Genomic DNA, 72,089 nt, shown 5'->3' with positions numbered 1-72,089 from the left:
GGGAGCTCCAATGTTTAGGCACACGGGGGCTCTCCAAACACGACATGGTGTCCGCTAAAGATTGGAGCCAATTTTTCATTGAAAAAGTCCCTTCCGAGCCTTGCCGTGCGCCCAAACAGTGGTTTACCCCCACATATGAGGTATCAGCGTACTCAGGACAAATTGGACAACAACGTCCATGGTCCAGTTTCTCCTTTTACCCTTGGGAAAATAAAAAAAATTGTTGCTAAAAGATAATTTTTGTGACTAAAAAGTTAAATGTTAATTTTTTCCTTCCATGTTGCTTCTGCTGCTGTGAAACACCTGAAGGGTTAATAAACTTCTTGAATGTGGTTTTGAGCACCTTGAGGGGTGCAGTTTTTAGAATGGTGTCACTTTTTGGTATTTTCAGCCATATAGAACCCTCAAACTGACTTCAAATGTGAGGTGGTCCCTAAAAAAAATGGTTTTGTAAATTTTGTTGTAAAAATGAGAAATCACTGGTCAAATTTTAACCCTTATAACTTCCTAGCAAAAAAAAAATTTGTTTCCAAAATTGTGCTGATGTAAAGTAGACATGTGGGAAACATTATTTATTAACTATTTTGTGTCACATAACTCTGGTTTAACAGAATAAAAATTAAAAATGTGAAAATTGCGAAATTTTCAAAATTTTCGCCAAATTTCCGTTTTTTTTCACAAACTCAGAAATTATCGACCTAAATTTACCACTAACATGAAGCCCAATATGTCTCGAAAAAACAATCTCAGAATCGCTAGGATCCGTTGAAGCGTTCCGGAGTTATTACCTCATAAAGGGACACTGGTCAGAATTGCAAAAAAACGGCAAGGTCATTAAGGCCAAAATAGGCTGGGTCATGAAGGGGTTAAAAATGGTTGATTTCCGCTGAAAATCTACATGAACAGATGATGTTGGGGTAAATAAGGATCGGGTGGTTGGAATTCATTCTCCTGATGCTTTTTTTTTTGCTGGAGAGTTGATTCCCAGCTGCGGTTCCCTCATATACAAAAACAGGAAGGCTGAGCTGAGTGTTGTGTGTGTATTTAGAAGATGGGAGGACATTTTTGTGTGTGTGTGGGGGGGTATTGGTTGGGGGGGGGAATCACTCTTAACTCTGTTAACTAGGGGTCATAAACCACATTCCAGAGGGAGGGTGAGAGTGGGATAGAATTACACACAGGCAGAGGGAGGGGGAGGACTGCAGCTACCTGCCTGCACATGGGGCTTCCTGTTTACACTGCACAAACCTAATGGGGGTGGGGGGAGCATGAGCCCTGGAGCTGTGTGTGTGAGACCTGCTTCTATAGAAATGAATACTGGAGAAATAGCAGCAAGCATTGGATGTGTAATCGAAACCATAGAAAATGATTAATGTTTCTCCGACATCTATAATATGGATTTAAGAATAGACTGGAATGATAGATCATCAAAGACGCGTGACACCTCATTGGCAAAGTATCTAGTTTAGTGTTTTACATCATCTCCATCATGGTTCTGGTTCCAGGAGTAATATATATCCTAAGGGTACCGTCACACTAAGCGACGCTGCAGCGATAGCGACAGCGATGTCGATCGCTGCAGCGTCGCTGTTTGGTCGCTGGAGAGCTGTCATACAGACCGCTCTCCAGCGACCAGCGATGCCGAGGTCCCCGGGTAACCAGGGTAAACATCGGGTTGCTAAGCGCAGGGCCGCGCTTAGTAACCCGATGTTTACCCTGGTTACCAGAGTAAAAGTAAAAAAAACAAACAGTACATGCTCACCTGCGTCCCCCGGCGTCTGCTTCCTGACACTGACTGAGCTCCGGCCCTAACAGCACAGCGGTGACGTCACCGCTGTTGCTTTCACTTTCACTTTAGGGCCGGAGCTCAGTCAGTATCAGGAAGCAGAGGCTGGGGGACGCGCAGGTGAGTATGTGCTGTTTGTTTTTTTTACTTTTACGCTGGTAACCAGGGTAAACATCGGGTTACTAAGCGCGGCCCTGCGCTTAGTAACCCGATGTTTACCCTGGTTACCAGTGTAAAATATCGCTGGTATCGTCGCTTTTGCTGTCAAACACGGCGATACACGGCGACCTAGCGACCAAATAATGTGCAGACCTTCTAGCAGCGACCAGCAATTTCACAGCGGGATCCAGATCGCTGCTGCGTGTCAAATACAGCGATATCGCTACCTAGGACGCTGCAACGTCACAGATCGCTGGCGATATCGCCTAGTGTGACGGTACCTTTAGTAACCTATTTGATATATTGAACTAGCTGGAGATTAAAAAAAAAAAACTGTTTTAAGACAATTGTCTCATAGTCACAGCCTGTAGTGCATTATAAGAGAAAGAAGAGAATTGCCTGGCCTGATCCATCTTTATATGTCTCCATGGCCATGACTTCCTAATACACGACCATATGGCTCCTCTGTTCTGCATGTAGCGGTCAGCGATTGTGTGAGACGGACACCACCTAGTAGTACTGACACCTGAGCATTTCTCTAGACATAAGTGACACAATATGAGAAAGTCCTCATTCTGTCACATGGAGGATGGGGTGCCAGTGGTCAACGTGTAGTGCTCATTAAAGAATAGACATAATTTCCACAGCACATACCACAGGATGCAATATGGAAACCAATTATGCTTTATTATTCTAAAACAGTCCAGACCACAGACAGACATGTAATTAGAGATGTTAGTACAGACATTAGTTGTACCTGAGTCTGCTGACCGCACTGTCTCCGAAATTCACCATAGTCATGATGGTTCGGCCAAGCATTCATCTATTTTCTGTGGGGAGAGAGAACAAAGCTGCTCCCATATCATTTGTCAGTGCTTGTTACAGGTCAATATCTGCCTGTGTAAATGAACCCCTAAAGATAACCTGTCAGCTACAAAAATGCTATTTACCTGCAGTTTAGTCAGTTAATAATAATCTTTATATCGCGCTAACATATGCAGCGCTTTACAGTTTGTACACATTATCATTGCTGTCCCCGTTGGGGCTCACAATCTAAATTCCCTATCAGTATGTCTTTGGAGTGTGGGAGGAAACCGGAGTGCCCAGAGGAATCCCATGCATACACGGAGAGAACATACAAACTCTTTGCAGATGTTGTCCAAGGTGGGATTAGAACCCAGGCCTTCAGCGCTGCAAGGCTGCTGTGCTATCCACTGCGCCACCGTGCTGCCCAATAATAGATGTTTGCTACACACTTTGCAATTTCTATCTAATTTTTTTATTTTTACTTAATATTTAGATAAATATAAGTATTAAGGTTATTTGACAAAAAAATCACATAAGTTGTATTCTTGACAGATGGTCGTACCAGCAGCTCCAAAAAAGGAATGCACAAGACCAATATGAAGACCATACCAACATCTCAAGGTACCTTCACACGAAGCGACGCTGCAGCGATAGCGACAACGATGCCGATCGCTGCAGCGTCGCTGTTTGGTCGCTGGAGAGCTGTCACACAGACCGCTCTCCAGCGACCAACGATGCCGAGGTCCCCGGGTAACCAGGGTAAACATCGGGTTGCTAAGCGCAGGGCCGCGCTTAGTAACCCGATGTTTACCCTGGTTACCAGCGTAAAATGTAAAAAAAACAAACAGTACATACTTACATGCCTCCCCCGGCGTCCGCTTCCTGCACTGTGTGAGCGCCGGCAGTAGCAGGGCACAGCGGTGACGTCACCGCTGTGCTGTGCTTTCACTTTCACTTTGCGGCGCTCAGTCAGTGTGGGAAGCGGACGCCGGGGGACACATGTAAGTATGTACTGTTTGTTTTTTTTTACATTTTACGCTGGTAACCAGGGTAAACATCGGGTTACTAAGCGCGGCCCTGCGCTTAGTAACCCGATGTTTACCCTGGTTACCAGTGTAAAATATAGCTGGTATTGTTGCTTTTGCTGTCAAACACAACGATACACGGCGATCGGACAACCAAATAAAGTTCTGAACTTTATTCAGCGACATCACAGCAGGATCCTGATCGCTGCTGCGTGTCAAACTAAACGATATCTCTAGCCAGGACGCTGCAACAACACGGATCGCTAGCGATATCGTTACAAAGTCGTTTCGTGTGAAGGTACCTTTAGACATGAATCCTTTTAAAGTACCATGTCCTAATTTATCACAGACTGTTAAACAAAATAAAAGTCACAGAAGATGTGTGGAAAATAAAAAAGCTCCTACATGGAAGAAGCAATTTTCATGTTCGGAATGTGGAAAATGTTTTACTAAAAAATATCATCTTGTCACACGAGAGAATTCACACAGGAGAGAATCCATTTTCATGTTCAGAATGTGGGAAATGTTTTACAGAGAAATCATCTCTTAAACATGAGAGAATTCACACAGGAGAGAGGCCATTTTCATGTTCAGATTGTGGGACATGTTTTACAGGAATCTCACATCTTGTTGCACATGAGAGAGTTCACACCGAAGAGAAGCCATTTTCATGTTCAGAATGTGGAAAATGTTTTACAGTCAAATCAAATCTTGTTACACATGAGAGAATTCACACAGGAGAGAAAGCCATTTTCATGTTCGTAATGTGGGAAATGTTTTACTCTAAAATCACATCTTATTACTAGTGTTGAGTGATACCGTCCGATACTTGAAAGTATCGGTATCGGAAAGTATCGGCCGATACCGGCAAAGTATCGGATCTAATCCGATACCCGATACCAATACAAGTCAATGGACTCAAGTATCGGACGGTATCCCTGATGGTTCCCAGGGTCTGAAGGAGAGGAAACTCTCCTTCAGGCCCTGGGATCCATATCAATGTGTAAAATAAAGAATTAAAATAAAAAATATTGCTATACTCACCTCTCCGACGCAGCATGGACCCTACCGAGGGAACCGGCAGCGTTCTTTGCTTAAAATGCGCGCGTTTCCTGCCTCCCGTGACGTCACGGCTTGTGATTGGTCACCTGCCGCCCATGTGGCCGCGACGCGACCAATCACAACAAGCCGTGACGTAATTTTCAGGTCCTGAATGCCTAATTCTAGGCATTCAGGATTTTAAAATTACGTTACTGCTTGTGATTGGTCGCGTCGCGGTCACATGGGCGACGCGACCAATCACAAGCCGTGACATCACGGGAGGCAGGAAACGCGCGCATTTTAAAATTACGTCACGGCTTGTGATTCGTTGCGTGCCGCCCATGTGACCGCGACGCGACCAATCACAGCAAGCCGTGACGTAATTTTCAGGTCCTGAATGCAGAATTAGGCATTCAGGACCTGAAATTACGTCACGGCTTGCTGTGATTGGTCGCGTCGCGGTCACATGGGCGGCACGCAACCAATCACAAGCCGTGACGTAATTTTAAAACCCTGAATGCCTAGAATTAGGCATTCAGGACCTGAAAATTACGTCACGGCTTGCTGTGATTGGTCGCGTCGCGGCCACATGGGCGGCACGCGACCAATCACAAGCCGTGACGTCACGGGAGGCAGGAAACGCGCGCATTTTAAGCAAAGAACGCTGCCGGTTCCCTCGGTAAGGTCCAGGCTGCGCCGGAGAGGTGAGTATAGCAATATTTTTTATTTTAATTCTTTATTTTACACATTAATGTTGTTTCGATACCGATACCCGATACCACAAAAGTATCGGATCTCGGTATCGGCATTCCGATACCCGCAAGTATCGGCCGATACCCGATACTTGCGGTATCGGAATGCTCAACACTACTTATTACACATGAGAGAATTCACAGAGGAGAGAAGCCATTTTCATGTTCGGAATGTGGAAAATGTTTTACACAAAAATCAACTCTTGTTATACATGAGAGAATTCACACAGGGGAGAAGCCATTTTCATGTTCAGATTGTGGGATATTTTTTTTTTTCTAAATCTCAACTCGTTAGACATCAGAGAACTCACATTGGGAAGAAGGCATTGTAATCCATTAGTGCCCAAACCTAATTTTTGAAATCTGACATGTCACTTTGTGCGGTTATAATTATGGAATGTCTCATATCCCAGTTATTCTAAAAATATTTTGTTCCTTATATGTTGTTCTTTATGTTGGTAATAAATGTAATAAATAATATGCAATATTCCAGCTTTGAATGTTTATACCTGTAAACTGTATAGTTATATTACATTAAAAAATTGCCAAAACATTTACCTTATGTCTTCTATGTTAGTAATTTTTCAAACAACCTTTTATTTTGTTTGAAGGGTTAAAAGTTTAGTAGTTTAGTAATTTTTCATTATTTTAGGGCAATGTTCAGAAACTGGTATTTTAGGGACCTATTTAGTTTTGAAGTGACTTTGAGGGAGCTTATATATTGCGGATTACGCTAAGGATGCTATTTTAACCCTTTCGCACACATGCCTATTTTCAGTTTCCTGACCAGAACAATTTTTTCAATTCTGACCAGTGTCACTTTATGAGGTAATAACTCTGGAATGCTTCAATGGATCTCACTGATTCTGAGACATACTGATATACAGTGGGGAAGATAAGTAGTTGATACACTGCCGATTTTTCAAGTTTTCCCACCTACAAAGAATGGAGAGGTCTGTAATTATCACTAGTAAACTTTAACTGTGAGAGACAGAATCTAAAAATAAAAACCAGAAAATCACATTGTATGATTTTAAATAATTAAATTGCATTTTATTGCATAAAGTTTTTAATCACCTACCAGCCAGCCTGTCTCTCACAGACCTGTCACGGGAAGCCTAGGTGTGCAACAGCAAATAACCCGGGCCCCTGCAATTTCCCTCAGACTAGGGAAATCCTGACTGACCCTCTCCTAGAGTTTACACTGATGGTGTGCATGTCTAGGCCTCCACCATCACCCTAACTCCTGTTTCAATCCTAGGCTGAAACCACCACCCACCACCCAGTGAAGAGATCATACACCAATACCCACAGTTGGCACAGACAAGGATAACTGAAAATATGAACCAAGCCGCAGTCACTCAGGAGTACACTATAATTGCACAGGGCAAAACAAATACAAATATAGGAAGGAATAAATAAGACAAAGGGAAATACACCACCAGATACGATACTCCAACTCCTAGCTCACCACTCCAGACCGAGATAACCAAGCACTAGACAGAAGCTATAATCGGTGATGGCCAATGTTCCGAAGAACTATTTAAAGGCAGTGGGCTTGGCCCAGCTTCCAATCTGAGCACCAGCTACATTAACCCCGGACCAGCTAGACAAAATCTAGCCGACGCCACTGAGCGCATAGTGGACAAAAGCGGAATTACCGCTGTCTGTTGAACGCCCTAGTATGAACAGCGTCCGACATGACATTACCCCGCCTTCTACGAGGGACCCCAGGGCCCTCACGACTTATAGGACCCGGCTTGTCCGGATGGCGGCGGTGAAACATACTGACCAGCCGATCCGCATGAATGTCCGAGGCTGGTACCCAGGACCTCTCCTCAGGCCCATAACCACGCCAGTGAACCAAGTACTGTAAAGTGCGACGCACTACATGAGAGTCAACCACCTCGGAGACTCAAATTCCAAATTACCATCCACCAAGACTGGAGAAGGCACTGGTGTTGCGTCCACAAGACCCACCGTCTTTTTTAGCAACGATCTGTGGAACACGTTGTGTATCTTATACACCGTAGGAAGCTCCAATCGGTACGCTACAGGGTTAATGACGGCGGCGACCCTAAATGGACCAATAAACCTTGGACCCAATTTAAGGGATGGTATCTTGAGTCTTATGTTTTTTGTGGATAACCACACCCAGTCATCCACACTCAGGTCTGGACTTGGCACACGCCTACTGTCAGCCACACGTTTGTACCTAGCACCCACACTCAACAGGCGCTGTTTAACTCTCCTCCAGACTGATGACAATTGTGCTCCTAACTGGTCTTCCTCCAGAACGCCGGAAGAGCCCCTCTGACTCAAAGTACAAAATTGAGGATGTAGCCCGTAAACACAAAAAAACGGAGACTCCCCAGACGACTCCTGGTGGTGATTATTGATGGCAAACTCAGCCAAAGGAAGGAACGTCGACCACTCCTGGTTATCAGAGACAAAGCAGCGTAAGTACTGTTCCAAATTTTGGTTCATACGCTCGGTCTGACCATTTGACTGAGGATGAAACGCAGAAGAATGAGACAACTTGATCCCCAGCCGTGAGCAAAATGCTTTCCAAAATTTTGCCACAAACTGAGTACAACTATCAGACACAATGTCAGATGGAACCCCATGAAGTCTGACCACCTCCTGCACAAATACCTGAGCCAGAGTCTTAGAGTTAGGCAACGAAGGCAAAGACACAAAGTGCGACATTTTTGAAAACCGATCAACAATCACCAAGATGACCGTGTTCCCAGCTGAGGAGGGCAAATAAGTGATGAAATCCATGGAGATTTCCGTCCATGGCTTACTAGGTACCTCAAGAGGAAGTAGTGTGCCAACAGGATGGGAGTGGGGCGTCTTAGCCCTAGCGCACGTGGTGCAAGCTGACACGTATGAGACCACGTCCTGTCGGATCTTGGGCCACCAAAACCGACGTGACACCAACTCCAAGGTACCTCTAACCCCTGGGTGGCCAGCCAGGACAGCATTATGATGCTCCGCCAAAACCTTTAAGCGGAGATGAAGCGATACAAAAGATTTGTTGATGGGAAGCTCAGATGGTACCTCCTCCTGAGCCTCGACAATCTCAGCCTCAACCTCGGTAGTGAGAGCCAAAACCACAACACCCTTTTGGAGGATGGGTACTGGATCCTCCCGAGGTTCTCCCCCCGGAAAACACCTGGACAGAGCATCCGCCTTAGTGTTTTTAGACCCCGGTCTGTAAGTGACAACAAAGTTGAACCGCGTGAAAAACAATGCCCAGCGAGCCTGCCTGGGAGACAGACGCTTGGCAGACTCAAAATAAAGCAAATTCTTATGGTCAGTAATAACAGTAACCTGATGAACCGACCCCTCCAAGAAGTGTCGCCATTCCTCAAAGGCCAACTTGATTGCCAACAACTCCCAGTTGCCGATATCGTAGTTACTTTCGGCGGGCGACAGTTTCTTGGAAAAATAGGCGCATGGACGCAAATCACTCAAAGATGAGCCTTGTGATAGTACCGCCCCCACACCAACCTCAGACGCATCAACTTCCACAACAAAAGGTTTTGATACGTCTGGCTGCACAAGAATGGGGGCTGAAACAAAACTGTTCTTAAGAAATTCAAATGCGCGCACAGCAGCCTCAGGCCAAATGGAGAAATTGGTACCCTTTTTAGTAATGTCAGTTAGCGGTTTAGCAATGATGGAAAAATCTTTGATAAACTTCCTATAGTAGTTAGAAAACCCAAGGAACCGCTGAAGTGCTTTCAGGTTATCAGGCCGTTCCCAATGCAGCACCGCTTGCACCTTAGCGGCGTCCATTTTAAAACCAGAAGCAGACACAATATAACCGAAGAAAGGCAACTCTTGAACAGAAAATACACATTTCTCAAGTTTTGCATACAGCTTATTCTCTCTGAGAAGCTGTAACACCTGCCTGACATGATCTAAATGAGTATCACGGTCGCAAGAATATATGAGAATGTCATCTAGGTACACGATAACGAATTTCCTCAAAACATGCGAGAACACATCATTAATGAAATGTTGGAACACTGCAGGTGCGTTAGTCAACCCAAATGGCATCACCAAATTTTCAAAATGACCCTCAGGGGTATTAAAAGCCGTCTTCCACTCATCACCTTGACGGACTCTTATGAGGTTGTACGCCCCTCTGAGGTCAAGCTTGGTAAACCATTTAGCACCTGCCACCTGATTGAACAAATCCGGTATCAATGGCATAGGCCGGTATGGATCACGAACCGTAATCTGGTTCAACTCCCTGAAATCCAGACACGGGTGTAGTCCGCCATCTTTCTTCTTAACGAAGAAGAACCCTGCTGCCACAGGCGAGGATGAAGGCCTGATGTGCCCTTTGCTCAAACTTTCAGCAATGTAATCCTTTAACGCTTGTCTCTCCGGACCGGAGATGTTAAACATCCTTGCTTTAGGCAATTTGGCCCCTGGTTTAAACCTGATAGTACAGTCATAGGGGCGATGTGGTGGCAACTCTGAACAACCCTTCTCAGAGAACACATCCACAAAATCCAGAAGTGACTCCGGAACGCTTGAAGTCACAGCAGACACACATGTGGCCAGGCAATTCTCCTGGCAGAACTTGCTCCACTGAATAATGTCCTGAGTTTTCCAGTCAATAACCGGGTTGTGCATAGACAACCATGGAAAACCCAAAACCACCTGTGCAGGAAGATTCTTGAGTACCTTACATGTAACCTGCTCGAAATGTAGAACCCCAATGTGGAGTTTCACCTCAGCCACAAACTCAGTAATCTCCCCCTGTGAGAGAGGAGCAGCATTGATGGTGACTAGTGTTGAGCGATACTTTCCGATATCGGAAAGTATCGGTATCGGAAAGTATCGGCCGATACCGTCAAAATATCGGATCCAATCCGATACCGATACCCGATCCCAATGCAAGTCAATGGGACGAAAATATCGGAATTAAAATAAACCCTTTATACACTTGTAGGTTCATTCTACATGAAGGAAAACAACTAAGAATAATGTAGGATGTATTGGGGGACGTGGCGGAGATATTGATGGCACCGAGGTTTAGCCCAATGTAATAGAATAGCAGGATTTTTTATTTTTTTTTATGACGTTCGGCGTTAGAAAGAATTTGACTATGTTAATTTTTTTTTTTTTATGTCAGATATTGATGTTTCACTACTTCCACGCCCTTCACCTTCTTTTTTACTTCTCCCACGCTTTCTTCTTCATTATCCTCATCATCAGCTTCTTTGACATCAACTTCTTCACCTTATTCATCTTCTTCTTCATCTTCTACCTATTATTTTTTGGATTACATTGTTCATATTCTTTTTATTTTACTATTATCTTCATCATATTCTACTTCTTCATCATATTCTTATTTGTGACAGGCATTCCCGTAGTTGTTATCTATAAAAGTTTGAAGATTACACCTTCCGTTCTGCCTGTCACAAAACAGTTACATTTGTCCGCGTTCAGTTTGGCCTGCAGCATCAGGCTTTATCCAGGGGCACCACGAGGAGGAACGGACTCACCCCCATACACTGCTTAGTCTTCTTCTGCTTATAATTTAGATAATATTTTTTGCTCTGATATTCAGTGTTATGCTTAATGTCCTTCTGCTCTTTGTTCTGCAGCCTCTTGTTCTTCTGCTTCTCGGTCTTCCAGGTCGTCGTCGTCTCCAGGGTCGTCGTCTCCGGGGTCGTCGTCATCGGGGTGGTCTCCGGGGTCGTCATCATCGGGGTGGTCTTCAGGGTCATCGTCTCCAGGGTCGTCGTCATCACGGTGGTTGTCGTCTCTGGTGTCGTCGTCATCTTAGGGGTGGTCTTCCGGGTCATCGTGTTTAGTCTCTTGAACTTGGAAATGTAGCAGAAGGTACAAGAAGGCTGAGAAAATGGCGAGAACCAGCTGATGGAACTGGAACTCGGATGGCTACCCGAAGGTCCAAGAGCCAATGGAACGACCGAGGACCAGCTGACGTTACTGGAACCCGGTTACTAAGCAGGAGGTACCTGTGCTGAAAGCACTACCAAGGACCACCTGACGTTGGTGGAACTCAGATACCCAGAGGGAGGCACCTAAGCCAAAGGCTCTGCCCGGAACCAGCTGACGGTACTGGAACCAGGATGGGGAGCAGAAGGTACAAGAGCAAAAGACACTGCCGAGAACCAGCTGACGGTGCTGGAACCCGGATGGGTAGCCGAAGGTCCAAGAGCCAATGGAACTACCGAGGACCAGCTGACGTTACTGGAACCCGGTTACTAAGCAGGAGGTACCTGTGCTGAAAGCACTACCAAGGACCACCTGACGTTGGTGGAACTCAGATACCCAGAGGGAGGTACCTAAGCCAAAGGCTCTGCCCGGAACCAGCTGACGGTACTGGAACCAGGATGGGGAGCAGAAGGTACAAGAGCAAGTGTCTGCGTGGCTTTTGCAGGACACGATGCCGGCTGCACAGCAGGGGAACAGCTGGCGGTGCTGAACCCCACTGACACATTGGCTGGTGTTTTTCTCTGTGCAGCTAGCACATCTGGGCCCCAACTGGCGGTTTGTTAGAGCCCAGGGTCAGCAGGAGGAGGAGGAGCAGGAGCAGGGGGAGGGGAGTGTAGGCCGAAGCCTGCACTGGCGGCAGCTTTGGGTCTGTTGTGCCTGCGTGGCGGTCGCAGGACACGTTGCCGGCTACACAGCAGGGGAACAGCTGGCGTTGCTGGACCCCACTGACACATTGGCGAGGTGTTTGGCTCTGTGCAGCCAGCACTTCCGGACAGCAACTAGCGGTGTTGGAGCCCGGGCTCTGCAGGGGGAGCAGAGTGTAGGCCGAAGCCTACTTGAACCAATTTCAAAGGTAACCTTTAACCCCCCCTCAGGGGTTAGAAAGTAGAAGAGCCACAGCTTATGCAGCAGTAGTGCTGCACAAGTCAAAGGTTGCTCTTTTAATTTTTCTCCTTGCACACGCTGAATGAAACACGTATAACATTTAGCCCTTTATACAGTCAAACTGTGTTGGAGGCGCGAGTTCCCTTTGTAATGAGACGCAGCACAGATGTCAAGAATCCCACCTTGGTGCTGGGTGCAGCCTCCTGAGCGTTGTTATTTGCTGTACAGGAGTCTGCGCTGTCGTGTTATCCCCTGGCCTAGCGCTGTTAGCGCTGCCCATCTTCTGGCATCATGTAATGTCGGCCGGTGCGGTTCGCGATGACCATGAATCCCAGCCCCGCAGTGTCTTAACATTGTTAAAACACTGCGGGGCTGGGATTCAGGGCCTGGCGCAGCACATATGTTGGCCTCTCACACTCGGGTCCTTACACCCGCTTCAGACTGTGCGGCGTCATCTGATCCCTTATCGCATGCCACGGCCATGAAGCCGCACAGTCCGAAGAAGGCGGAAGGAGAGGAGGGACAGGCGAACTGATGCACTGATCCTGCCCATGAATCACACCCTCGCAGTCCCAATAAATAAGACACCGAGGGGCGTTGTGTGGGTCAGGGCGGCCGCAGAGGCGCAGCCAGCCAAACAATGATGCCAGAAGACGGGCAGCGCTACCAAGGGGGTTGCAGCGTGTCATTACAAAGGAAAGTCACACCACCGGGACGGTTAAATGGTCACACAGAGGACACATTTCAGACGTGTTTTCAGTTCCACATGTGCGAGGAGAATACGTTTCTGAGCCACCTTGCACACATGCAGCATTACCGCTGTACAAGGTGGCTGGATAACGTAAAAACGCCTGGGGGAGGGGGGACAGGTTCCCTTCAATTTCAGTTCTTGTGTCTGCGTGGCTTTTGCAGGACACGATGCCGGCTGCACAGCAGGGGAACAGCTGGCGGTGCTGAACCCCACTGACACATTGGCTGGTGTTTTTCTCTGTGCAGCTAGCACATCTGGGCCCCAACTGGCGGTTTGTTAGAGCCCAGGGTCAGCAGGAGGAGGAGGAGCAGGAGCAGGGGGAGGGGAGTGTAGGCCGAAGCCTGCACTGGCGGCAGCTTTGGGTCTGTTGTGCCTGCGTGGCGGTCGCAGGACACGTTGCCGGCTACACAGCAGGGGAACAGCTGGCGTTGCTGGACCCCACTGACACATTGGCGAGGTGTTTGGCTCTGTGCAGCCAGCACTTCCGGACAGCAACTAGCGGTGTTGGAGCCCGGGCTCTGCAGGGGGAGCAGAGTGTAGGCCGAAGCCTACTTGAACAAATTTCAAAGGTAACCTTTAACCCCCCCTCAGGGGTTAGAAAGTAGAAGAGCCACAGCTTATGCAGCAGTAGTGCTGCACAAGTCAAAGGTTGCTCTTTTAATTTTTCTCCTTGCACACGCTGAATGAAACACGTATAACATTTAGCCCTTTATACAGTCAAACTGTGTTGGAGGCGCGAGTTCCCTTTGTAATGAGACGCAGCACAGATGTCAAGAATCCCACCTTGGTGCTGGGTGCAGCCTCCTGAGCGTTGTTATTTGCTGTACAGGAGTCTGCGCTGTCGTGTTATCCCCTGGCCTAGCGCTGTTAGCGCTGCCCATCTTCTGGCATCATGTAATGTCGGCCGGTGCGGTTCGCGATGACCATGAATCCCAGCCCCGCAGTGTCTTAACATTGTTAAAACACTGCGGGGCTGGGATTCAGGGCCTGGCGCAGCACATATGTTGGCCTCTCACACTCGGGTCCTTACACCCGCTTCAGACTGTGCGGCGTCATCTGATCCCTTATCGCATGCCACGGCCATGAAGCCGCACAGTCCGAAGAAGGCGGAAGGAGAGGAGGGACAGGCGAACTGATGCACTGATCCTGCCCATGAATCACACCCTCGCAGTCCCAATAAATAAGACACCGAGGGGCGTTGTGTGGGTCAGGGCGGCCGCAGAGGCGCAGCCAGCCAAACAATGATGCCAGAAGACGGGCAGCGCTACCAAGGGGGTTGCAGCGTGTCATTACAAAGGAAAGTCACACCACCGGGACGGTTAAATGGTCACACAGAGGACACATTTCAGACGTGTTTTCAGTTCCACATGTGCGAGGAGAATACGTTTCTGAGCCACCTTGCACACATGCAGCATTACCGCTGTACAAGGTGGCTGGATAACGTAAAAACGCCTGGGGGAGGGGGGACAGGTTCCCTTCAATTTCAGTTCTTGTGTCTGCGTGGCTTTTGCAGGACACGATGCCGGCTGCACAGCAGGGGAACAGCTGGCGGTGCTGAACCCCACTGACACATTGGCTGGTGTTTTTCTCTGTGCAGCTAGCACATCTGGGCCCCAACTGGCGGTTTGTTAGAGCCCAGGGTCAGCAGGAGGAGGAGGAGCAGGAGCAGGGGGAGGGGAGTGTAGGCCGAAGCCTGCACTGGCGGCAGCTTTGGGTCTGTTGTGCCTGCGTGGCGGTCGCAGGACACGTTGCCGGCTACACAGCAGGGGAACAGCTGGCGTTGCTGGACCCCACTGACACATTGGCGAGGTGTTTGGCTCTGTGCAGCCAGCACTTCCGGACAGCAACTAGCGGTGTTGGAGCCCGGGCTCTGCAGGGGGAGCAGAGTGTAGGCCGAAGCCTACTTGAACCAATTTCAAAGGTAACCTTTAACCCCCCCTCAGGGGTTAGAAAGTAGAAGAGCCACAGCTTATGCAGCAGTAGTGCTGCACAAGTCAAAGGTTGCTCTTTTAATTTTTCTCCTTGCACACGCTGAATGAAACACGTATAACATTTAGCCCTTTATACAGTCAAACTGTGTTGGAGGCGCGAGTTCCCTTTGTAATGAGACGCAGCACAGATGTCAAGAATCCCACCTTGGTGCTGGGTGCAGCCTCCTGAGCGTTGTTATTTGCTGTACAGGAGTCTGCGCTGTCGTGTTATCCCCTGGCCTAGCGCTGTTAGCGCTGCCCATCTTCTGGCATCATGTAATGTCGGCCGGTGCGGTTCGCGATGACCATGAATCCCAGCCCCGCAGTGTCTTAACATTGTTAAAACACTGCGGGGCTGGGATTCAGGGCCTGGCGCAGCACATATGTTGGCCTCTCACACTCGGGTCCTTACACCCGCTTCAGACTGTGCGGCGTCACCTGATCCCTTATCGCATGCCACGGCCATGAAGCCGCACAGTCCGAAGAAGGCGGAAGGAGAGGAGGGACAGGCGAACTGATGCACTGATCCTGCCCATGAATCACACCCTCGCAGTCCCAATAAATAAGACACCGAGGGGCGTTGTGTGGGTCAGGGCGGCCGCAGAGGCGCAGCCAGCCAAACAATGATGCCAGAAGACGGGCAGCGCTACCAAGGGGGTTGCAGCGTGTCATTACAAAGGAAAGTCACACCACCGGGACGGTTAAATGGTCACACAGAGGACACATTTCAGACGTGTTTTCAGTTCCACATGTGCGAGGAGAATACGTTTCTGAGCCACCTTGCACACATGCAGCATTACCGCTGTACAAGGTGGCTGGATAACGTAAAAACGCCTGGGGGAGGGGGGACAGGTTCCCTTCAATTTCAGTTCTTGTGTCTGCGTGGCTTTTGCAGGACACGATGCCGGCTGCACAGCAGGGGAACAGCTGGCGGTGCTGAACCCCACTGACACATTGGCTGGTGTTTTTCTCTGTGCAGCTAGCACATCTGGGCCCCAACTGGCGGTTTGTTAGAGCCCAGGGTCAGCAGGAGGAGGAGGAGCAGGAGCAGGGGGAGGGGAGTGTAGGCCGAAGCCTGCACTGGCGGCAGCTTTGGGTCTGTTGTGCCTGCGTGGCGGTCGCAGGACACGTTGCCGGCTACACAGCAGGGGAACAGCTGGCGGTGCTGAACCCCACTGACACATTGGCTGGTGTTTTTCTCTGTGCAGCTAGCACATCTGGGCAAAAACTGGCGGTGTTAGAGCCCAGGGTCAGCAGGAGGAGCAGGGGGAGCGGAGTGTAGGCCGAAGCCTGCACTCGAGCAAGTTGAAAGGAAACCTCCTTTAACCCCCCCCCCCCAGGCGTTTGTAGCTGAAAGAGCCATTGTGTACAGCACTAATGCTGGAAAAGGTAAACTTAGCTCTTTTAATTATGGTCCTTGTACATGCGGAACCTAACATTTATGAAATGTGTCCCCTCACAGCGTTAAACCGTCCGGTAGGTGGAACTTTCCTTTGTCGTGTGACGCAGCACAGCCATCATTTTTACCCCCTTGGCGCCGTGCGCCCCCTCCTCAGCGTTGTTTGAATCTGTCCCGGAGCCTGCGCTGTTAGGTTAGCCCTTGGCCATGCACACATGTTGCGCTGCCCGTCTTCTGACCTCATTTGGTGTCAGGCTGGCTGCGCCTGTGCGGGTGCGCTGGCCGAGATCCCGCCTCGCAGTGTCGTGTAATGTAATCCCACCGCGGGCCTGTGATCCGTGCCCGTGCGCAGTGCATATCCTCTCCTCTCACTCCCCTCCCTACGGCTTTTTCAGACTGTGCGGTGTCACGGCCGTGGCATGCTATTAGGGACCAGCTGACATCGCACAGTCTGAAGGAGCCGTAGGGAGGGGAGTGAGAGGCGAGGATATGCACTGCGCACGGGCTCGGATCACAGGCCCGCGGTGGGATTACATTACACGACACTGCGAGGCGGGATCTCGGCCAGCGCACCCGCACAGGCGCAGCCAGCCTGACACCAAATGAGGTCAGAAGACGGGCAGCGCAACATGTGTGCATGGCCAAGGGCTAACCTAACAGCGCAGGCTCCGGGACAGATTCAAACAACGCTGAGGAGGGGGCGCACGGCGCCAAGGGGGTAAAAATGATGGCTGTGCTGCGTCACACGACAAAGGAAAGTTCCACCTACCGGACGGTTTAACGCTGTGTGGGGACACATTTCATAAGTGTTTGGTTCAGCATGTGCAAGGAGCATCACAAAAAGAGGCACTTTTTCCCTTTGCATCATTACTGCTGCACAAGGTGGCTCCTTCAGTAACAAACGCCTGGGGGGGGGGGGCAGGTTCCCTTACATTTAACTTGTTGTGCCTGCGTGGCGGTCGCAGTACACGTTGCCGTATACACAGCAGGGGAACAGCTGGCGGTGCTGAACCCCACTAACACATTGGCGAGGTGTTTGGCTCTGTGCGTACAGCACTTCTGGACGGCAACTAGCGGTGTTGGAGCCCAGGGACAGGTGGAGGAGGAGGAGGTTGGAGGAGGTAGGAGGGATTGCCACACACACAGCAGGGGAACAGCTGACGTTACTGAACCCCAATAACAGAGGAGCGACTGTTGACTGTGCGTACAGCACTTCTGGACGGCAACTAGCGGTGTTGGAGCCCAGGGACAGGTGGAGGAGGAGGAGGTTGGAGGAGGTAGGAGGGATTGCCACACACACAGCAGGGGAACAGCTGACGTTACTGAACCCCAATAACAGAGGAGGGACTGTTGACTGTGCGTACAGCACTTCTGGACGGCAACTAGCGGTGTTGGAGCCCAGGGACAGGTGGAGGAGGAGGAGGTTGGAGGAGGTTGGAGGAGGTAGGAGGGATTGCCACACACACAGCAGGGGAACAGCTGACGTTACTGAACCCCAATAACAGAGGAGGGACTGTTGACTGTGCGTACAGCACTTCTGGACGGCAACTAGCGGTGTTGGAGCCCAGGGACAGGTGGAGGAGGAGGAGGTTGGAGGAGGTAGGAGTGATTGCCACACACACAGCAGGGGAACAGCTGACGTTACTGAACCCCAATAACAGAGGAGCGACTGTTGACTGTGCGTACAGCACTTCTGGACGGCAACTAGCGGTGTTGGAGCCCAGGGACAGGTGGAGGAGGAGGAGGTTGGAGGAGGTAGGAGGGATTGCCACACACACAGCAGGGGAACAGCTGACGTTACTGAACCCCAATAACAGAGGAGGGACTGTTGACTGTGCGTACAGCACTTCTGGACGGCAACTAGCGGTGTTGGAGCCCAGGGACAGGTGGAGGAGGAGGAGGTTGGAGGAGGTAGGAGGGATTGCCACACACACAGCAGGGGAACAGCTGACGTTACTGAACCCCAATAACAGAGGAGGGACTGTTGACTGTGCGTACAGCACTTCTGGACGGCAACTAGCGGTGTTGGAGCCCAGGGACAGGTGGAGGAGGAGGAGGTTGGAGGAGGTAGGAGGGATTGCCACACACACAGCAGGGGAACAGCTGACGTTACTGAACCCCAATAACAGAGGAGGGACTGTTGACTGTGCGTACAGCACTTCTGGACGGCAACTAGCGGTGTTGGAGCCCAGGGACAGGTGGAGGAGGAGGAGGTTGGAGGAGGTAGGAGGGATTGCCACACACACAGCAGGGGAACAGCTGACGTTACTGAACCCCAATAACAGAGGAGCGACTGTTGACTGTGCGTACAGCACTTCTGGACGGCAACTAGCAGTGTTGGAGCCCAGGGACAGGTGGAGGAGGAGGTTGGAGGAGGTAGGAGGGATTGCCACACACACAGCAGGGGAACAGCTGACGTTACTGAACCCCAATAACAGAGGAGGGACTGTTGACTGTGCGTACAGCACTTCTGGACGGCAACTAGCGGTGTTGGAGCCCAGGGACAGGTGGAGGAGGAGGAGGTTGGAGGAGGTTGGAGGAGGTAGGAGGGATTGCCACACACACAGCAGGGGAACAGCTGACGTTACTGAACCCCAATAACAGAGGAGGGACTGTTGACTGTGCGTACAGCACTTCTGGACGGCAACTAGCGGTGTTGGAGCCCAGGGACAGGTGGAGGAGGAGGAGGTTGGAGGAGGTAGGAGTGATTGCCACACACACAGCAGGGGAACAGCTGACGTTACTGAACCCCAATAACAGAGGAGCGACTGTTGACTGTGCGTACAGCACTTCTGGACGGCAACTAGCGGTGTTGGAGCCCAGGGACAGGTGGAGGAGGAGGAGGTTGGAGGAGGTAGGAGGGATTGCCACACACACAGCAGGGGAACAGCTGACGTTACTGAACCCCAATAACAGAGGAGGGACTGTTGACTGTGCGTACAGCACTTCTGGACGGCAACTAGCGGTGTTGGAGCCCAGGGACAGGTGGAGGAGGAGGAGGTTGGAGGAGGTAGGAGGGATTGCCACACACACAGCAGGGGAACAGCTGACGTTACTGAACCCCAATAACAGAGGAGGGACTGTTGACTGTGCGTACAGCACTTCTGGACGGCAACTAGCGGTGTTGGAGCCCAGGGACAGGTGGAGGAGGAGGAGGTTGGAGGAGGTAGGAGGGATTGCCACACACACAGCAGGGGAACAGCTGACGTTACTGAACCCCAATAACAGAGGAGCGACTGTTGACTGTGCGTACAGCACTTCTGGACGGCAACTAGCGGTGTTGGAGCCCAGGGACAGGTGGAGGAGGAGGAGGTTGGAGGAGGTAGGAGGGATTGCCACACACACAGCAGGGGAACAGCTGACGTTACTGAACCCCAATAACAGAGGAGGGACTGTTGACTGTGCGTACAGCACTTCTGGACGGCAACTAGCGGTGTTGGAGCCCAGGGACAGGTGGAGGAGGTAGGAGGGATTGCCACACACACAGCAGGGGAACAGCTGACGTTACTGAACCCCAATAACAGAGGAGGGACTGTTGACTGTGCGTACAGCACTTCTGGACGGCAACTAGCGGTGTTGGAGCCCAGGGACAGGTGGAGGAGGAGGAGGTTGGAGGAGGTAGGAGGGATTGCCACACACACAGCAGGGGAACAGCTGACGTTACTGAACCCCAATAACAGAGGAGGGACTGTTGACTGTGCGTACAGCACTTCTGGACGGCAACTAGCGGTGTTGGAGCCCAGGGACAGGTGGAGGAGGAGGAGGTTGGAGGAGGTAGGAGGGATTGCCACACACACAGCAGGGGAACAGCTGACGTTACTGAACCCCAATAACAGAGGAGCGACTGTTGACTGTGCGTACAGCACTTCTGGACGGCAACTAGCGGTGTTGGAGCCCAGGGACAGGTGGAGGAGGAGGAGGTTGGAGGAGGTAGGAGGGATTGCCACACACACAGCAGGGGAACAGCTGACGTTACTGAACCCCAATAACAGAGGAGGGACTGTTGACTGTGCGTACAGCACTTCTGGACGGCAACTAGCGGTGTTGGAGCCCAGGGACAGGTGGAGGAGGAGGAGGTTGGAGGAGGTTGGAGGAGGTAGGAGGGATTGCCACACACACAGCAGGGGAACAGCTGACGTTACTGAACCCCAATAACAGAGGAGGGACTGTTGACTGTGCGTACAGCACTTCTGGATGGCAACTAGCGGTGTTGGAGCCCAGGGACAGGTGGAGGAGGAGGAGGTTGGAGGAGGTAGGAGTGATTGCCACACACACAGCAGGGGAACAGCTGACGTTACTGAACCCCAATAACAGAGGAGCGACTGTTGACTGTGCGTACAGCACTTCTGGACGGCAACTAGCGGTGTTGGAGCCCAGGGACAGGTGGAGGAGGAGGAGGTTGGAGGAGGTAGGAGGGATTGCCACACACACAGCAGGGGAACAGCTGACGTTACTGAACCCCAATAACAGAGGAGGGACTGTTGACTGTGCGTACAGCACTTCTGGACGGCAACTAGCGGTGTTGGAGCCCAGGGACAGGTGGAGGAGGAGGAGGTTGGAGGAGGTAGGAGGGATTGCCACACACACAGCAGGGGAACAGCTGACGTTACTGAACCCCAATAACAGAGGAGGGACTGTTGACTGTGCGTACAGCACTTCTGGACGGCAACTAGCGGTGTTGGAGCCCAGGGACAGGTGGAGGAGGAGGAGGTTGGAGGAGGTAGGAGGGATTGCCACACACACAGCAGGGGAACAGCTGACGTTACTGAACCCCAATAACAGAGGAGGGACTGTTGACTGTGCGTACAGCACTTCTGGACGGCAACTAGCGGTGTTGGAGCCCAGGGACAGGTGGAGGAGGAGGAGGTTGGAGGAGGTAGGAGGGATTGCCACACACACAGCAGGGGAACAGCTGACATTACTGAACCCCAATAACAGAGGAGCGACTGTTGACTGTGCGTACAGCACTTCTGGACGGCAACTAGCGGTGTTGGAGCCCAGGGACAGGTGGAGGAGGAGGAGGTTGGAGGAGGTTGGAGGAGGTAGGAGGGATTGCCACACACACAGCAGGGGAACAGCTGACGTTACTGAACCCCAATAACAGAGGAGCGACTGTTGACTGTGCGTACAGCACTTCTGGACGGCAACTAGCGGTGTTGGAGCCCAGGGGCAGGTGGAAAAGCAGAGGAACACAATGTAGGCCGAAGCCTGAGAAAGTCGAAAGGGAACCTTTAACCCCCCCCCAAGGCGTTTGTAGCTGAAAGAGCCAGCTTCTGCAGCACAAAAGATGCAAAAGGAAAAGGTGGCTCTTTTCATCATGCTCCTTGCAAACACAGAACTAAACACTTATAAAATGTGTCCCCTGAAGCCGTGAAACCGTCCCGGAGGTGGGACTTTCCTTCGTAATATGACGCAGCACAGCCATCATTCCTACCCCCCCGCCGCCGTGCCCCGGCTCCTCAGCGTTGTTTGATTCCGTCCCGGAGCCTGCGCTGTTATGTTATCCCGTGGCCAGGCACACTTAGCGCTGCCCATCTTCTGACATCATTTGGTGTCAGGCTGGCTGCGCCTGTGCGGCCGCGCTGGCCGAGAGCCCGCCTCGCAGTGTCTTCTGATGTAATCCCACTGGGGGCCTGGGATCCATGGCCATGCGCAGTGCATATCCTCGCCTCTCACTCCCCTCCCTACGGCTTCTTTTTCAGACTGTGCGGTGTCACGGCCGTGGCATGCTATTAGGGACCAGCTGACACCGAACTGTCTGAAGAAGCCATAGGGAGATGAGTGAGAGGTGGAGGTTCAGATATGCACTGCGCATGTCCATAGATCCCAGGCCCCCAGTGGGATTAAATCAGAAGACACTGCGAGGCGGGCTCTCGGCCAGCGTGGCCGCACAGGCGCAGCCAGCCTGACACCAAATGATGCCAGAAGACGGGCAGCGCTAAGTGTGCCTGGCCACGGGATAACATAACAGCGCAGGCTCCGGGACGGAATCAAACAACGCTGAGGAGCCGGGGCGCGGCGCCGGGGGGGTAGGAATGACGGCTGTGCTGCGTCATATTACGAAGGAAAGTCCCACCTCCGGGACGGTTTTACGGTATCAGTGGACACATTTTATAAGTGTTAAGTTTTGCGTGTGCAAGGAGCAAAACCAAAATAGCTACCTTTTTCCTTGTGCAGCATTACTGCTGCACAAGGTGGCTCTTTCAGTAACAAACGCCTTGGGGGGGGGGGGGACAGATTCCCTTACGTTTCAGTTGTTGTGTCAGCGTGGCGGTCGCATGACACATTGCCGGCTACACAGCTGGGGATCAGCTGACGTTACTGAAACCCAATAACACTGGGTCGTATGTTTTGACTGTGCAGACGGCACGTCTGAGCCTCAACTGGCGGTGTTGGAGCCCAGGAATTTAAGTTCAGGTGGTAGAAAGATGAACACAACAGGAGACCTGGATAACGTATACAGTGACCTAATTATTTAATCAGGAGGAGGAGTGGCAAATTCCTGCGAGATCCAGGCCTTGTTCATTTTCAGGAAAGTAAGCCGGTCAACGTTATCGGAGGATAGTCGCATGCGACGGTCAGTTAGTACACCACCTGCAGCACTAAAGACACGTTCCGATAATACACTGGCCGCAGGGCAAGACAGCACCTCCAATGCATACTGGCTTAGCTCTGGCCATGTATCCAGCTTTGAGACCCAAAACTTGAAAGGGGAAGAGCCGTCTGGGAGTACAGCAAGAGGGCAAGACATGTAATCTGTCACCATCTGACGGAACCGTTGCCTCCTGCTGACTGGAGCCGTCTGTGATGGTGTAGACTTTTGTGGGGGGCACACAAAACTGTGCCACAGTTGGGCCATACTGGTCTTGCCTTGGGCAGAGGCACTGCTTCTGCTCCCTCTTTGTGCAGAGCCTCCACCACTGCCTGGACGCACTGAGCTGCTTTGGAATGCACTAGCAGCACTTCTCTCAGTTGGAATGGAGAAGATGATGGAACTGACCAGTGTGTCTTGGTACTCCCGCATTTTTCGCTCCCGGTTCAACGGTGTGATGAGGCTTTCTACGTTGTCCCGGTAGCGAGGATCGAGGAGGGTGAACACCCAATAATCAGACATGTTGAGAATGTGGTCGATGCGGCGGTCGTTTCTCAGGCACTGCAGCATGTAATCCACCATGTGCTGCAGACTGCCAACTGCCCAAGAAACGCTGTCCCCAGCTGGAGGCGTGATCTCTGCCCGCTCGTCATCACCCCACCCTCGCTGTACACACTGAGTACTGGACAATTCGGGAACTCCCTCCTCTGGACGGATGTCTTCCTCCTCCATTGACTCCTCCTCATCCTCCTCACAAACTGTCCCCTGCCTACGCGTTTGTGAGGAACCACGTGGCGCTGACTGTCCAGAAGATGATGGAAGTGGTGAATCCTCATCCTCCACCTCTTCCACAACATCATCCCTTAGCGCTTGCAGTGATTTTTCAAGCAGGCAGATAAGGGGGACAGTCATGCTGACTAGTGCATCATCTGCACTCGCCATCCGCGTGGAATAATCAAAGGGACGCAAAACCTGGCAGACATCCTTCATAGTGGCCCACTCTGTGGTTGTGAAGTCTGTACGGCGCTGACTGCGACTTTTTTGCGCCTGATACAGCTGGTACTCCATTACAGCTTGCTGCTGCTCACACAACCGCTCCAACATATGTAACGTGGAATTCCACCTGGTAGGTAGGTCACATATGATGCGATGTTCCGGCAGGCGGTGTCGGCGCTGCAGAGCCGCAATGCGCGCTTTTGCCGTGCTGGAACGCCGCAAGTGAGCACACTCTAGGCGGACCTTGTGCAGCAGTGCATCAAGATCCGGATAGTCCCTCAAAAAACTCTGCACGACCAAATTGAGCACATGTGCCAGACATGGGATGTGAGTGAGGTTGCCGAGGCCCAGGGCTGCCACCAGATTTCGGCCATTATCACACACTACCATGCCTGGCTGGAGATTCGCTGGCTCAAACCACACATCGCTCTCCTGCTTGATGGCATTCCAGAGCTCCTGCGCTGTGTGGCTACGATTCCCCAAAAAAATTAATTTCAAGACGGCCTGTTGACGTTTGGCCACGGCTGTGCTCATGTCGGTCGTAACAGGTACACGTTCATCACGGGTCCATGTGGAGGTGGACTGTGACGGCTCCTGCAGCGATGATTCTGAGGAACTGGTGTAAGAGGAGGAGTCAATGCGTACAGAATGGATTCCTGCAATCCTTGGAGTGGGCAGGACACGTCCTGCACCACTCGCACGGTCTGTACCCGGCTCAACTACATTAACCCAATGGGCAGTGAGGGAAAGGTATCGCCCCTGTCCATGTTGACTGGTCCACGCATCGGTGGTGAGGTGGACCTTGCTACTGACGGCGTTCAGTAGCGCGTGTTTTATGTGTCCCTCCACATGCTTGTGCAGGGCAGGGACGGCTTGCCTGCTGAAGTAAAAGCGGCTGGGCACACTGTACTGTGGGACTGCCAATGACATCAAGTCACGGAAGCTGTCAGTCTCCACCAGCCTGAATGACAGCATTTCCAGTGACAGAAGTTTGGCAATGCCTGCAGTCAGAGCCTGTGCTCGTGGGTGGTTTGACGAGAAAGGCCGCCTTTTCTCCCATGCCTGTACTACCGATGGCTGTAGACTGGGCTGGGAGTGTGTGGTTGACTGGGAAAGTGGTGCTGCGGGTGGAATGACAGCGGGTCTCTGGACAACAGGGCCAGAGGTTCTTCCACGGCGATCCTGGGAGGAAGCCGAACCAGCTGCGTGTGAGCTAGAGGAAGAGGCAACACGAGCTGAAGAGGTGGTAGCTGCCGCTGTTGGTTGGCCTAGCTCTTCAGTGTGTTTGTCTAACTCCGCCGGGTGCCTGTTGCGCACATGTTTCCACATGTTGGAGGTATTGAGGTTGGCGATTTTTTGACCTCTTTTGATTTTTTGATGACACACCTTGCATCTGACATAGCAAATGTCATCTGCAACTGTGTCAAAAAAGGACCAGGCACTGCAAGTCTTGGGAGCCCCCCTTTTGACTTTTGGAAGAGACATGCTCCTTACGGGTGCCAAAGCGGAGGCTGCAGGATCCGCAGTCTTCCCCCTCCCTCTCCCTCTTTGGGCCGTACGGGGAATCTCTTCCTCAGAGCTGCTCCCACCACCTTCCTGTCCCTGACGCCAAGATGGGTCAAGGACCTCATCATCTACACTACCCTCTGCCCCCAACTGCTCCTCCTGGGTAGTCTCAGCAGCAGAGCACGCACCAGTAAGTGGCACCTGAGTGTCATCATCAGCTGATGCGGCCTGCGATGTGGTGACCGGAGCCACTGGCCCACCCGCCTCTTCAGAGGAAGACAGAAAAAGCTGTTGGGCATCACTGCACCCTGCCTCTTCTTCCATTTCTCCAATGCTGCTTGGCTGGCCCCCTGTTTCCAAGCCAAGAGATGATTCAGAGAACAGAAGTAGAGACTGCTCCTGTCCTGGGATCTCTGTCTGCCTGGGCAATTTTGCAGGTGGTGAAGAGACAGATGGCTGCTCTCCAGTGCTCTGTGTCTGAGAGGATGTGGCACTAATGGAAGTTGATGCATTAGCTGCCATCCATCCCACAACGGCTTCAATTTGGTCTTCACGCAGCAGCGGTGTACGGCACTCGGCGACAAAGCTGCGCATGAACGACTGTTCCCTTGTGAAAGTGGGTGCTGATGACTCACCGGTGCCCGCAGCAGGCACAGAATCCCCACGTCCCCTCCCTGCTCCGCGCCCACGCCCACGCCCACGTGCCTTACTCACTGCCTTCTTCATCTTGGTTGACTGATAAAGATAAGCAGAAAAGTACTAACGGCTTTGTGTGCTTATTCCTGAGCAACTCCTCCTAACAGGTATAAGACACACTAATTTTCTAAAGTGTGGACTAGACTTGAATATGAGCTAATGTGGCCTACACAAATGTAAAGTGGTGTAACTGGTGTGTTTGGTGAACTTTATTATTTATTTATTTTTTTGGGGCTGAACTGACAACGGATAGAGCTGCAGTCACACGGAGACCGTGCAGACAGCCGTAAACGGCGCTGCAAGGCCCAAAAACCCTCCTCTACTTTATCCTATGTAGTGTTTTTCCACAAATTAGCTGGAGACGGGTGGAAAGACACTAATAGGAATTTTTGGAAAAAATGTGCAGCAGCCTGCACTACTTAAAAAAAAAGGAAAATTGATTTGGCGGTATGACGCAGTGAGCAACCCTGAGCTGGAGACAACCAAGCTACGGCTGCTCACAGACTACAGGGCGAGCTGCAGTCACACGGAGACCGTGCAGACAGCCGTAAACGGCGCTGCAAGGCCCAAAAACCCTCCTCTACTTTATCCTATGTAGTGTTTTTCCACAAATTAGCTGGAGACGGGTGGAAAGACACTAATAGGAATTATTTGAAAAAATGTGCAGCAGCCTGCACTACTTCAAAAAAAAAAAAAAAAAAGGACAGTATGAGGCAATGAACCACCCTCCCTGAACTGAATACAACCAGCTATGGATGGCCTATGTGGCTGCACTCAGACTAGAGAGTGGGCTGCACTCACACACACACACACACAGACCCTGCAGATCGCTGTGAAAACAGCGCTACAAGGCAAAAGCAAGGTGAATAGTAGGTGAACACAGCGGTTGCTAAATTAGCCTTTGGAAAGCACAAAGAAGCAAATCGCTATCTCTAAACTGTCCCTCAGTCAGCAAACAGCGTCCTGTCACTAACTGAATTCACAGCAGAGTGATCGCAAAATGGCGCCAGCGACTTTTAAACTGCATCATGACATCATTTCAGCAGCCAATCACAGCCTTGCCAGTAGTTTCATGCCCTCCATGCTAAACAGGATGTGCCCACACTTGGAATCTTTCTCATTGGCTGAATTTCTGAATTTTGAATCATGGAACTTCCGATTCCGGTATCCGATACGCGCCAAGTATCGGAATCCCGGTATCGGAATTCCGATACCGCTAGTATCGGCCGATACCCGATACTTGCGGTATCGGAATGCTCAACACTAATGGTGACCACACGGATAGGATGAGGCAGTTTTTCGATCTTAAAACCAGCAGTGCGCGCAAACTCCTCATCAATGAGATTTGTGGCAGAACCACTATCCACAAAAACAGTAATTGGCAGCTCACTGCCAGCGATAATAACCTTAGGAGGGAACAAGCCGTGACGTAATTTTCAGGTCCTGAATGCAGAATTAGGCATTCAGGACCTGAAATTACGTCACGGCTTGCTGTGATTGGTCGCGTCGCGGTCACATGGGCGGCACGCAACCAATCACAAGCCGTGACGTAATTTTAAAATGCGCGCGTTTCTTGCCTCCCGTGACGTCACGGCTTGTGATTGGTCGCGTCGCCCATGTGACCGCGACGCGACCAATCACAAGCCGTAACGTAATTTTAAAACCCTGAATGCCTAGAATTAGGCATTCAGGACCTGAAAATTACGTCACGGCTTGCTGTGATTGGTCGCGTCGCGGCCACATGGGCAGCACGCGACCAATCACAAGCCGTGACGTCACGGGAGGCAGGAAACGCGCGCATTTTAAGCAAAGAACGCTGCCGGTTCCCTCGGTAAGGTCCAGGCTGCACCGGAGAGGTGAGTATAGCAATATTTTTTATTTTAATTCTTTATTTTACACATTAATGTTGTTTCGATACCGATACCCGATACCACAAAAGTATCGGATCTCGGTATCGGCATTCCGATACCCGCAAGTATTGGCCGATACCCGATACTTGCGGTATCGGAATGCTCAACACTACTTATTACACATGAGAGAATTCACAGAGGAGAGAAGCCATTTTCATGTTCGGAATGTGGAAAATGTTTTACACAAAAATCAACTCTTGTTATACATGAGAGAATTCACACAGGGGAGAAGCCATTTTCATGTTCAGATTGTGGGATATTTTGTTTTTTTCTAAATCTCAACTCGTTAGACATCAGAGAACTCACATTGGGAAGAAGGCATTGTAATCCATTAGTGCCCAAACCTAATTTTTGAAATCTGACATGTCACTTTGTGCGGTTATAATTATGGAATGTCTCATATCCCAGTTATTCTAAAAATATTTTGTTCCTTATATGTTGTTCTTTATGTTGGTAATAAATGTAATAAATAATATGCAATATTCCAGCTTTGAATGTTTATACCTGTAAACTGTATAGTTATATTACATTAAAAAATTGCCAAAACATTTACCTTATGTCTTCTATGTTAGTAATTTTTCAAACAACCTTTTACTTTGTTTGAAGGGTTAAAAGTTTAGTAGTTTAGTAATTTTTCATTATTTTAGGGCAATGTTCAGAAACTGGTATTTTAGGGACCTATTTAGTTTTGAAGTGACTTTGAGGGAGCTTATATATTGGGGATTACGCTAAGGATGCTATTTTAACCCTTTCGCATACATGCCTATTTTCAGCTTCCTGACCAGAACAATTTTTTCAATTCTGACCAGTGTCACTTTATGAGGTAATAACTCTGGAATGCTTCAATGGATCTCACTGATTCTGAGACATACTGATATACAGTGGGGAAGATAAGTAGTTGATACACTGCCGATTTTTCAAGTTTTCCCACCTACAAAGAATGGAGAGGTCTGTAATTATCACTAGTATACTTCAACTGTGAGAGACAGAATCTAAAAATAAAAACCAGAAAATCACATTGTATGATTTTAAATAATTAAATTGCATTTTATTGCATAAAGTTTTTAATCACCTACCAGCCAGCCTGTCTCTCACAGACCTGTCACGGGAAGCCTAGGTGTGCAACAGCAAATAACCCGGGCCCCTGCAATTTCCCTCAGACTAGGGAAATCCTGACTGACCCTCTCCTAGAGTTTACACTGATGGTGTGCATGTCTAGGCCTCCACCATCACCCTAACTCCTGTTTCAATCCTAGGCTGAAACCACCACCCACCACCCAGTGAAGAGATCATACACCAATACCCACAGTTGGCACAGACAAGGATAACTGAAAATATGAACCAAGCCGCAGTCACTCAGGAGTACACTATAATTGCACAGGGCAAAACAAATACAAATATAGGAAGGAATAAATAAGACAAAGGGAAATACACCACCAGATACGATACTCCAACTCCTAGCTCACCACTCCAGACCGAGATAACCAAGCACTAGACAGAAGCTATAATCGGTGACGGCCAATGTTCCGAAGAACTATTTAAAGGCAGTGGGCTTGGCCCAGCTTCCAATCTGAGCACCAGCTACATTAACCCCGGACCAGCTAGACAAAATCTAGCCGACGCCACTGAGCGCATAGTGGACAAAAGCGGAATTACCGCTGTCTGTTGAACGCCCTAGTATGAACAGCGTCCGACATGACATTACCCCGCCTTCTACGAGGGACCCCAGGGCCCTCACGACTTATAGGACCCGGCTTGTCCGGATGGCGGCGGTGAAACATACTGACCAGCCGATCCGCATGAACGTCCGAGGCTGGTACCCAGGACCTCTCCTCAGGCCCATAACCACGCCAGTGAACCAAGTACTGTAAAGTGCGACGCACTACACGAGAGTCAACCACCTCGGAGACTCAAATTCCAAATTACCATCCACCAAGACTGGAGAAGGCATTGGTGTTGCGTCCACAAGACCCACCGTCTTTTTTAGCAACGATCTGTGGAACACGTTGTGTATCTTATACACCGTAGGAAGCTCCAATCGGTACGCTACAGGGTTAATGACGGCGGCGACCCTAAATGGACCAATAAACCTTGGACCCAATTTAAGGGATGGTATCTTGAGTCTTATGTTTTTTGTGGATAACCACACCCAGTCATCCACACTCAGGTCTGGACTTGGCACACGCCTACTGTCAGCCACACGTTTGTACCTAGCACCCACACTCAACAGGCGCTGTTTAACTCTCCTCCAGACTGATGACAATTGTGCTCCTAACTGGTCTTCCTCCAGAACGCCGGAAGAGCCCCTCTGACAAAGTACAAAATTGAGGATGTAGCCCGTAAACACAAAAAAACGGAGACTCCCCAGACGATTCCTGGTGGTGATTATTGATGGCAAACTCAGCCAAAGGAAGGAACGTCGACCACTCCTGGTTATCAGAGACAAAGCAGCGTAAGTACTGTTCCAAATTTTGGTTCATACGCTCGGTCTGACCATTTGACTGAGGATGAAACGCAGAAGAATGAGACAACTTGATCCCCAGCCGTGAGCAAAATGCTTTCCAAAATTTTGCCACAAACTGAGTACAACTATCAGACACAATGTCAGATGGAACCCCATGAAGTCTGACCACCTCCTGCACAAATACCTGAGCCAGAGTCTTAGAGTTAGGCAACGAAGGCAAAGACACAAAGTGCGACATTTTTGAAAACCGATCAACAATCACCAAGATGACCGTGTTCCCAGCTGAGGAGGGCAAATAAGTGATGAAATCCATGGAGATTTCCATCCATGGCTTACTAGGTACCTCAAGAGGAAGTAGTGTGCCAACAGGATGGGAGTGGGGCGTCTTAGCCCTAGCGCACGTGGTGCAAGCTGACACGTATGAGACCACGTCCTGTCGGATCTTGGGCCACCAAAACCGACGTGACACCAACTCCAAGGTACCTCTAACCCCTGGGTGGCCAGCCAGGACAGCATTATGATGCTCCGCCAAAACCTTTAAGCGGAGATGAAGCGATACAAAAGATTTGTTGATGGGAAGCTCAGATGGTACCTCCTCCTGAGCCTCGGCAATCTCAGCCTCAACCTCGGTAGTGAGAGCCAAAACCACAACACCCTTTTGGAGGATGGGTACTGGATCCTCCCGAGGTTCTCCCCCCGGAAAACACCTGGACAGAGCATCCGCCTTAGTGTTTTTAGACCCCGGTCTGTAAGTGACAACAAAGTTGAACCGCGTGAAAAACAATGCCCAGCGAGCCTGCCTGGGAGACAGACGCTTGGCAGACTCAAAATAAAGCAAATTCTTATGGTCAGTAATAACAGTAACCTGATGAACCGACCCCTCCAAGAAGTGTCGCCATTCCTCAAAGGCCAACTTGATTGCCAACAACTCCCAGTTGCCGATATCGTAGTTATGTTCGGCGGGCGACAGTTTCTTGGAAAAATAGGCGCATGGACGCAAATCACTCAAAGATGAGCCTTGTGATAGTACCGCCCCCACACCAACCTCAGACGCATCAACTTCCACAACAAAAGGTTTTGATACGTCTGGCTGCACAAGAATGGGGGCTGAAACAAAACTGTTCTTAAGAAATTCAAATGCGCGCACAGCAGCCTCAGGCCAAATGGAGAAATTGGTACCGTTTTTAGTAATGTCAGTTAGCGGTTTAGCAATGATGGAAAAATCTTTGATAAACTTCCTATAGTAGTTAGAAAACCCAAGGAACCGCTGAAGTGCTTTCAGGTTATCAGGCCGTTCCCAATGCAGCACCGCTTGCACCTTAGCGGCGTCCATTTTAAAACCAGAAGGAGACACAAAATAACCCAAGAAAGGCAACTCTTGAACAGAAAATACACATTTCTCAAGTTTTGCATACAGCTTATTCTCTCTGAGAAGCTGTAACACCTGCCTGACATGATCTAAATGAGTATCACGGTCGCAAGAATATATGAGAATGTCATCTAGGTACACGATAACGAATTTCCTCAAAACATGCGAGAACACATCATTAATGAAATGTTGGAACACTGCAGGTGCGTTAGTCAACCCAAATGGCATCACCAAATTTTCAAAATGACCCTCAGGGGTATTAAAAGCCGTCTTCCACTCATCACCTTGACGGACTCTTATGAGGTTGTACGCCCCTCTGAGGTCAAGCTTGGTAAACCATTTAGCACCTGCCACCTGATTGAACAAATCCGGTATCAATGGCATAGGCCGGTATGGATCACGAACCGTAATCTGGTTCAACTCCCTGAAATCCAGACACGGGTGTAGTCCGCCATCTTTCTTCTTAACGAAGAAGAACCCTGCTGCCACAGGCGAGGATGAAGGCCTGATGTGCCCTTTGCTCAAACTTTCAGCAATGTAATCCTTTAACGCTTGTCTCTCCGGACCGGAGATGTTAAACATCCTTGCTTTAGGCAATTTGGCCCCTGGTTTAAACCTGATAGTACAGTCATAGGAGCGATGTGGTGGCAACTCTGAACAACCCTTCTCAGAGAACACATCCACAAAATCCAGAAGTGACTCCGGAACGCTTGAAGTCACAGCAGACACACATGTGGCCAGGCAATTCTCCTGGCAGAACTTGCTCCACTGAATAATGTCCTGAGTTTTCCAGTCAATAACCGGGTTGTGCATAGACAACCATGGAAAACCCAAAACCACCTGTGCAGGAAGATTCTTGAGTACCTTACATGTAACCTGCTCGAAATGTAGAACCCCAATGTGGAGTTTCACCTCAGCCACAAACTCAGTAATCTCCCCCTGGGAGAGAGGAGCAGCATTGATGGTGACCACACGGATAGGATGAGGCAGTTTTTCGATCTTAAAACCAGCAGTGCGCGCAAACTCCTCATCAATGAGATTTGTGGCAGAACCACTATCCACAAAAACAATAATTGGCAGCTCACTGCCAGCGATAATATCCTTAGCAGGGAACATGCATTGAGAAACCACCATGGAGGATATACATAAGCTCAGATTGGCCTCCTCCACACCCTCTGAGCTTAGAAGTTTTCCGCCGTTGCGTTTTTCTTAGACAGCAGAGGACAAATGTTAACAAAATGACCAGTTTTACCGCAGTAAAAACAGGCTCCCTGCTTCCTGAGGACAGGGGCTCGACGCTTAACATGTGACACCCCTGCGATTTGCATAGGCTCCGTGGGCTCACCTGCAGCAACCTCACGTGAACCTAAACCCTCTCCCATAGGCGGCGTCTCATGCTCCCCCTGACGCAAACGGTGATCAATGCGGACAAACAGACTCATAGCGGAATCTAGAGAAGCAGGAGTCTCGTACATTAGAAGGCTTTTTTAACCCTTCCAGAAACCCAGTGAATATACTGACTCCGCAGCGCTGGATCATTCAACTGTGTGTCGACCGCCCAGCGGTGAAATTCAGAACAGTAATCCTCTGCAACTCGCTCCCCCTGGCGAATAGTAGTGTATCTTAGATTCTGCTAGAGCCAGTCAGGCTCATCATAAATGTTTCCAAGAGAAGAAAAAAAAGTCTCCACAGAGTCAAATGCAGCAGAATCAGATGGCAAAGAAAACGCCCATGCTTGGGGATCCCCGTTTAATAATGACAACACCAGGCCCACACGCTGGGCCTCATTACCCGAGGAGATCGGGCGCATACAGAAATATAGTTTGCAAGCTTCACGAAAAGAAACAAATTTACTGCGTTCCCTGTTATGATCCCAGTGGCAAGGATCGCAGGACTGACAAGCTAAGTACTAACGAGAACTAGCTCTGGGGAAGTGGTAGCTAGATTGACGGCAACCTGATCCTATCCGCACCAACTAAAAGTAGCCGTGGAACGTTACCTAAAAAATTCCTAGACGTCTCGTCACAGCCGGAGAAACTGACTAGAGGGAAAGAAAGTCCTCGCTTGCCTCAGTGAAATGACCCCAAAGAGATAAAATAGCCCCCCACAAATATTAATGGTTAAGGGGAAAGCACAAACGCAGAGATGAAATTAGATTTAGCAAACGAGGCCCGCTAAAACTAGATAGCAGAAAATAGGAAGGGGACTGTGCGGTCAATACAAAACCCTATTCAAAATATCCATGCAGAGATTGCTCGAGCCCCCGCACCGACTAAAGGTGCGGGGGAAGCAACTCCGACCCAGAGCTTACCAGCAAAAAGGAAATCAAATATTAGCAAGCTGGACTAGACTCATCATACATAGAAATCATATTGCAGGCAGATGAGCAAAAAATATTCAAACAGAACTTAGCTTATCCTGAAGAGGCAGAAACCGAGATGAACAAGAGCAATCAGAATAGCACTGAATACATTGCCAGCTGGCGACAAGTGGAAGTGAAGCAGAGCTAAATAGGAGCCTCCCTGGTGGATAACGAGACAGCTGATCAGCCAGACCCGCAGGATAATAAACCAAACCACCAGGGGGAGCCCAAAAACCAAAGTCACACAATACCATCTGTGACCACAAGAGGGAGCCTGAAAACGGAGTTCACAACAGTACCCCCCCCTTGAGGAGGGGTCACCGAACCCTCAACAAAATCCCCAGGGCGATCAGGGTGAGCCGCATGGAAGGCACAAACCAAATCGGCTGCATGAACATCAGAGGCGACAACGCAGGTATTATCCTCCTGACCATAGCCTTTCCACTTAACCAAATACTGAAACCTCCGTCTAGAAACACGAGAATCCAAGATCTTCTCCAAAACGTATTCCAATTCTCCCTCAACCAGCACAGGGGCAGGAGGCTCAACCGAAGGAACCACAGGCACCACATACCTCCGCAACAACGAACGATGGAACACATTATGAATAGCAAACGATGCCGGGAGGTCGAAACGAAAAGACACAGGGTTAAGGACTTCCAAAATCTTATAAGGACCGATAAACCGAGGCTTAAACTTAGGAGAGGAGACCTTCATAGGAACAAAGCAAGAAGACAACCACACCAAGTCCCCAACACGAAGTCGGGGGCCCACACAGCGACGGCGGTTGGCAAAGCGCTGAGCCTTGTCTTGTGACAACTTCAAATTGTCCACCACATGATTCCAAATCTGATGCAACCTATCCAACACAACATCCACTCCAGGACAGTCAGAAGGCTCCACCTGACCCGAGGAAAGATGAGGATGAAACCCTGAATTACAAAAAAAAGGCGAAACCAAAGTAGCAGAACTAGCCCGATTATTAAGGGCAAACTCGGCCAATGGCAAAAAAGTCACCCAGTCGTCCTGATCAGCAGAAACAAAACATCTTAAATAGGTTTCCAAAGTCTGATTAGTATGCTCGGTTTGGCCATTCGTCTGAGGATGGAAGGCCGACGAAAAAGACAAATTAATGCCCATCTTAGCACAAAAGGTCCGCCAAAATCTAGACACAAACTGGGATCCTCTGTCGGAAACAATATTTTCAGGGATCCCGTGCAAACAAACCACATTTTGAAAAAACAGCGGAACCAACTCGGAGGAGGAAGGTAACTTAGGCAAGGGCACCAAATGGACCATCTTAGAAAAACGATCACACACCACCCAAATGACAGACATTTTCTGAGAGACAGGGAGATCCGAAATAAAATCCATGGAAATGTGCATCCAAGGCCTCTTCGGGACAGGCAAAGGCAACAACAAGCCACTGGCACGAGAACAGCAAGGCTTAGCCCGAGCACAAATTCCACAAGACTGCACAAAGGAACGCACATCCCGCGACAAGGACGGCCACCAAAATGACCTAGCCACCAAATCTCTGGTACCAAAAATCCCAGGATGGCCTGCCAACACCGAAGAATGAACCTCGGAAATAACTCTGCTGGTCCATCTATCTGGGACAAACAGTCTCTCTAGTGGGCAACGGTCAGGTCTTTCTGCCTGAAATTTCTGCAGCGCACGTCGCAAATCTGGGGAAATGGCAGACAAAATCAGTCCCTCTTTGAGAATACCAGCCGGCTCTGAATCTTCCGGAGAGTCAGGCATGAAGCTCCTAGAAAGAGCATCAGCCTTCACATTCTTCGAACCAGGCAGGTACGAAACCACAAAATCGAAACGGGAGAAAAACAACGACCAACGAGCCTGTCTAGAATTCAGGTGCTTGGCTGACTCGAGATAAATCAGATTTTTGTGATCAGTCAAAACCACCACACGATGCTTAGCTCCCTCGAGCCAATGTCGCCACTCCTCAAATGCCCACTTCATAGCCAACAACTCCCGATTACCAACATCATAATTCCGCTCGGCAGGCGAAAACTTTCTTGAAAAGAAAGCACATGGCTTCATCACAGAGCCATCAGAGCTTCTCTGCGACAAAACAGCCCCCACTCCAATCTCAGAAGCATCAACCTCAACCTGGAAGGGAAGGGAGACATCTGGCTGACATAAGACCGGAGCTGAAGAAAACCGACGCTTCAGCTCCCGAAAGGCCTCCACAGCCGCAGGAGACCAATTAGTAACATCGGAGCCCTTCTTGGTCAAATCCGTCAATGGCTTAACAACACCAGAAAAATTAGCGATGAAGCGACGGTAAAAGTTAGCAAAACCCAAGAACTTCTGAAGACTCTTAACAGATGTAGGCTGAGTCCAGTCATGAATGGCCTGAACCTTGACTGGGTCCATCTCAATAGCAGAAGGAGAAAAAATGAAACCCAAAAAAGAAACCTTCTGGACTCCAAAAAGACATTTTGAGCCCTTCACAAATAACGCATTGGCACGCAGGACCCGAAACACCATCCTGACCTGCTCAACATGGGACTCCCAATCATCCGAAAAAACCAGAATATCATCCAGATACACAATCATAAATTTATCCAGATATTCCCGGAAGATGTCGTGCATAAAGGACTGAAAGACAGAAGGAGCGTTAGAAAGTCCAAAAGGCATCACCAACTACTCAAAATGGCCTTCGGGCGTATTAAATGTAGTTTTCCATTCATCACCCTGCTTAATACACACAAGGTTATACGCACCTCGAAGATCTATCTTGGTGAACCAACTAGCCCCCCTAATGCGAGCAAACAGATCAGATAACAATGGCAAAGGATACTGAAATTTGACCGTGATTTTATTTAGAAGGCGATAATCAATACAAGGTCTCAGGGAACCATCTTTCTTAGCCACAAAAAAGAACCCCGCACCAAGAGGGGACGAGGAGGGGCGAATAAGTCCTTTCTCCAAAGACTCCTTTATATAACTCCGCATAGCAGCATGCTCCGGCACTGACAAATTGAAAAGTCGTCCCTTAGGAAATTTACTACCAGGAATCAAATTTATAGCACAATCACAATCCCTATGAGGAGGTAGAGAACTGAGTTTGGGCTCATCAAATACATCCTGGTAATCTGACAAAAACGCAGGGACCTCAGAAGGAGTGGATGAAGCAATTGACACCACAGGAGCGTCGCCATGAATTCCCTGACAACCCCAATTTGCCACAGACAGCTTTCCAATCCAGGAATGGATTATGAGTCTGCAACCATGGCAGGCCCAGCACGACAACATCATGCAAGTTATGCAATACAAGAAAACGAATCACCTCCTGATGAGCAGGAGTCATGCACATGGTCACTTGTGTCCAGTACTGAGGTTTATTCGTAGCCAATGGTGTAGCATCAATTCCCCTTAGTGGGATAGGGAATTTTAAAGGCTCCAAAACAAAACCACAGCGCCTGGCAAATGACAAATCCATCAGACTCAGGGCAGCACCTGAATCCACAAAAGCCATAACCGGGTAAGATGACAGAGAACAAATCAGGGTAACAGACAAAATAAACTTAGGCTGTAAAGTACCGATGGTGACCGATTTATCAATCCTTTTTGTGCGTTTAGAGCATGCTGAGATAACATGAGCTGAATCACCACAGTAAAAGCACAACCCATTTTGCCGTCTATAATTTTGCCGTTCACTTCTGGTCAGAATTCTATCACATTGCATAGACTCAGGTGTCTGTTCAGAAGACACCGCCAAATGGTGCGCAGGTTTGCGCTCCCGCAAACGCCGATCAATCTGAATGGCCAGAGTCATTGACTCATTCAGACCTGCAGGCGTAGGGAACCCCACCATGACATTCTTAATGGCTTCAGAAAGACCTTTTCTGAAATTTGCAGCCAGGGCACACTCATTCCATTGAGTAAGCACCGACCATTTACGAAATTTCTGGCAGTACACCTCTGCATCATCTTGCCCCTGAGAGAGGGCCAATAATGCTTTTTCAGCCTGATTCTCAAGATTAGGTTCCTCATAGAGCAATCCAAGGGCCAGAAAAAACGCATCCACACTAAGTAATACAGGATCCCCTGGAGCCAATGCGAAAGCCCAATCTTGCGGATCGCCACGCAAGAAAGAAATAACAATCTTTACTTGCTGAACAGAATCCCCAGAGGAACGAGGTTTCAAAGAAAGAAACAACTTGCAATTGTTCTTAAAATTCAGGAACCTAGATCTATCTCCAGAAAACAACTCCGGAATAGGTATCCTAGGCTCTGACATAGGACTGTGCACAACAAAATCCTGAATACTTTGTACCCTTGCAACAAGATGATCTACACTGGAGGCTAAACTCTGGATATCCATATCAGCAGCTGAACTCAGAGAAACACCAAGATTAAGAGGAGGAGAGAAGCTAGACACACAGCAACTAGACACACGGCAGCAAAGAGAGAGAAAAAAAAAATTTCTCCAGGCTTCTTTTCTCCTGCTTCTGCCATGCAATTAACACCTTACTGGCCGGCTGTACTGTTATGATCCCAGTGGCAAGGATCGCAAGACTGACAAGCTAAGTACTAACGAGAACTAGCTCTGGGGAAGTGGTAGCTAGATTGACCGCATCCTGATCCTATCCGCACCAACTAGAAGTAGCCGTGGAACGTTACCTAAAAAATTCCTAGACGTCTCGTCACAGCCGGAGAAACTGACTAATCCTAGAGGGAAAGAAAGTCCTTGCTTGCCTCCGTGAAATGACCCCAAAGAGATAGAATAGCCCCCCACAAATATTAACGGTTAGTTAAGGGGAAGGCACAAACGCAGAGATGAAATTAGATTTAGCAAACGAGGCCCGCTAAAACTAGATAGCAGAAAATAGGAAGGGGACTGTGCGGTCAATACAAAACCCTATTCAAAATATCCACGCAGAGGTGCGGGGGAAGCAACTCCGACCCAGAGCTTACCAGCAAAAAGGAAATCAAATATTAGCAAGCTGGACTAGACTCATCATACATAGAAATCAATATTGCAGGCAGATGAGAAAAAAATATTCAAACAGAACTTAGCTTATCCTGAAGAGGCAGAAACCGAGATGAACAAGAGCAATCAGAATAGCACTGAATACATTGCCAGCCGGCGACAAGTGGAAGTGAAGCAGAGCTAAATAGGAGCCTCCCTGGTGGATAACGAGACAGCTGATCAGCCAGACCCGCAGGATAATAAACCAAACCACCAGGGGGAGCCCAAAAACCAAAGTCACACAATACCATCTGTGACCACAAGAGGGAGCCTGAAAACTGAGTTCACAACAGTTCCCCAGCAAACTTTTCAGGCAAAGGAAACTTAGGTTCAGCAACTCTACCTGTCGTTCCAGCTTGCACATTAGATACTGCTAGTCCCTGTTGCTGCACTGCCCCACTCAACTCAGTGACCTGTAGGGACAGCGCCTCCAACTGGCGGGTTATGGAAGTCATGGGATCCATGACAAGAAAAAAAAAAGGAAACCCTTTTTTTTTTTTCTTTTCTTTCAAGGCCGATTATAATGTCACGGGAAGCCTAGGTGGGCAAGAGCAAATAACCCGGGCCCCTGCAATTTCCCTCAGACTAGGGAAATCCTGACTGACCCTCTCCTAGAGTTTACACTGATGGTGTGTGTTGTGAATTCCGTTCTCGGACTCCCTCCTGTGGTCGGGAATGGTACTTTGGTTGGTTCTGCTCTTGGATTCCCTCTGGTGGCTTTGAGTGGAACTGCTGGTTGCTGAGGTTGGCTTTCTCAGCTGCCCTCGTTTATTGCTATGCTGGCTTCCCTATTTAACTCCACTCAGATCGTTACTTCATGCCAGCTGTCAATGTCTCAGTACTGGTTCAGATCTCTCTTGGATTTCTCTGAAGACCTGACTGCTCCAGCAGAAGCTAAGTTCCTGCTAGCTCATTTGTTGTTCATTGTGTTTGAACCTATTTCTTAGTACATGCAAAGTTCTGTCCAGCTTGCTATTATGATATTTCCTTGCTAGCAGGAAGCTCTGGGGGTGCAGGGTTGCACCTCCGCACCGTGAGTCGGTGCGGAGGTCTTTTTGCATACTCTGCGTGGTTTTTGTAGTTGTTTGTGCTGACCGCATAGTTCCCTTTTCTATCCTCTGACTATTTAGTGAAGTCTGGCCTCCTTTGCTAAAACCAGTTTCATTCCTGTGTTTGTGACTTTCCTCTTAACTCACAGTCAATATATGTGGCGGCTGCCTTTACCTTTGGGGAATTTCTCTGAGGCAAGGTTAGGCTTCTATTTCTATCTTTAGGGGTAGTTAGCTCTTAGGCTGTGACGAGGCGTCTAGGGAGAGTTAGGTACGCTCCACGGCTATTTTTAGTGTGTGTGATAGGAGTAGGGTTTGCGGTCAGCAGAGTTCCCACTTCCCCAGAGCTAGTTCCGATTCCTAGTTTACTCATCAGGTCATTCCAGGTGCTCCTAACCACCAGGTCCATAACAGTACAGCTGGCCAACAAAGTGTTAATGTATCTCAAAAGAGGGATAAGAGAAGTTCTGAGCCCATTTTTTTTCTCTGCAGTGTGTTTTGTTTTTCTTTTCCCCTTAACCTCTGGGTGGTTCAGGACTCAGGTGTAAATATGGATATTCAAGGTTTGTCCTCTTGTGTGGAGCAACTCACTGCAAGGGTACAAAGCATTCAGGATTATGTAGTTCAGAATCCTATGTTAGAGCCTAGAATTCCAATTCCTGATTTGTTTTCTGGGGATAGATCTAAGTTTCTGAATTTCAAAAATAATTATAGACTGTTTCTTGCTTTGAAACCCCGCTCCTCTGGTGACCCCATTCAGCAAGTAAAAATAATTATTTCTTTGTTGCGTGGCGACCCTCAAGACTGGGCATTCTCCCTTGCGCCAGGAGATCCTGCATTGCTTAATGTAGATGCATTTTTTCTGGTGCTTGGATTGCTTTATGATGAACCTAATTCAGTGGATCAGGCAGAGAAAATCTTGCTGGCTTTGTGTCAGGGTCAGGATGAAGCGGAGGTATATTGCCAGAAGTTTAGAAAGTGGTCTGTGCTTACTCAGTGGAATGAGTGTGCTCTGGCAGCAATTTTCAGAAAGGGTCTCTCTGAAGCCCTTAAGGATGTTATGGTGGGGTTCCCCACGCCTGCTGGTCTGAATGAATCAATGTCCTTGGCCATTCAGATCGATCGGCGTTTGCGCGAGCGCAAAGTTGTGCACCATTTGGCGGTGTCCTCTGAGCAGAGGCCCGAGCCTATGCAATGTGATAGGACTTTGACCAGAGCTGAACGGCAGGAACACAGACTTCAGAATAGGCTGTTTTTACTGTGGTGACTCCACTCATGCTATCTCTGATTGTCCTAAGCGCACTAAGCGGTTCGCTAGGTCTGTCACCATTGGTGCTGTACAGCCTAAATTTCTTTTGTCCGTTACTCTGATTTGCTCTTTGTCGTCCTACTCGGTTATGGCATTTGTGGATTCGGGCGCTGCCCTGAATTTGATGGACTTGGAGTTTGCCAGGCGCTGTGGTTTTTTCTTGGAGCCTTTGCAGTATCCTATTCCATTAAGAGGAATTGATGCTACGCCTTTGGCCAAGAATAAGCCTCAGTATTGGACTCAGTTGACCATGTGCATGGCTCCTGCACATCAGGAAGATATTCGCTTTTTGGTGTTGCATAATTTTCATGATGTGGTCGTGTTGGGTTTGCCATGGCTACAGGTTCATAATCCAATATTGGATTGGAAATCAATGTCTGTGTCTAGTTGGGGTTGTCAAGGGGTACTGTTGTGATTTTGGTTTTTGTGAATCTCCCCCGGTGGTCAATGGTGGTATTGAACTTGTGTGTTTCACCTTCTCTGTTCACCTGCTTCCATCAGGATGTGGGAGTTTTCTATTTAGCCTTGCTCCTCAGTCATTCTTATGCCGGCCATCAATGTAACCAGAAGCCTTTCTGTTGCATGTTCCTGCTACTAGTCAACTATCAGCTAAGTTGGACTCTTGTCCCATGTTTGTTTTGCATTTTTGTTACAGTTCTCAGTGATTGTTTATTTCTGTGACTGGAAGCTCTTGTTGAGCTGAAATTGCCACTCTGGTATCATGAGTTGATATTAGAGTCTTAAAGTGATTTCAGGATGGTATTTTTGTAAGGGTTTTCAGTTGACCGTGAAGTTCCCTTTTCTGTCTTCTTCTATCTAGTAAGCGGACCTCCCTTTGCTGAACCTATCATCATACTACGTTTGTCAATTTCCTCTGCATTCACCGACAATATATGTGGGGGGCTTCTGTCTGCCTTTGGGGTAAATCTTCTAGAGGTAAGCCAGGTCTGTACTTTCCTCTGCTAGGGATATTTAGTCCTCCGGCTGGCGCTGGGCGTCTAGGGATAAAAACGTAGGCACGCTACCCGGCCACTGCTAGTTGTGCGATAGGTTTAGCTCACGGTCAGCTCGAGTTGCCATCTTCCAAGAGCTAGTTTGTATTTATGTTCTCTTGCCATTAGAGAACCATGACAGTATGGCCGGCCAGGGGTTAAAATAATTGGCAGAAGAAAGGAGAGAAAAAGAAGTCTGCAGGAAATTTTTTTTTTTTTTTTTCTCAGAGACTGCTTTATAGTTGAATCACTTGCATCTCCTTGTATACTGCAGCCTTCGTCTCTCTCTCCTTCTAATCCTTGAATGGCTCTGATCTCACCTGATTAAAATGGATCTTCAGAGTATGGCTACAGGTTTGAATAATCTCGCTACGAAGGTTCAAAGTTTGCAGGATTTTGTTATTCATGCTCCTGTATCTGAACCTAGAATTCCTTTACCTGAATTTTTCTCCGGGGATAGATCTCGCTTTCAGAATTTTAGACATAATTGTAAATTGTTTTTGTCTCTGAGATCTCGCTCCGCTGGAGATCCTGCACAGCAGGTCAGGATTGTAATTTCCTTGCTCCGGGGCGACCCTCAGGATTGGGCATTTGCATTGGCACCAGGGGATCCTGCGTTGCTCAATGTGGATGTGTTTTTTCTGGCCTTGGGGTTGCTTTACGAGGAACCTCATTTAGAGATTCAGGCTGAAAAAGCCTTGATGGCCCTGTCTCAAGGGCAAGATGAAGCTGAAATATACTGCCAAAAATTTCGTAAATGGTCTGTGCTTACTCAGTGGAATGAGTGCGCCCTGGCGGCGAATTTCAGAGAGGGTCTCTCTGATGCCGTGAAAGATGTTATGGTGGGGTTCCCTGTGCCTGCAGGTCTGAATGAGTCCATGACAATGGCTATTCAGATTGATCGGTGTTTGCGGGAGTGCAAACCTGTGCACCATTTGGCGGTGTCTACTGTGAAGGCGCCAGAAAATATGCAATGTGATAGAATTCTGTCCAGAAGCGAACGGCAGAATTTTAGGCGAAAAAATGGGTTGTGCTTCTATTGTGGTGATTCAACTCATGTTATATCAGCATGCTCTAAACGTACTAAGAAGATTGATAAGTCTGTTTCAATTGGCACCTTACAGTCTAAGTTTATTCTGTCTGTGACCCTGATTTGTTCTTTGTCATCAATTACCGCGGACGCCTATGTCGACTCTGGCGCCGCTTTGAGTCTTATGGATTGGTCCTTTGCCAAGCGCTGTGGGTATGATTTAGAGCCTTTGGAGGTTCCTATACCTCTGAAGGGTATTGACTCCACGCCATTGGCTAGTAATAAACCACAATACTGGACACAAGTGACTATGCGTATTAATCCGGATCACCAGGAGATTATTCGCTTTCTTGTGTTGTATAATCTACATGATGTTTTGGTACTTGGATTGCCATGGCTGCAATCTCATAACCCAGTCCTTGACTGGAAAGCTATGTCTGTGTTAAGTTGGGGATGTCAGGGGGCTCATGGGGACGTTCCTTTGGTTTCCATTTCGTCATCTATGCCCTCTGAGATTCCGGAATTTTTATCTGATTATCGTGACATTTTTGAGGAACCTAAGCTTGGTTCACTACCTCCGCACAGAGATTGCGATTGTGCCATAGATTTGATTCCGGGCGGTAAATTCCCTAAGGGTCGTTTATTTAATCTATCTGTGCCTGAACATGCTGCTATGCGTGAATATATTAAGGAGTCCTTGGAAAAGGGACATATCCGTCCTTCATCATCTCCCTTAGGAGCCGGTTTTTTCTTTGTATCTAAAAAAGATGGCCCTTTGAGGCCGTGTATTGATTACCGGCTTTTGAATAAAATCACGGTTAAATATCAGTATCCTTTGCCACTACTGACTGATTTGTTTGCTCGAATAAAGGGGGCTAAGTGGTTCTCTAAGATCGAGCTCCGTGGGGCGTATAATTTAGTGCGAATTAAGCAGGGGGATGAGTGGAAAACCGCATTTAATACGCCCGAGGGCCACTTTGAGTATTTAGTAATGCCTTTTGGTCTTTCAAATGCCCCTTCAGTCTTTCAGTCCTTTATGCATGACATTTTCCGTGAATATTTGGATAAATTTATGATTGTGTATCTTGATGATATTTTGATTTTTTCGGATGACTGGGACTCTCATGTCCAACAGGTCAGGAGGGTTTTTCAGGTTTTGCGGTCTAATTCCTTGTGTGTGAAGGGTCCTAAGTGTGTTTTTGGGGTTCAGAAGATCTCTTTTTTGGGGTACATTTTTTCCCCCTCTTCCATTGAGATGGATCCTGTCAAGGTTCAGGCTATTTGTGATTGGACGCAACCCTCTTCTCTTAAAAGCCTTCAGAAATTTTTGGGCTTTGCTAATTTTTATCGTCGATTTATAACTGGTTTCTCTGATGTTGCTAAACCATTGACTGATTTGACTAAAAAGGGTGCTGATGTTGCTGATTGGTCCCCTGCTGCTGTGGAGGCCTTTCGGGAGCTTAAGCGCCGCTTTTCTTCCGCCCCTGTGTTGCGTCAGCCTGATGTTGCTCTTCCTTTTCAGGTTGAGGTCGACGCTTCTGAAATTGGAGCTGGGGCGGTTTTGTCGCAGAAAAGTTCTGACTGCTCCGTGATGAGACCTTGTGCGTTCTTTTCTCGTAAATTTTCGCCCGCCGAGCGAAATTATGATATTGGTAATCGGGAGCTCTTGGCTATGAAGTGGGCTTTTGAGGAGTGGCGTCATTGGCTTGAGGGGGCTAGACATCAGGTGGTGGTATTGACCGACCACAAGAATTTGATTTATCTTGAGTCTGCCAGGCGCCTGAATCCTAGACAGGCGCGCTGGTCGTTATTTTTCTCTCGGTTTAATTTTGTGGTTTCTTACCTGCCGGGTTCTAAGAATGTGAAGGCGGATGCCCTTTCTAGGAGTTTTGAGCCTGATTCCCCTGGTAATTCTGAACCTACAGGTATCCTTAAGGAGGGAGTGATATTGTCTGCTGTCTCCCCAGACCTGCGACGGGCCTTGCAGGAGTTTCAGGCGGATAGACCTGATCGTTGCCCGCCTGGTAGACTGTTTGTTCCTGATGATTGGACCAGTAGAGTCATCTCGGAGGTTCATTCTTCCGCATTGGCAGGTCATCCTGGAATCTTTGGTACCAGGGATTTGGTGGCTAGGTCCTTCTGGTGGCCTTCCCTGTCGCGAGATGTGCGAGGTTTTGTGCAGTCTTGTGATGTTTGTGCTCGGGCCAAGCCTTGTTGTTCTCGGGCTAGTGGATTGCTGTTATCCTTGCCTATTCCGAAGAGGCCTTGGACTCACATCTCGATGGATTTTATTTCGGATCTCCCTGTTTCTCAGAAAATGTCTGTTATCTGGGTGGTGTGTGACCGTTTCTCTAAGATGGTCCATTTGGTTCCCTTGCCTAAATTGCCTTCCTCATCCGAGTTGGTTCCTCTGTTTTTTCAGAATGTGGTTCGCTTGCATGGTATTCCGGAGAATATCGTTTCTGACAGGGGGACTCAATTCATGTCTAGATTTTGGCGGGCATTCTGTGCTAGGATGGGCATTGATTTATCTTTTTCGTCTGCTTTCCATCCTCAGACTAATGGCCAGACCGAACGAACTAATCAGACCTTGGAGACTTATTTGAGGTGTTTTGTGTCTGCGGATCAGGATGATTGGGTTGCCTTTTTGCCGTTGGCGGAGTTTGCCCTCAATAATCGGGCTAGTTCTGCCACCTTGGTTTCTCCTTTTTTCTGTAATTCGGGGTTTCATCCTCGTTTTTCTTCCGGTCAGGTGGAGTCTTCGGATTGTCCTGGAGTGGATGCTGTGGTGGAGAGGTTGCATCAGATTTGGGGGCAGGTGGTGGACAATAGTTGTCCCAGGAGAAGACTCAGCATTTTGCCAACCGCCGTCGTCGGGTTGGTCCTCGTCTTAGTGTTGGGGACTTGGTGTGGTTGTCTTCTCGTTTTGTCCCTATGAGGGTTTCTTCTCCCAAGTTTAAGCCTCAGTTCATCGGCCCGTACAAGATATTGGAGATTCTTAACCCTGTGTCCTTTCGTTTGGACCTTCCTGCATCTTTTTCTATTCATAATGTCTTCCATCGGTCATTATTGCGCAGGTATGAGGTACCGGTTGTGCCTTCCGTTGAGCCTCCTGCTCCGGTGTTGGTTGAGGGTGAGTTGGAGTACGTTGGACTCCCGTGTTTCCAGACGGAAACTTCAGTATCTGGTCAAGTGGAAGGGCTACGGTCAGGAGGATAATTCTTGGGTGACTGCCTCTGATGTTCATGCCTCCGATTTGGTCCGTGCATTTCATAGGGCTCATCCTGATCGCCCTGGTGGTTCTTGTGAGGGTTCGGTGCCCCCTCCTTGAGGGGGGGGTACTGTTGTGATTTTGGTTTTTGTGAATCTCCCCCGGTGGTCAATGGTGGTATTGAACTTGTGTGTTTCACCTTCTCTGTTCACCTGCTTCCATCAGGATGTGGGAGTTTTCTATTTAGCCTTGCTCCTCAGTCATTCTTATGCCGGCCATCAATGTAACCAGAAGCCTTTCTGTTGCATGTTCCTGCTACTAGTCAACTATCAGCTAAGTTGGACTCTTGTCCCATGTTTGTTTTGCATTTTTGTTCCAGTTCTCAGTGATTGTTTATTTCTGTGACTGGAGGCTCTTGTTGAGCTGAAATTGCCACTCTGGTATCATGAGTTGATATTAGAGTCTTAAAGTGATTTCAGGATGGTATTTTTGTAAGGGTTTTCAGTTGACCGTGAAGTTCCCTTTTCTGTCTTCTTCTATCTAGTAAGCGGACCTCCCTTTGCTGAACCTATCATCATACTACGTTTGTCAATTTCCTCTGCATTCACCGACAATATATGTGGGGGGCTTCTGTCTGCCTTTGGGGTAAATCTTCTAGAGGTAAGCCAGGTCTGTACTTTCCTCTGCTAGGGTTATTTAGTCCTCCGGCTGGCGCTGGGCGTCTAGGGATAAAAACGTAGGCACGCTACCCGGCCACTGCTAGTTGTGCGATAGGTTTAGCTCACGGTCAGCTCGAGTTGCCATCTTCCAAGAGCTAGTTTGTATTTATGTTCTCTTGCCATTAGAGAACCATGACAGGGTACATGGCGATGTTCCGTTGGTGTCAATTTCTTCTTCCACTCCTTCTGAAATCCCTGAGTTTCTGTCAGATTACCAGGATGTATTTGATGAGCCCAAATCCAGTGTCCTACCCCCTCATAGGGATTGTGATTGTGCTATAAATTTGATTCCTGGTAGTAAGTTTCCTAAGGGCCGACTTTTCAATTTATCTGTGCCAGAGCACGCCGCTATGCGGAGTTATATAAAGGAGTCCTTGGAGAAAGGGCATATTCGTCCATCTTCATCACCATTGGGAGCAGGGTTCTTTTTTGTGGCCAAGGATGGTTCTCTTAGACCCTGTATAGATTACCACCTTCTCAATAAAATCACGGTCAAATTTCAGTACCCATTGCCTCTGCTGTCTGATTTGTTTGCTCGGATTAAGGGGGCTAGTTGGTTCACCAAGATAGATCTTCAAGGGGCGTATAACCTTGTGCGTATTAAACAGGGCGATGAATGGAAAACAGCATTTAATACGCCCGAGGGTCATTTTGAATACCTGGTAATGCCATTCGGGCTTTCTAATGCTCCATCTGTGTTTCAGTCCTTTATGCAAGACATCTTCCGAGAGTATCTGGATAGATTCATGATTATATATTTGGATGATATTTTGGTCTTTTCGGATGATTGGGAGTCTCATGTGAAGCAGGTCAGAATGGTGTTTCAGGTTCTTCGTGCTAATTCCTTGTTTGTGAAGGGGTCTAAGTGTCTTTTTGGAGTTCAGAAGGTTTCCTTTTTGGGCTTTATTTTTTCCCCTTCTACTATCGAGATGGATCCTGTTAAAGTTCGGGCCATTTATGATTGGACTCAGCCTACATCTGTGAAGAGCCTACAGAAGTTCCTGGGCTTTGCTAATTTTTATCGTCGTTTCATCGCTAATTTTTCTAGTGTGGTTAAACCTTTGACTGATTTGACAAAGAAAGGTGCTGATGTGGTGAATTGGTTCTCTGCGGCCGTTGAGGAATTTCAGGAGCTGAAACGTCCTTTTTTTTCTGCCCCTGTGTTGCGTCAGCCAGATGTTTCGCTCCCTTTTCAGGTCGAGGTTGATGCTTCTGAGATTGGAGCAGGGGCTGTTTTGTCTCAAAGAAGTTCTGATGGCTCTGAGATGAAGCCATGTGCCTTCTTTTCTAGAAAGTTTTCGCCTGCTGAGCGTAATTATGATGTTGGCAATCGGGAGTTGCTGGCTATGAAGTGGGCATTTGAGGAGTGGCGACATTGGCTTGAAGGAGCCAAGCACCGCGTGGTGGTTTTGACGGATCACAAGAATCTGACTTATCTCGAGTCTGCCAAGCGGTTGAATCCGAGACAGGCTCGATGGTCGCTGTTTTTCTCCCGTTTTGATTTTGTGGTTTCATACCTTCTGGGTTCTAAGAATGTGAAGGCTGATGCCCTTTCTAGGAGTTTTGTGCCTGATTCTCTGGGAGTTCCTGAGGCGGCCGGAATTCTCAAAGAGGGGGTAATTCTCTCTGCCATCTCCCCTGATTTGCGGCGGGTGCTGCAGGAGTTTCAGGCTGATAGACCTGACTGTTGTCCAGCGGAGAAACTGTTTGTCCCTGATAGATGGACTAGCAGAGTTATTTCTGAGGTTCATTGTTCGGTGTTGGCTGGTCATCCTGGAATTTTTGGTACCAGAGATTTGGTTGCTAGGTCCTTCTGGTGGCCTTCCTTGTCGCAAGATGTGCGTTCTTTTGTGCAGTCCTGTGGGACTTGTGCTCGGGCCAAGCCCTGCTGTTCTCGTGCAAGTGGGTTGCTTTTTCCCTTGCCGGTCCCAAAAAGGCCCTGGATGCATGTTGCCATGGATTTTATTTCAGATCTTCCTGTCTCTCAGAGGATGTCCGTCATTTGGGTGGTTTGTGATCGCTTTTCTAAGATGGTCCAATTGGTACCCTTGCCTAAATTACCTTCCTCCTCTGATTTGGTGCCATTATTTTTTATGTGGTTCCTTTGCATGGCATTCCGGAGAACATTGTGTCGGACAGAGGTTCCCAGTTAGTCTCTAGGTTTTGGCGGTCCTTTTGTGCTAAGATGGGCATTGATTTGTCTTTTTCTTCAGCTTTCCATCCTCAGACAAATGGCCAAACCGAACGAACCAACCAGACTATGGAAACCTATCTGAGATGCTTTGTTTCCGCTGATCAGGATGATTGGGTGACCTTCTTGCCATTGGCTGAGTTCGCCCTTAATAATCGGGCTAGTTCGGCTACTTTGGTTTCGCCTTTTTTTATGCAATTCTGGTTTTCATCCTCGTTTTTCTTCAGGGCAGGTTGAGCCTTCTGATTGTCCTGGCGTGGATTCTGTGGTGGACAGGTTGCAGCGAATTTGGACTCACGTAGTGGACAATCTGGCGTTGTCCCAGGAGAAGGCTCAACGTTTTGCTAACCGCCGTCGCTGTGTTGGTCCCCGACTTCGTGTTGGGGATTTGGTTTGGTTGTCTTCTCGTTATGTTCCTTTGAAGGTTTCTTCTCCTAAGTTTAAGCCTCGTTTCATTCGTCCTTATAAGATTTCTGAAATTCTCAACCCTGTGTCATTTTGTTTGGTCCTTCCAGCTTCTTTTGCCATCCATAACGTGTTCCATAGGTCGTTGCTGCGGAGGTATGTGGCGCCTATGGTTCCTTCCGTTGATCCTCCGGCTCCGGTGTTGGTTGAGGGGGAGTTGGAGTATGTGGTGGAAAAAATTTTGGATTCTCGTATTTCGAGACGGAAGCTTCAGTACCTGGTTAAGTGGAAGGGCTATGGTCAGGAGGATAATTCCTGGGTCATTGCCTCCGATGTCCATGCTGCCGATTTAGTTCGTGCCTTTCATTTGGCTTATCCTGATCGGCCTGGGGGCCCTGGTGAGGGTTTGGTGACCCCTCCTCAAGGGGGGGTACTGTTGTGAATTCCGTTCTCGGACTCCCTCCTGTGGTTGGGAATGGTACTTTGGTTGGTTCTGCTCTTGGACTCCCTCTGGTGGCTTTGAGTGGAACTGCTGGTTACTGAGGTTGGCTTTCTCAGCTGCCCTCGTTTATTGCTATGCTGGCTTCCCTATTTAACTCCACTCAGATCGTTACTTCATGCCAGCTGTCAATGTCTCAGTACTGGTTCAGATCTCTCTTGGATTTCTCTGAAGACCTGTCTGCTCCAGCAGAAGCTAATTTCCTGCTAGCTCATTTGTTGTTCATTGTATTTGAACCTATTTCTTAGTACATGCTATTATGATATTTCCTTGCTAGCTGGAAGCTCTGGGGCTGCAGGGTTGCACCTCCGCACCGTGAGTCGGTGCGGAGGTCTTTTTGCATACTCTGCGTGGTTTTTGTAGTTTTTTGTGCTGACCGCATAGTTCCCCTTTTCTATCCTCTGACTATTTAGTGAAGTCTGGCCTCCTTTGCTAAAACCTGTTTCATTCCTGTGTTTGTGACTTTCCTCTTAACTCACAGTCAATATATGTGGGGGCTGCCTTTACCTTTGGGGAATTTCTCTGAGGCAAGGTTAGGCTTCTATTTCTATCTTTCGGGGTAGTTAGCTCTTAGGCTTTGACGAGGCGTCTAGGGAGAGTTAGGTACGCTCCACGGCTATTTTTAGTGTGTGTGATAGGAGTAGGGTTTGCGGTCAGCAGAGTTCCCACTTCCCCAGAGCTAGTTCCGATTCCTAGTTTACTCATCAGGTCATTCCAGGTGCTCCTAACCACCAGGTCCATAACAGGTGTGCATGTCTAGGCCTCCACCATCACCATAACTCCTGTTTCAACCCTAGGCTGAAACCACCACCCACCACCCAGTGAAGAGATCATACACCAATACCCACAGTTGGCACAGACAAGGATAACTGAAAATATGAACCAAGCCGCAGTCACTCAGGAATACACTGTAAATGCACAGGGCAAAACAAATACAAATATAGGAAGGAATAAATAAGACAAAGGGAAATACACCACCAGATACGATACTCCAACTCCTAGCTCACCACTCCAGACCGAGATAACCAAGCACTAGACAGAAGCTATAATCGGCGACGCCCAATGTTCAGAAGAACTATTTAAAGGCAGTGGGCGTGACCCAGCTTCCAATCTGAGCACCAGCTACATTAACCCCGGACCAGCTAGACAAAATCTAGCCGACGCCACTGAGCGCATAGTGGACAAAAGCGGAATTACATGACAAGACCGATTTGCTTTTCTTTAAGAATTTCTCCTACTCTGCACTTATTACCTTATTATTGTTTAATTGTAAAGTGCAGCGGAATATGGGAATATGTTGGTGCCATATAAATAAAGATTATTATTACTACCTGTATTAATTGCACAGATCTCTCCTTTCTTTGTAGGTGGGAAAACTTTCCAAATCTGCAGTGTATCAAATAAGTATTTTCCCCACTCTATTGTACTTCATAATAGAGGTATACTTTCTTCGATATGACTTGCGTTTATTTGTGAAAAAAATTGGAAAAAATGTAGAACATTTTTCAATTTTCAAACTTTTATTTTTTTTTACAGTTATATGAAAAAGTTTGGGCACCCCTATTAATCTTAAGCTTAATGTTTTATAAAATTTGTTTTTTTTTTGCCACAGCTATTTCAGTTTCATATATCTAATAACTGTTGGACACAGTAATGTTTCTGCCTTGAAATGAGGTTTATTGTACTAACAGAAAATGTGCAATCTGCATTCAAACAAAATTTGACAGGTGCATAAGTATGGGCACCCTTATTTTCTTGTTTTAAATACTCCTACCTACTTTTTACTGACTTACTAAAGCACTTTTTTTGGTTTTCTAACCTCATTGAGCTTTGAACTTCATAGCTAGGTGTATGCAATCATGAGAAAAGCTACTTAAAGTGGCCACTTGCAAGTTGTTCTCCTGTTTGAATCTTCTCTGAAGAGTGGCATCATTGGCTCCTCAAAACAACTGTCAAATGATCTGAAAACAAAGATTATTCAACATAGTTGTTCAGGGGAAGGATACAAAAAGCTGTCTCAGAGATTTAACCTGTCAATTTCCACTGTGAGGAACATAGTAAGGAAATGGAAGAACACAGGTACAGTTCTTGTTAAGGCCAGAAGTGGCAGGCCAAGAAAAACATCAGAAAGGCAAAGAAGAAGAATGGTGAGATCAGTCAAGGACAATCCTCAGACCACCTCCAGAGAGCTGCAGCAGCAACTTGCTGCAGATGGTGTCACTGTGCATCCGTCAACTATACAACGCACTTTGCACAAGGAGAAGCTGTATGGGAGAGTGATGTGAAAGAAGCCGTTTCTGCAAGCACGCCACAAACAGAGTCGGCTGTGGTATGCAAAAGCACATTTGGAGAAGCCAATTTCTTTTTGGAAGAAGGTCCTGTGGACTGATGAAACCAAGATTGAGTTGTTTGGTCATACAAAAAGGCGTTATGCATGGTGGCAAAAAAACACAGCATTCCAAGAAAAACACTTGCTACCCACAGTAAAATTTGGTGGAGGTTCCATCATGCTTTGGGGCTGTGTGGCCAATGCCGGCACCGGGAATCTTGTTAAAGTTGAGGGACGCATGGATTCCTCTCAGTATCAGCAGATTCTTGACAATAATTTTCATGAATCAGTTTCAAAGTTGAAGTTACGCAGGGGATGGATCTTTCAGCAAGACAATGATCCAAAACACCGCTCCAAATCTACCCAGGCATTCATGCAGAGGAACAATTACACTGTTCTGGAGTGGCCACCCCAGTTCCCAGACCTGAATATCATTGAACATCTGTGGGATCATTTGAAGAGGGCTGTCCATGCTCAGCAACCATCAAACTTAACTGAACTGGAATTGTTTTGTAAAGAGGTGCTCAAAACCACATTCAAGTAGTTTATTAACCTTTAAGGAGCTTGTAAGGGTTCCGGATGTTCCCTGGAGCCTGTTTTGCCCTTGTCCAAGATGGAGACTGGTACTAAGCCCTGCCCTTGAACTTCCTGTCTTTCCTGTTATTTAAGTCCGGGTCAGGAGATCCTCCTTGCCTGAGTATTTTGTTGCTGTTGGCTCCTTAGTTTCTGCCTGTTTGCTACTGGACTTCCTGCTGCTGCTGCTCGTTACTTGGTGCTCTACCTCTCTACATTCAGGCACCTTCAGTCTGTGCAGCTCCCTGATTCTGACCGGAGTTATCTTTTGGCCAGACTTCTGGTGAGGAGCTACTTGCCTCTGGAACTGCTGTGATGTTAGAAATCCTGACATCATTATTGGACTGTGTCTGTTGGGCTGCGGTGCTGGACTTGAGCAATACTTTTAAGCCCAAAAGGTACATTAAGAGACCTTTTCCTGTTATTGCTCCACCTGTGTATTTCTGGACTTCCACAAATAAGTGCCATGCGTACTTGTGATCATATTATTACTGGACTTCTACGTTTAAGTGCTGTGTGCATTCTCACTCATATTATTGCTGGACTTCCATGTTTAGTGCTGTGTGCTTTCTCACTCATATTATTGCTGGACTTCCACGTTTAGTGCTGTGTGCATTCTCACTCATAATATTGCTGGACTTCCACGTTTATTGCTGTGTGCTTTCTCACTCATTATTGCTGATCTTCCACGTTTAGTGCTGTGTGCATTCTCACTCATATTATTGCTGGACTTCCACGTTTAGTGCTGTGTGCATTCTCACTCATATTATTGCTGGACTTCGACGTTTAGTGCTGTGTTATGGATCCTGGTGGTAAGGATCACAAAACTGACCTGATAGGTAAACCAGAATAATAGGACAAGCTCTGGGGATGTGGTAACTATACTGACTGCGACCCTGATAATATCCAAACACACTAAAGGCAGCCGTGGAGCGTTACCTAAAAACCTAGACGCCTCTTCACAGCCTGAGAAACTAGCTACCCCTTGAGAGAAAGCAAGCCTCACTTGCCTCAGAGAAATAACCCCAAAGTTTAGACAGCCCCCCACAAATAATAACGGTGAGTTAAGGGGAAAGCACAAACGTAGAAATGAAAACAGGTTTTAGCAAATGAGGCCCGCTAATACTAAATAGTCAGAAGATAGCGAGGGATCTGTGCGGTCAGTACAAAATGCTATCAAAAATATCCACGCAGAGAATACAAGAACCCCCACACTGACTCACGATGCGAGGGGCGCACTCCGCACCCCAGAGCTACCAGCAAGCGAGAAAATCACATATAAGCAAGCTGGACTGAACTCATCATATAGTGAGAAACATTTTCAAGGAAACAATGAGCAAATGAACTAGCAAGACTTAGCTTCTCCAGGAGGAGAAGTTTAGTGCTGTGTGCATTCTCACTCATATTATTGCAGGACTTCCATGTTTAGTGCTGTGTGCATTCTCACTCATATTATTGCTGGACTTACACGTCTAGTGCTGTGTGCATTCTCACTCATATTATTGCTGGACTTCTTCCTTTAAAGTGCTGTGTGCACTCCTGCATCATATTACTGCTGGACTGGTTCGTATTAGCGGTCGCGCCCCGCTATTCAGTTTGCTGAACATTTCTATATTGTGCTGTGCACTTCATTACAATTGCAGGAAGATCTCTGTTAGTTTTGTTACATTTCTGATTTTGTTAAATACACTTATTTGCCTCAGCTTTGGTCTCAAATAAGTTTTATCCCACGCAATCAAATTCCATAGTACCCACATAATTGTTACAGAGCTACACAGGAATTAATGGAATGTCGAAGTAAAAAAATTAGCATTTAACTTTTTTTCACTGATATGTTACATTAGACCGAATTTTTGTTTTCAGAAGGGTAACAGAGAAATAGTGAGGATGTTACCTTTTGTAGCCATTTGTGTCAACTTCTGTGTATGTTATCAAGCCAAAATCACCAAGGTATGTGAACTTTTGATCAGGGTCATTTGGATGTTTTGAGTTGTCATTATGATTTAAAAAGTGAAAACACAGTAGTTTGACAATAAATGGCTTCACCCAACCACTAACCATGAGTGGAGAAAAAGTTTTGGTGTTATCATTCATAGTCTCTTGGAAAAAGGCCAAGAAAGCAAAAATTCTGCTGGGGTATGTAAACTTTTGAGCACAACTGTAATCTCGTTGTCCTCATCAGGGTCTCCACCTGACTGCAGTTTGTCATTGTAACTGACTTGAGTGGGAAAATGCTCACATTCGTTGGTGACTGGCACATTGGAGAGGTGTTCTCTTCATGGATGAATCCTGATTTTCCCTCTACAGGGCAGATAGCAGACTGCATATATTGCATCGTGTAAGCAATTTGCCGATGTCATCATTGTGAATCAAGTGGGGTTATGGTATGGCGGCGTATGTTATGGACAACAAACACAAGTGCATTTTATGGAAGCCATTTTGAATGCACAGAGATAACGTGATGAAATTCTGAGGCCCATCATTTTGCCATTCATCTACTACATTCACCTCATGCTGCAGCATCATAAAGCATGGCCCCATGCTGCAAGGATCTGTACAAAATCCTTGGAAGCTGAAAACATCCCAGTTCTTGCATGGCCAGCATACTCACTGGGCGTGCCACCCATTGAGCGAATCCGGCAAATTTTTGAAAAAACGGATCCGTTGCAAATAGTGAAAAACTGATGCAATTGATTTTTTTGAGAGAGAGAGAACGGAAAATGTGCATGATTTCAATGGAAAAATGCATGAAAAACCGGATTCGGAGGCCAAATTCATCATTTCACATCTCAGTTTCATACGTTTGTATGTAGTATGTAGCATGTTGTATGTATGTAGCATGTTGTATGGGCAGCGCCCAAGAGTCCTGGTCATTGCAGTGATGTCACTCTTCCACCAGGGGGAGTGATGTTACGTCTGATGGCACTAAAGGAGTTCACCTGACCAGGTATCACAGTCACACACTACACTTCACACTCCAGTCCACCAGGGGGAGCAAAGGTTCTATTTACTAGGCCACTTCTCACACTCGGGTAAAACTGGTGGGTTGGAAAGGAAGTTAGGGAGAAGCTACCTGGGTTCGACCCAGAGAAGATCTGTCAGGCAGACAGGGGGAGAAGGAGGAACATCTGAGCTGCAGACAGAGATCCCTGTCAAGGGTGGGATCCTGACAGAGACATAGCAAGAGATAGAACGTTACGGAGCTGCGCCTGCACTTCATTGCGGCAGCATCCTAAGAAAGGACACGAAGTGAAGTATATTGTGGAGAGTGAGAAACGAAGTCACAGCACAAGGAGATAATACCGGGAGGAGACCTGCCCCAAGATTAGCAGCCTCCTTCTGAGGCGCGTAGCCGGTGGCCAGAACACCAAGGGAGTAATTAACTCTACGTATTACTTCAAAAATCGGCAGGGCAGTTAATTCCAAGTTGGCTACCCGACCTTAATACCTAAGAAGACACGGAGGCAAATTGTGGGAGAGGGGCGATGCTAGGGTCCCTATAAAATAGCTCCAGGCCTACCCCGTCATACGGGTTGTCCTATCCATACCATCTGGGGGACAGAGAGAGAACATCAGAAACATCCACGAAAGTTGTGAGGACTATCCCATGGTACTCAGCAGGGAGGTACTACAACACACAGGCGCTAGTAGGAAGGCTACTGATTTCCACCTGCATAAGGGAACTCTGGATGTGCCTTCGGACTGGCCGGACTCAGCCAGCCCTGTGAACGGTGCTCTGGACTGTGGACTCCGAAGTCTTCAGTAAAAGGTAAAGAGACTGCAACCTTTGTATCCTCGTTATTCATTGCGCCTTACACCGTCCACCATCACCACCTATACAACTGGGAAGCCCTGGGGACATACTTCACCTGTGGGAAGGAATACCATCTAGCTGCCATTCCATCACCCCAGCGGACCCCTAGCAGCGTCGGTCACCCTGACCGAATACCACAGGTGGAGTCACGAACACCGTACCCCATTAAGTGGACGCCCCTCAGAAGGGCCACGGACCAGGTCGGGCCACCGTGACATCCCCAGAACCGAGAGAGAGAGAGACCCGGTGCCGAGTACCCCATTGCCCTTGTGCGTGGGGGCGCTCCATATGTATGTAGTATGTATGTAGTACGTTGTATGTATGTAGTATGCATGTTGTATGTATGTATGTATGCAGTATGTTGTATGTATGTTGTATGTTTATGTTTTTTTTTTTTATACATTCAACACATTAGCCGGATGATGGGACTACTACTGTCCCATCATTGGCTAATGTGTCACTCACTGTCACTGTAGCAGGCATAGCCTGATGGGACTTGTAGTCCCATTGGATGATGCCTGCACACACACACAAGCACACACACATGTGCACACACACATATTAGGGTTGAACAATTAATATAAATGTTCAATTCTCTAGTTGCCTACTCCTGGCCTAATGGATATTGATCATGTGCACTAAAGAAATACACCAGACACAGTCAGCTGTAACTCTCCTTGATCAAAGTGTGGCTCAGCTCCAAGAAGAAATTTATTAGTCAAACACAATGTTATATATCTCCTGTAAGGGGGCTCGGTTAGTTCTAAAATGGGAGTGATCGGATGTATTCCATTGGTTAGTGGGTTGGGCATGAGCAAGTCCATGGGCGGATCCATGAGGTCATCTAGGTGGGTTGGTCCGTGAGGTCATCAGAGTGGGCGTCGCTGTGGGTGGATCCATGAGGTCATCAAAGTGGGCGTCATCTTGGATAGCAGACCGCATGGTCTGCTGAAACAGGAAATGGCAGCCATCTTCAGTGTCTTCATTGTTCATATACCAGAGCACATGGCTCTGGTAGAGGAGATGGCAGCCATCTTAAGTGTCTTACTTTGTCTGAGGAAAACTTATGTAAGGTTAAACAATACATGTTATAGGTTGCTTCCCACAATTACCTTATGTGTTGAGGTTAATTAAGTATTTGATCTTATGGCTCTCCTCAACAGTCCCCCCTAAATACTTTATTAACCTTTTCTTTTATCTTGATCCCACCGTGGTTCCCTAACCCATCGATGTTAAGTGTTATTATGACATCAGAGGCTTCATGACAATATGGATGCTATAGACACCAGAGAATGTGTGACTAATTATGGGTATACTGAGGAGGTATATCAGAGCGTGTTACCAGTGTCCTCGGGACTTCCCAACCTGCTGGATCTATTACTCTCCAATCTCCCATCTCCATGGTTACTTGGAGTAAAATACACATGTGCGACTAACCCTGTTGTACATCCTAGATCTGACCGTCTTGCCCGGGAGGGGGAATTGGAGTTTTCACCAGTTTGAGACAAGTTTTCCCTTGTGGAAAACCTCCCTTTGTAGCTGGACTTTGACAAGCAGGTCAGATCCTACTCTGTCCCTACCTGTCTAAGAAGTTTACAATGTGAGAGATGGATCCAGGAGGCGCTCAGCAATCCTGACCGAAGTAGGAGTAGTCAGGAGCACTTGGTAGGGACCCTTAAATCTCGACTCCAGGAATGTCTTTTCTGATGAACTTCTTTACAAGCACGTAGTCACCAGGTTGGAGAGCATGGGTACCTTCACTGGAATCTGGACCTGGAATGGATGATAAAACTCGTACATGTGTTACTGACAGTTCTTTAGTAACAACAATTACAGAATTTACAAGAGTATCACTTCCCAAGGCTAGCTGTTGTGGAAAATATTGACCCAATCTTGGAGGCCCCCCAAAAAAAGAATCTCGTATGGTGTGAGTTTAGTGGGACCCCTTGGAGTGTTTCTGACTGAGTATAAGGCAACGTGCAAAATGTCTGTCCCAAGTCTGACCTCCTAACTGGCTTTCAGTAGTTTATTTTTGAAGGTGCCATTCAGTGTTTCTACTTTCCCACTGCTCTGAGGGTGATATGGAGTATGTAAACCCAAATCCGCTCCCACCAGTGTCCATAGTTCCTTAGTCAGTGCTGCAGTGAACGCAGGTCCTTGGTCACTCTCAATTCCCTCTGGGACCCCATACCTGCAGACTACTTCAGTCATCAGTCTCTTAACAGTCACTCCGGCAGTCATGTTGGTTACTGGATAGGCTTCGGGCCATCCTGAGAACATGTCAGTCACTTCCAGTACATACTCGTACTTCCCTACTTTTGGCATTTGAATGTGGTCAATCTGAATTTTCTGAAAGGGATAGTGGTTTAGCCAAATGTTTCTGAGTAACTTTCTGAGGTGGTGCTGGATTGCATGTTGCACACACAAGGCAGGACTTGAAATAATTTTGGGTGACAGTAGAGATCCCAGGTGCCATATAAATCTTCCAAATTATCAGGTCAGGTCATTCATCTGATTCTTGCCTCTGTGGGTGATAACGTGTGCCCATTCTGTCACTGAGGAGTACAGATTACGGGGTAGACCTTTGTGTTTACCCTCCAGACTCCATCTTCATCCTTTTTTAGCTCCTCCTTCTTGCCATGACTTCTTTTCATCATCTGATGTCTTGTCTTGATGTATATGGATAATCCTCATAAGAGAGGCTTTAGTCCCTTCTTCAGTGTCTTGTGACACGTACACCGCTGCTTTCTCTTTCCTAAATGGATCCACAGCATAGGTTTTTGCTGTTTTGTCAACAAAGAAGTTCCCCCTTGCTTCTGGAGAATCCAGTCTCCGGTGAGCTTTGATCTTGATCACTGCAACCTCTGAAGGTAGATTCAGAGCGACCACAAGTTCTTGCATGGTAGCAGCATGTTTTACAGGAGTTCCACTGGACGTTAGGTATCCTCTGGCTGCCCAGATACTGCCTGAAGTTATGAGCCACTCGAAAAGCGTATCTTGAATCCGTGTAGATGTTGACCATCTTCTCCGTCGCTTCCTGACAAGCCAACGTCAAAGCTTTAAGTTCCGCTTCTTGTGCAGACGTGCGGTGGTAGGGATCCGGCTGAGATGACCTGGTCATGTGTAACCATGGCATATCCCGTATGGAACCTTCCTGTTTCATCTGTAAATCTGGAACCATCAGTGAAGAACGTCAGGTCAGCATGTGGGAGTGGGTCTTCAGACACGTTTTTCTTGGAGGCTGCTTCTTCATGCATTTGTTCAAGACAGTCATGATCCTCTGAGTGTGTAGAGGCATCTTCTCCGAGAGCATCAGTATCATCATCCACATCCCCCCTGGAAAGAGGAAGCAGCGTGGACGGGTTGAGGATGGTGCAGCGGACAAGAGTGACATTATCCGGAATCAAGAGGGAACATTGGAGTCTCATATGACGCTGTAGCGACAGGTGTTTAGGTTGAGTCTGGCCTAGAATAGCTTTTATGTCGTGTGGAGCCATTAAGAGAACCGGATGTCCTAAGATGATATCAGAAGTTTTGTCCAGAAGCATATGTGCAGCATGAACAGCTCTGAGGCAAGTCAGGGAAGCTTGAGACACAGAGTCCAGGCGGGCAGAGTAGTAGCCGATTGGTCTTGTTCTTCCCCCATGTTTTTGTGCTAGGACTCCGGAAGCATGTCCTGCTACTTCACTGACAAACAAGTAAAGGCATCAGCTGTTTTTCTGGATCTAGAACTTGGTTCAACAGAGTAGCAGCTTGCTGGGGTGTAAACTTGACATAGATGGTGGGCTCTTCAGACATGAGCATCGGCACTGTTGGTGGTGGCACCTGAGGCGGGAGTAGAGATGGCACCGGGAGTGCAGATGTAGTCCCTTGTTTATGAGGAGCAGGAGGAGGTAACAGTCCTGGAATGAGGGGCTCTATTTGGGCAGCTCCAGTATCATGGTATGGGCTCCAGGTGACGCAGGCAGTCTTAAAAGCTTTAACAGTCCTGTCCTCATTAATGCGAGTTATTGCTGCATGAAGTTGTTGAGCACTAACGTCTGGATGAATAGGGTCATAAGTAGGGGTCACAGCATGTATGATCATTCTACATGGAAGATTGCCAGCTTTAGTCACCGCTATGTCCCCAACAGCTATCTGACCACGTGATTCAACAATGATTTGACTGTCAGCTTGAATAGTCACCCCTCCTGCTTCCACTATAGCTCTAGCTACACCTCCATTGTGCTCTAACCGAGAATTGGCAGCATTAACAATAGCTTCTGTCTCCATTGTTGTTATGTCACCCTTTCCCACCACTACCAAGGGTCCCTCAGGAAGTTCTTTTTTAAAAATAGGTTGCCAACATTCCCTCCCCTTTGTGCTTCCTGTGCTATTGGTATCCCCCTCCCACATTGAGCCCCCCCTTGATACAGTCGCCACCGTCCCATACAGGTGTGCGCTTGGCTGCGAGACAGCCTGTGAGGTACTGGGCATAGGGTTATGTAGGCTGCGTGAGAGTGCTGTTGTGGAAGCATTGGGAGGAGAGGCCGCTGCTTCTCATGTGGGTGTGCGGCTAAATTGGCAGTGGAAGTGACAGTAGAAAGGGTAGGTGCTGGGGACGATCCAGGTGGGAGGACTGCTGGATTCACAACAGGAGTGATAGAGGAAAGGGTTGGTGCCCCATTGGAAACAACAGAGATAGGAAACATGGGTAAAGCCTGTTCACTTCCCGAAGGAATATAGTATTGGCCGTTAGTGGTCATTACTGGGTAACAAGGATTTGGTGATGTGGCGTGTAACCTTAATCTGAGATGTTCACCACCAGGAGCAGCACATTCGCCATCCACAACATGGCTGCCGTCAGAATTAACACCTTTGCCATTCACAAGATGGCCGCCGTCAGCATTAACACCTTTTCCATCCACAAGATGGCCGCCGTCAGAATTATATTTACCACCACCAAGATGGCCGCTATCAGAATTATATTTACCACCACCAAGATGGCCGCTATCAGAATTATATTTACCACCACCAAGATGGCCGCCGTCAGAATTATATTTACCACCACCAAGATGGCCGCCATTAGAATTATATTTACCACCACCAAGATGGCCGCCATTACATTTAGCACCTGGCTCTGGGCCACCATTTTGGCTGCTATTACATTTAACACATTGGCCATTAACAAAATGGCGACCATTACATTTACCACATGGCTCTGAGCCACCATTTTGGCTGCTATTACATTTAACACTTTGGCCATTAACAAAATGGCGACCATTACATTTACCACATGGCTCTGAGCCACCATTTTGGCTGCTATTACATTTAACACATTGGCCATTAACAAAATGGCGACCATTACATTTACCACATGGCTCTGAGCCACCACTTTGGCTGCTATTACATTTAACACATTGGCCATTAACAAAATGGCTTTGTAATACACAACTCAAAACTCTATTCTTTCTATTCCTTTTCTCTTCTACCCAATTTCCAATTTTTCCTTTTTTTTTTTTTTTTTTTTACAGACTTTCAGAGACTCTTTCTCCTGCCCTAGCAATAGACAACAATCCATTATCTTCTAGGATACATTTTCTTTTATCTCAAGACAAGCTTCCACTCCAGGGGCTGTAACCATCCCCCTTCTGGCATTCCACACAATTTCCACTAATGTGCATGAGTCTAACTTGCCATCTGAATTTGGCTTAGTGCCCATACGGCAGAACTGCATTACTTTCTCCATCTTTCTATAGATACACAGTATATATATATCTATCTATCAAGATAACAAACACCAAACAAACAATAAGACGGGGGAGATGACTCAAACCTGAGATTCTAAAGGGAACTGAGTCTGCAGTACCCAGTTCCTATTGCTTCTTGTCACGTGGTCCCTGTCTGACTTCCGTGCTCCGTACTTTACAAACCAATTATTCCCTACTTTGTCAAATTGCTCCCTAACTTACCGGTCCCCGTGCAGAGTCAATTACTCGATGTCACGGGGCAAAAAAAGAAAAACTATAAATTTAATTGGCCCAAACTGAGCCAATTGCTCCAAGTTTCAATGAGCCGCTACACAATTTATTATGCCCGAACTGAGCCAATTGCTCCAAGATTTACCGGGTCCCCCTAGGCCGAGTCAATTACTCCAGGTCCTAGTCCTCATGTACAGAACTGAAAATCTTATCACAGGCGACAACCGTATACCACAGACAAAAATTATTATTTTTTTTTCTACACCCACTTATTCTATCCTAAAAAAAAAAAACAAACTTGTTTTTTTTTTCCGTCCTACCACATGCTTTTCCTTCTCATCCTGTTCCAAACACAATGCTTTTCTTTAACTACCAGTGTAAAAACCTGTTTTTCCTGTTTTATCACTTGCCTCTAGCCCTCTGTAGGTGAAAAAAAAACTTGCTTATTTTTATCTTTTAGTCATCTCCCCTCTTCACAACATGTAACAGGCAGTAGGCAACTAAAACATGACGGTTCTTGCAATTAAATGACCAGCAGCGGAGATACCCTTTCTGCCGTCTTACAGATACCAAGAAAACCGGACACGGTCAGGCAATCTGCACAGGATACCCCGAAGGACACAGGTAAAGACTACAGATTATAAAAATCAGCAGACTTACCGTGTTCTGTTAAGGAGGTGATCAGTCTCCAGATTCGGGGTACTCAGTGCATCCAGCCGTTCCACTCGCCGGTTTTACAGGGTTCAGGGCTCTTCCTCTGCTGGCCCCCCGTTGGGCGGCCAAATATTAGGGTTGAACAATTAATATAAATGTTCAATTCTCTAGTTGCCTACTCCTGGCCTAATGGATATTGATCATGTGCACTAAAGAAATACACCAGACACAGTCAGCTGTAACTCTCCTTGATCAAAGTGTGGCTCAGCTCCAAGAAGAAATTTATTAGTCAAACACAATGTTATATATCTCCTGTAAGGGGGCTCGGTTAGTTCTAAAATGGGAGTGATCGGATGTATTCCATTGGTTAGTGGGTTGGGCATGAGCAAGTCCATGGGCGGATCCATGATGTCATCTAGGTGGGTTGGTCCGTGAGGTCATCAGAGTGGGCGTCGCTGTGGGTGGATCCATGAGGTCATCAAAGTGGGCATCATCTTGGATACCAGACCGCATGGTCTGCTGAAACAGGAAATGGCAGCCATCTTCAGTGTCTTCATTGTTCATATACCAGAGCACATGGCTCTGGTAGAGGAGATGGCAGCCATCTTAAGTGTCTTACTTTGTCTGAGGAAAACTTATGTAAGGTTAAACAATACATGTTATAGGTTGCTTCCCACAATTACCTTATGTGTTGAGGTTAATTAAGTATTTGATCTTATGGCTCTCCTCAACACACACACAGTGCCACACACACCCGGACAGGCCGCAGACCACCCGGACAGGCCGCAGACCTCCCAGACAGGCCACAGACCTCCCGGACAGGCCGCAGACCTCCCGGACAGGCCGCAGACCACCCGGACAGGCCTCAGACTACCCAGACAGCTCACAGAGCCGGCACGGACAGCCCGCAGACCACCCGGACAGCCCGCAGACCCGGCACGGAGAGCCCTTAGACCCCGCCCACACACACAGTCACCGCCCACACTCTTCCCCCCCTCCCGAACTGCAGCGTTTACTCAGCTAAACCGCAGAGCTTTGTTACATCTGCCGTTTTGCTGCGGAAGTGCCCGACTCAATGCAAGTCAATGGGTGCAGAAGCGCTGCAGTTCTGCAAAAAGAATTGACATGCTGAGGAAAAAACAACGCTGCGTTTCCGCCCCTTTTTTCCGCAGCATGTGCACAGCAGATTTGGTTTTCCATAGGTTTACATGGTACTGTAGACCGCATGGAAAACTGCTGCAGATCCGCAGCGTCAAAAACACTGCGGATACGCGGTAAAAAAATGCAACATGTGAACATGGCCTAAGATCTTAGAGTTCAACTAATGAAAAATGGGAGCAAAAACAAAAATCTTGCTTTTTTATTTTTATCCTGTGTATATATCAAAAAAGTGTATGAAGGTGGAAAAGGTAAGTGAATGGTAAAGATTGTATTTTTAGGATTATAAAATGCACTTGGGGGTGCGTCTTATTATCCAAATTGTAGCTGCGGTGGAGATTATTGGTGCAGTGGAGTGGGGTGCCAGGCTCGCTGCTGCAGGAAGCTACTGGCAGTGGCGGGAGGAGTGGGGCGATGTTGCAGGTCCCAGGCTGGTAGGACTGCAAGGACTCCGCTGACATTTTGTGAAAGCCTGGAGTCGAAGGCCAAGCACGCGCAGATTGAGATCTTGGCATCAGAGATCTCGGCTCCCGAGATCTCAATTGCACATGCACTACCTCCGGCGGCTATTTTCCAATAGTCCACTGCATTAAAAAATATGGAAAGTGCGGGGCTGTGGGCTCTCACAAAATGCCAGCAGAGCCCTCCACACTACTGAACACTAGGGTTGAGCGATTTTTTTCTTTTGTAGGATCGAGTGAGGTTTCGTGATACCCGACTTTCTCAAAAGTTGGATCGTGTGAAATCGGCCGATTATTGTGAAAAGTCGGTGGGCCGACCGAAACACCGACTGAAACACGAAACCCAGTGCAAGTCAATGGGGATTATATATATATATATATAATGTATATATATTTTTCTCTCTCTCTCTCTCTCTCTCCTCGGACAGAGTGTAAATCGCTACATTCCTCGGACTCTGTAAATCGCTACATCCAAAATGGTAAGATGGCGTTTATACCCCCACCCCCTGTGACGCCGCAGAAAGCAAGACGACACCTACATCATCAAGCTGCCCACACTCCTTCATTGGCTGAAAAAATGGCGGTTAAAGCGTCAGACGAAACGCGACGCAGATTGCATGGCCGATCCCACACTGGGATCGGCTCGGGTTTCACGAAACCCGACTTTGCCGAAAGTCGGCGACTTATGAAATTGACCGATCCGTTTCGCTCAACCCTACTGAACACCCTATTACACCAGCCCAGCCTGGGACCTGCACCATCACCCCACTCCTGCCTCCGCCAGCTTCCTGCACCAGCGACCCTGCCACTTGGAATCCCGTTCCACCGACACCCCTCAGGTAAGCTACCGTAAAAGCGGATTATAACACCACCATTTCATAAAAAATTATTTTTTTCCTATTTTCCTTCCCAAAATTTGGAGTGCGTATTATATACCAGTGTGTTATATGGAAACCTAATAAATAGGACAAATAGAAAAGTGACCATATGGTAGTAATTTCCTTGTTCACACAAGTAATTCATGAAGTATTAGCTATAATACCCGACGTATGCCAGTCCTCCGGCCACAGACCCACACTCCATACTTCTTTAAAAAAATACCCCATAGTTAACCAAGCTGCATCTGTTAGCCAGTGTAGATCAAGAGTAGAAACTGCCTCTGATCTCCACAATGCCTTTCTAGTATAGTTTGACAAAAGTTGTCCAAAACTTGCAAATCACATTTAGCCCCTTAGTGACAGAGCCAATTTGGTACTTAATGACCGAGCCAATTTTTACAATTCTGACCAGTGTCACTTTAAGAGGTTATAACTCTGGAACGCTTTATCGGATCCCGCTGATTCTGAGACTGTTTTTTCGTGACATGTTGTATTTCAAGTTAGTGGTAACATTTCTTCGATATTACTTGCGATTATTTATGAAAAAAATGGAAATATGGCGAAAATTTTTAAAATTTTGCAATTTTCAAACTTTGTATTTTTATGCCCTTAAATCAGAGAGATATGTCACAAAAAATAGTTAATAAATAACATTTCTCACATGTCTACTTTACATCAGCACAATTTTGGAAACAATTTTTTTTGTTTTGTTAGGGAGTTATAAGGGTTAAAAGTTGACCAGCAATTTCTCATTTTTACAACACCATGTTTTTTTTAGGGACCACATCACCTTTGAAGTCATTTTGAGGGGTCTATATGATAGAAAATAACCAAGTGTGACACCATTCTAAAAACTGCACCCCTCAAGCTGCTCAAAACCACATTCAAGAAGTTTATTAACCCTTTACGTACTTCACAGGAACTAAAACAATGTGGAAGAAAAAAATGAACATTTAACTTTATTTTGCAAACATTTTACTTCAGAACCATTTTTTTTAATTTTCACAAGTGTAAAAGCAGAAATTTAACCACAAATTTTGTTGTGCAATTTTTCCTGAGTACGCCGATACCCCATATGTGGAGGTAAACCACTGTTTGGGCGCACCGCAGAGCTTGGAAGATAAGGAGTGTCGTTTTACTTTTTCAATGTAGAATTGGCTGGAATTGAGATCGGACGCCATGTCACGTTTGGAGAGCCGCTGATGTGCCTAAACAGTGGAGACCCCCCACAAATGACACCATTTTGGAAACTAGACCCCTTAAGGAACTTATCTAGATGTGTGGTGAGCACTTTAAACCCCCAGGTGCTTCACAGAAGTTTATAACGTAGAGCCGTGAAAATAAAAAAATCGCATTTTTTCTACAAAAAAATGATCTTTTTGCCTCCAAATTTTTATTTTACCAAGGGTAACAGGAGAAAATGGACCCCAGAAGTTGTTGTACAATTTGTCTTGAGTACGCCGACACCCCATATGTGGGGGTAAACCACTGTTTGGGCACATGGCTGAGCTCGGAAGCAAAGGAGCGCCATTTGACTTTTCAATGCAAAATTGACTGGAATTGAGATCGGACGCCATGTCGCGTTTGGAGAGCCCCTGATGTGCCTAAACAGTAGAAACCCCCCAAAAGTGACCCCATTTTGGAAACTAGACCCCCCATGTAACTTATCTAGATGTGTAGTGAGAACTTTGAATGCCCAAGTGCATCACAGAAGTTTATAATGCAGAGTCGTGAAAATAAAAAATATATATTTTTTAACAATAAAGATTTTTTAGCCCCCAAGTTTTTATTTTCACAAGGGTAACAAGAGAAATTGGACCCCAAAAGTTGTCCAATTTGTCCTGAGTATGCTGGTACCCTGTTATGATCCTTTAGTGGCAGAGGATCACAAATAGACCAGCAAGTGATTAAACTTAGGACAAGCTCTAGGGAGATGGTAACTGGACTGATTGCAAACCTGAACCTATCCAACACAACTAGAGGTAGCCGGTGAACGTGCCTAAAAAATTCCTAGACGTCTCGAGCCAGCCGGAGAAACTAGCTACCCCTAAAGAGAGAGAAAGACCTCGCTTGCCTCCAGAGAAATAATCCCCAAAGATATAGAAGCCCCCAACAAATATTAACGGTGAAGTAAGAGGAAGGCACATACATAGGGATGAAATCAGATTCAGCAAAAGAGGCCCACTAGTACTAGAAAGCAGAAGATAGAGCAGGGGTCTATGCGATCAATAAAAAACCCTTACAAAATATCCATCCTGAGATTTCAAGAACCCACGCACCAACTAACGGTGTGTGGAGAGAATCACATCTTAGCAAGCTGGACAGAAAACATGATAAACACTGATGATCAAAAAATGAGCAAACAAAACTTAGCTTGACTTGGAGGGACTGGGAGCAAGGTAGTCAGCAGGAATCTAAGTAGCACTGATTACATTGACAGCCGGCAACAAGAGGAAGTGAAACAGAGCTATATAGGAACCTCCCAGAGGATAACGAGACAGCTGACCAGCAGGATAACAAATAAAGCCACCAGGGGGAGCCCAAAGCAAAAGTCACACCATACCACCTGTGACCACAAGAGGGAGCCTGAAAACAGTTCACAACAGTACCCCATATGTGGGGGTAAACCACTGTTTGGGCGCACGGCAGAGCTCGGAAGGGAAGGAGCGCCATTTAGAAATGCAGGCTTTGATAGAATGGTCTGCGGGCGTTATGTTGCGTTTGCAGAGCTACTGATGTACCTAAACAGTAGAAATACACCACAAGTGACCCCATTTTGAAAACTAGACCCCCCACGGAACTTATCTAGATATGTGGTGAGAACTTTGAATGCCCAAGTGCTTCACAGAAGTTTATAATGCAGAGTAGTGAAAATAGAAAATATTTTTTTTTCCACAAAAAAGATTTTTTTAGCCCCCAAGTTTTTATTTTCACAAGGGTAACAAGAGAAATTGGATGCCAATATTTGTTCTCCAATTTGTCCTGAGTATTCTGGTACCCCATATGTGGGGGTAAACCACTGTTTTGGCACACGGCAGAGCTCGGAAGAGAAGGAGCGCCATTTTGGAATTCAGACTTTGATAGAATTGTCTGTGGGTGTTATGTTGCGTTTGCAGAGCCCCTGATGTACCTAAACAGTAGAAACCCCCACAAGTGACCAAATTTTGGAAACTAGACACCCTAAGGAACTTATCTAGATATGTGGTGAGAACTTTGAATGCTCAAGTGCTTCACAGAAGTTTATAATGCAGAGTAGTGAAAATAAAAAAATATTTTTTTTCCCACAAAAAAGATTTTTAGCCCCCAAGTTTTTATTTTCACAATGGTAACAGGAGAAATTGGACCCCAAAAGTTGTCCAATTAATCCAGAGTACGCTGATGCCCCAAATGTGGGGGTAAACCACTGTTTGGGCGCACGGCAGAGCTCAGAAGGGAGGGAGCACCATTTGACTTTTTTAGCGCAAAATTGGCTGTCGTGTTTGGAGACCCCCTGATGTACCTAAACAGTGGAAACCCCCAAATTATAACTTCAACCCTAACTCCAACACACCCCTAACCCTAATCTCAACCCGATCCATAATCCTAATCACAACCCTAACGATAATCACAACCCTAACCCCAAAACAGCCCTAATCTCAACCCTAACCATAACCCTAATCAAAACCCTAAATCCAACACACCCCTAACCCTAATCCCAACCCTAATCCAAACCCTAATCCCAAACGTAACCCTAATCCCAACCCTAATCCAAACCCTAATCCCAAACGTAACCCTAATCCCAACCCTAATCCAAACCCTAACCCTAATCCCAACTCTAACCCTAACTTTAGCCCCAACCCTAACTTTAGCCCCAACCCTAACCATAACTTTAGCCCCCGTCGTCACAAAAAAAGTTCAATGTAACCTTTTTTTGTACGTCGCGTCCGCCATTTCCGCGCAAGCGTGGCCGTAACTCTGCCCCCTCCTCCCCAGGACATAGACTGGGCAGCGGATGCGTTGAAAAACTGCATCCGCTGCCCATGTTGTGCACAATTTTCACAACGTGCGTCGGTACGTCGGGCCGACGCATTGCGACCGCCCCGTACCGACGCAAGTGTGAAAGAAGCCTAAGGCTACTTTCACACTAGCGTCGTACTCGGCCCATCGCAGTGTGTCGGGCCGACGTACCGACGCTAGCGTTGTAAGCGCCGCACAACGGGTGCAGCAGATGCTGTTTTTTCAACGCATCCGCTGCCCCATTGTGAGGTGTGGGGAGACGGGGGCGGAGTTCCGGCCGCGCATGCGCAGTCGGAAATGGCGGACACGTCGCACAAAAAAGTTACATGTAGCTTTTTTTGTGCCGATGGTCCGCCAAAGCACGACGCATCCGTCGCACGACGGATGCGACGTGTGGCAATCCGTCGCTAATGCAAGCCAATGGAGAAAAAACGCATCCTGCAAGCACTTTTGCAGGATGCGTTTTTTCTCCAACAACGCATTGCGACGGAAGCCAAAAAACGCTAGTGTGAAAGTAGCCTAACCCTAACCCTAAATTTAGCCCCTAACCCTAGCCCTATCCCTAACCCTAAATTTAGCCCCAACCCTAACCCTAAATTTAGCCCCAACCCTAACCCTAATTTTAGCCCCAACTCGTCTTCTCCTGCCGGCCGGCAGATGGCAGCAGATGGCGGGCGCACTGCGCATGCGCCCGCCATGAGGAAAAAGCCGGCTGGCAGGAGAAGACAGAAGAGGACCCAGGGACACCGGGTGAGTATGTTAGGGTCCCCGAATCCCCCTATTTCTCTGTCCTCTGATGTGCAACCGAGACCCCAGAGAAAATCCGACTCTGGGGGGCGCTATTCACTTTTTCCACAGCGCCGTTAATTAACGGCGCTGTGGTTTAAGTACCCTTAGCGGCCGCCGTTAAAAGGCGTATCGGCGGTCGTTAAGGGGTTAGGCTATGTGCACACGTCGCGGATTAGCCTTTGGAATTTCTGGTGCGGATTCTGCCTCCTGGCAGAAAACGCAGCTGCGGATTAGTCGCGTTTTTTGTGCGGATCCGCAGCGTTTTTTGTGCGTTTTTGCTGCAGATTTTTTGCGGATTTCCTGCGTTTTTTACCCCTGCGGATTTCTATAATGGAATGGGTACAAAAACTCTGCAGCTCCTCAAAAAAAGAAGTGACAAGCTACTTCTTTTAATCCGCAGCGTTTCCGCACCGGATTTTCCGCACCATTAGCACAGCTTTTTTTTTCTCATTGATTTACATTGTACTGTAAATCAATTGTGGATCTGCAGCATTTCTGCAACGCAAAAAACCCTGCGGATCTGCAGAGAATCCACAACGTGTGCACCCTTAAGTTTGCTTCATAAGAGCATGAAATGTTGCTGTCATCTTTTACTCGCCATCACTTGTGCCATCC

Source organism: Ranitomeya variabilis, chromosome 7, assembly GCF_051348905.1.
Source record: "Ranitomeya variabilis isolate aRanVar5 chromosome 7, aRanVar5.hap1, whole genome shotgun sequence".
In the NCBI taxonomy this organism is placed as follows: Eukaryota; Metazoa; Chordata; class Amphibia; order Anura; family Dendrobatidae; genus Ranitomeya; species Ranitomeya variabilis.
This window is presented reverse-complemented; position numbering follows the sequence as displayed.